This window comes from Myxocyprinus asiaticus, chromosome 6 (assembly GCF_019703515.2).
Source record: "Myxocyprinus asiaticus isolate MX2 ecotype Aquarium Trade chromosome 6, UBuf_Myxa_2, whole genome shotgun sequence".
Taxonomy (NCBI): domain Eukaryota; kingdom Metazoa; phylum Chordata; class Actinopteri; order Cypriniformes; family Catostomidae; genus Myxocyprinus; species Myxocyprinus asiaticus.
This window is the reverse complement of record NC_059349.1, coordinates 38,924,722-38,977,457: the sequence shown is the minus strand read 5'-3', so window position 1 is coordinate 38,977,457 and position 52,736 is coordinate 38,924,722. Positions and strand designations below refer to the sequence as shown.

The window sequence follows — 52,736 nt, the reverse complement described above, 5'->3', positions numbered from 1 at the left end:
ACATCTTCTTTTAAGTTCCACGAATGAATTTAAGCCATATGGGTTTGCAAAAATATGAAGGTAATTGATGACAGAGTTTTCATTTTGGGGTCAACTGTTCCTTTAAGAGTGGTGGTATCCGTTTAATAAGTCAATGCTCTCCAGTTTAAAGTTGACAAAATGTACCGAACATTTTAATGAAATCCTGAAAGAGGGGACCTTGCAGCTAAATCAGTTATGATGTTATGAAAAATAGATAATAATATAAGATAGATAATAAGATGATATTTTAAATATTATGCATGTATATTACTAATAATATAGTTTTTATTTTATGTAAATCGTTAAACAGGCCTAATTATTATTATAATGACTAATTCACATCATCAAAGCAGCCAAATATATGAGCGAGCAAGACGATGTGACGAGGCAAAACGATCGCTCCGATGTTGCGCGCTTGCATTGTAGACAGTTCCGTTACAAACAGAAGCAATTGTTTATTGTGTCGCTCATTTGCAGAGACATTGTATAGCAAAGTGCTTCTTTGGCTCACTGTGCGTTTGTAAATGGTCCAATGAGTCCTGTCAGATGCGGAATGCTGCGCGCGAGCGAGAGGGACGCAGCGGCAGTTATAATATTATTATTATTATTATTATTATTATTATTATTAGTTGTTACTATTGAGAAATGTATGATAATGCGGTTTTTAATATGTTTTATAAGCACTTTTGGATTTTTTTAAATGTTTGAAGGATTTTTCACACGGCACCCCTGATCTCACCAGAGGGCACCCCGATTGGGAAACGCTGCCCTTGGTGCATACAGTTACCCTGATATGAAATGACTTAAACAGTGCCAAAAGATTTTGTCACATATTTGACATATTTGACTTAACCACAAGATGTCACTGTGGGCCTCCAAGCATCACTCTGGAGCACTCTGAGCTTGATTGCTATACCTGAAGGAGAACCCCCCCCCCCCCCCCCCTTTACCATCTGGACAAAGAAATGTTGAAATACTCAAATGTATAAATAAATAAACATGGAAATGAATAAATGTGAAAATACATAAATGGATACATAAATAAGGACATAAATAAATGTGGAAATAAATAAATACAATATAGCATAAATATAAAAAAGGAGATAAATGAATAAATAGTCATTTATGTCAGATTAAAAATTTATTTCTTAATTTCTGAGTTCACTGAGTTTTTTTTTTATGGCAAATATATTTATTGATTTATTTATTTTTAATATTGTCACATTCAGTCCTCATTCCGGATTCATAAACGCTTCCTACCTCCCAGATTTGTTAGTAAAACGTGTGTATATTAGTGAATGGCATGACCCAACAATAATAATAATAATAATAATAATAATAATAATAATTGTCAAGATCTTTTAAATCACTCAGAAATGTATAAAAAAAAATGCAGTTCACACAAAATAATCTCTTAAATAACTCTGCTATGATGAACATGTTTTTCATTTCTAAGTTCAACGTCATTTAGATATTTGTTCTGGGCTTAAAATCCAAAATGTCATGTGGTGTTAGAGACAGTAAAAAGAAAAATGTAAGTCTCATTAAAAGCTAAAAAAAAAAAAAAAAAAAAAAAAAGGAATGTTGGCATCAGTAATGCAAAATAATCTTATAAATTTTTCTTTTTTAAAAATTAGCAGTGAAACAATTGTTTTAAAATTATTTATATTTGAAAATCTTCTGTCAACCAAATCAAAGTCATGTAGTGTAACCAACATGTAGGTAACCTTTGTGTTGTTTATGTTGATAAAAAATACAAAAAATAAAATAAAACATAAAACAGAGAGAACCCCTTTAGACCATCCAGACTGTGCTCAAGTTTGAAAAGGCACATTTTGTTCAGGTCATGTGGTGTAACCCAAAGAAACTTATTGATATTCTTGAAAAATCATGATAGTTAAAAAAAAAAAAAAAAAAGAGAGAGAGAGAGAGAGAGAAGAAAAAAAGGATAATAATAATTTAAAAAAAGTGTTTAAAGTTACCATATAAAAAAGTGTTTAAACACTTTCTTACACTAGCTAAAAAATAATGGGAGAGAGTTTAGCCATTTTGTCATTTTGTTTTGTGGATGTGAATATACTCCCTTCTGTGGTAAACTGAATGATTGATTAATGATTGAAGCTCCTTGGTTGTTGCCAGCTGAGGATCACGTAAATATGATACTGGTGTTTGTTTTCTCTTATCATGCCATGAAGAAGGCGGGTAGTCTGCCGATATGCGTTGGCTTTTAAATGTTTGTTGCCCAAGAAAACAATTTTGTATACTGGAGATTGAGTGCCTTTCTACTTAAGTTATAAAATATTCTTGAAATTAATGATTAAGTTGTGTCATATTCAAGGTGCAAGGGAAGTACTATAATACCATACTTGATGGTTACACCACATGGCATTTTTTTAAATAAAAGAAAATATTGGGGCAGAAAATGCTATAAATGTTTTTCAAAACTTTATTAAATCAAATTGGACACAATGATTACATTTCTACGAACTTGACACGTGTTTTAAACTTGATTTCAATTTTTAAATTTTTATTTGATTCCTATTTTTTACAAATAAGATTGTCAGAGGTGATAAAAAAGAGAAATGTTTACCCTGAATACATTCTATTTGCTGTCTGTTTCACATATGATAGGATGTATATCATCACAACTGCCATCGTCCCAAAAACCATTGTCCTCTATGACACCACAGTGTTGTAATCCATTATAATTATCAGGCTGACCAGTACCCCAGACAGTATAAGTCAAGGGCTTCCCTTCAATGTCCTCAAATTGTCCCTCTATTTCTCCGTCTGTAATACCAGTGTATGGCTTTCTAGCACTTAAACCACTGGCTACTAACACTTTTAATAATGCTTATTTTTCTATGCATTTCTTGGCAGAACAATTGTTCCACCAATATCATTGCAGAGTTTTAGCCCATTCTGAAAAGTTGCCACAATTCCATCTTTCTCCATCACACATTATTTTCCACAAATAAACTCACTGCTCTCATTCACTCTATTATACACTAACCAGGTTCTCCCTTCTCTCCTTTGGGTCCAATGGCTCCGTCTTTTCCGTCTTTACAATCTCTCTCGTCTCTACCAGGTAAACCATTGTGTCCAGGAGTGCCTGGAACCCCACCATAAGCAGGACAGTTCATGTTTTGATGCACTTATTTACTTTTTGATCTGATACCAATAATTTCATGTCCTATATCGTCGATACCGATGCTTCTAATAATATATATATATTTTTTTTTTTGTGATTTCTTGGGATAAAATGGGTAATTTAAAATATTATTTTTAGTCATAATTCAAGTCATTTTTTTTTTTTATATTTGTGAGCCTTAACATAAAATTATTAGACTTCTGTTTTCTTTACCCTTACACAAATTAACCATGGTTTCATTACAGTAACTATAGTTTAACCATAGTATTTAAACCATAGTTACCACACAATTAACCATGGTTACTTCTACAATATTACTTTAGTAAAACCATGATTAACTATTTTTTTAATTACTTATTAACAACAATTACACACAAACTCATTTTAAGAAAAGTCACCTTTAGAAATGTTTTTATTTGAGTGTGAATTTACTACAGAAGCTGTTTCTCTGATTTTCTATCATTATCTCTACAAGGCACTGATCCCTCTTGTTTGAACGAGCATTGTGCAAGCACTTGTTTGCTTGTGTATTTCAGCATTTATGTTAAGATGAGCAGAAGAAGAAACAGTCCCCATCTTGCACAAATATTTGCTAATATAGCCTAATCCTTTTTGTTTCACTTTGAAGCTTACGATTATTGTTCATGTTCATGGTAACCAAATAATAATATCCCTAGTTTATATTTTTTTAGAATCGATATTTTTGTGTGAGGATCGATATTTTTGATACAACATCGGTATCGGAAGTATCGATAACTTTAGGATCGATCCACCCATCCCTACTATACAGCAGCAGTCCTTAAAGTTCAATGAACTAAAGTGTAGATTTCATAACAACATTCAATTTAGTTCAGATAACTTAACTGATTAAGTTCAGTTAACTAAGCTGAAGTTTTTACAGCTTAAATCAATCAGTTCAGACTACTACTTCATTTGTTAGATAAACTTTTCTAATGAAGTCAATAAAACAAAACAACAACAACAACAACAAAGCTGCTAAATATAATGAGTTGAATCAGCAATTTTCTTTATTTACAGTGCATACAGATGTAGAAATTTATTTGAAACATCAGATGTCTTCATCTCCTTATTTAGACCATTTTATGCATCCATTGCCTGACGGGTACACAGTGGTGTTAAAGTTGACCTGGAATGATTGCCTTAAAGGAATGTTCTGGTTTCAATACAAATTTAGGTCAATCGACAGCATTTGAGACATAATATTTATTACCACAAAAAATTATTTCAACTTGTCCTTTGTTTATTAAAAAAAGGCACACTGAATACATTTTGAAGTGGGGTTTACTTAAAAAACCAAGGAAACAATTTCCACAAAGTAATTTTTAGTAAATTTAACAGACCATATTTTCTAGTAAAGGCTACACAATTATTGGTGGCTTCAATTAGACATTTTTAATTAAAGTTTACTCTGCAATAGTCTGTTTCAAGGAAATTTTACTCACTCTTTATTTGTACATTTTACTCAAGCAATGTGGCACTGAATTAAGCCATCCTTTTAACCCTCCTATGGTATTCAAAAATGGCACCTTCCTTGGTATTCGTGGCCATTTTTGACCAGAAGTGTTAGATGTGTAACCCTTTTTATGATGATAATAATACCATTTTTGGTTCTTCCTTGAAGAACAATAAAATGATGCATTTCTTTTGGGATTTCAATCTTATTTACATGTAAATTTCTAAATTGTACCATTAATTTGCATATACAAATAAGCACATTTAAAAAAAAAAAAACCTACACTTCTATAAGTTAAAACATGAAGAAACTGTGAGAATGTGACATAAATTGGAGGCAGATTGCTGCCATTTGGGGAACAAAATATAAATAACATGACTTGAAAACCATGTCATGCCAGTAACAGCCAGTAGATCGCTGTAGCCACCTACGGTGTAGTCTGTCGGCTTGTTGTAACCTAATTTTATATTTTATTACAAGATATGCATTTGGATACATATTTAGACATTATCAAAGTATTATTTGTCAAAGTTTAGCATTTTAAAATGAATTTGAAATGTCAGTTTTTGCAGTTTATGTCATTATGCTTGTCATCAAACCTGACCATGGTGTTACAAAGAGAAGACACAGAATAAGCGTTTTTCTACCAATAATTTATTTCAAACATAAAAATGTAATAACTCAAGGTAAATGCATAATAATGTAAAGAAAATTAACATCAAGAAACAGAAATTAACAGCAAATTTCTGAAAATTCAAGAGTATAGTAAGAATATAAAACAGAAGAAACAGAGTAAACATTTAGCAATTTCAAACTTTCTATAGTAAAAATGTATTTTGCATTGCAATCACGTATATTTACACGTAATTTATTGGTTTTATTTGACAAATGTAAAAAAAAGCATTGTTTTAAAGTCTCATTAGTTCATTATTGTGTGTAAGTGTGCGTGTGTGTGTGTGTGTGTGTGTGTGTGTGTGTGTGTGATGTGTATGCTTTGCACTGAGGATGTTTAGAGTCTCACCCTGTAATTTCTGTCTGTTTTTTTTTTTCTGTTTTTTTTTCTGCATTGTGGCATCAGCTTTGAAAAGTTAAGTAAAATTTACTTATTTTATTTTACTTGTGAAATTTACTCAAATTAGCAAATAAATTTGCTAATTTTTTTAATAACTTTTTGATTGATACAGGATGATGCATTGTAAAGATGGCAAACAATCCTAAATAATATTTACAAGCTAGAACATAAATTTATACATGCTTGATTTGAGTACACGTGTTGTATTCCTCACTTGTAAGTCACTTTGTATAAAGTTGTGTGACAAATGAGTAACTGTAAATGCAAATATCATTGCAACATCACACTGGCAGTGTGTTCTCTCGGTTGTCTTTGAGAAAGAAAAGGTAGCAAAGGTGGAATGTATAAAACACATCAACAATAAAACTGTTAACAAATTTAAGATGGAGAAGATTTATGCCCTGTGGTTCATTCAACTTTTCAAACCTTTGTAAACATTTTAAAATGTAAAACTTTTAAACAAAATATGTGTTTTACAAACAGTGAGCACCATTTTAGAAATTACACTATTTATCTCTTATGATTATTTGTCATGAATCAGAGAGTGTGTGATTCATTTCACACAAATATGACACAAATTACGTACTGACTTCAAAAAGCTGGTGAGATTACGTAACATTTTTAAAGTTTGCCCTCCTGTTGTACTCTGGTGAAAAGTTTGGTGCGCACAAATATCCTCACTTGTTGCTCCCTATCGAACTCGGCATCTGTCTTGTTGGCAAATTTTATATGCCTAGGTAAGGCTGTTTATATCATTTTAAGCACATTTATAATGTTTTTATTTGTATTATTTTAAGTTATTTGTTTAAAAAAGAAAAGAAACCACTCTCTAAGCTTTATGAGCTACATCAAGAATGTCTCTTTTATAGAGTAGAATGTGTGAAAGTTCTTAGCTAGCTTATTGAAAAAATATAATACAGCTGAAACAAATGTTATTTGTACATTTAGAGATGAAAGATTATTAGGGGAGACCTGGGCTAGAAGTCACAAGGGAAAGTTGTCACAAGGGCTACAGTTTATCTCAACCATAAGATATGGAGCCAAAAGTCCAATTGCGCAAATGTGTGTTTTCTCTTGCAGCGGTTTTGTTTATTTTAAACACCTAGTTCAAAACCCTCTAAAGTCAGATGTTTTGTGAATTCTACACCCCAAAGTAATTTTCACTATAATGATATTTTTGTTATAGCTTTTGCTGACATCTGTACTTTTTACATCTGCCCCACAATCTGAGCACCTCAAACCTTGCTGAAACAAAAACCTTGCTATTTCCACAGTCAACACCAGATGGTAATGTTTAAGCATTACCTTTGTGCTGCGCTGCTCTTAATGCAGTTTGGGCTGCATCTAATAGCAGCCTCTGAGACCAGCTGTCCGACTTTTGCTGGGCTGCCAGGCATGCCGGGACACAACGGCAACCCTGGCAGGGATGGAAGAGATGGGGGTCCTGGACCAAAAGGAGAGAAAGGAGATCCAGGTTTCTTTGTTTGTTTCTGGATACGTCTATGTGGTGTTTTTCTTTGATAGTGTGTAGTACTGTTCACTATTTGGGTTAAATAAAGTCAGTTCAAGGCAGTTTTATGAAATAAAAACCACATCATCCATAGAGAAAGAAATTTGGTGTCAGGTCTCCTTTTCCTGAAAGGTGGAGGTAGATTAACATTACTTAGCACTCTCTCTCTGCAGGTACTGGTGCACAGGGACCTCCAGGGAAAATGGGACCAGTAGGTGCCATCGGCCTCAAAGGAGTGAAAGGGAATCCAGGCCCACCAGGTAAAAGAAAATGAATAAACGTTTGAAATAAGACTTTGGGGATAGTTCACCCAAAAATGAAAATTCTCATAATTTACTCACCCTCAAGCCATCCCAGAATTGTATGACTTTCTTTCTTCTGCAAAACACATGCAAAGGTTTTTAGAAGAATATCTCAGCTTTGCTGGTCCTTTCAATGCAAGTGAATGGTGGCCAGAAATCTGAAGATCCAAATAGCAGATAAAAGCAAATAAAAGTAATCCATAAGACTCCAGTGGTTAAATCCATATCTTCAGAAGCGATATGATAGGTGTGGGTAAGAAACAGATATTTAACAACAATATTTAAGTCCTTTTTTACTATAAATCTCCTTTTTCACTTTCGCTTTCAGATGTGAAAGTGAAACTAAACCGGCACCACATGTGACTTTCAGATGTGAAAGTGTAGATTTATAGTAAAAAGGACTTTAATACTGATATGTTTCTCGTCCACACTTAGACCTTCAGACACTTGACCACCATTCATTTGCATTGTAAGGACCTACAGCTGAGATATTCTTCTAAAAATCTTTACTTGTGTTCAGCAGAAGAAAGTCATACGCATCTGGGATGGCATGAGGGTGAGTAAATGATGAGAGAATTTTCATTTTTGAAAACTAAAATCCCCCCACTCTCTGTAAGGATGATTCTCACAAAACCTGTCAAGGAAAGGTCCTGGCCGTAGCTATTTAACTCAAACATCAAAATAAATAAATAAACAATTACATTTTGCATACAAAAAATGAAGCCTACATTAGATTTTTTACATTGTGACGTTATTTTCATCAGAGTTATGCACATTTTACACCAATGCAAAAAAAAAAAAAAAAAAAGACTGATACGGTAATGAGAATCATCATTAAAAACAATGGGAATGGTAAAAGTAAAATGTCCAGACACATTGCAGTGATAAAAAAAATACAAGGCAAAAAATCTTAATATGTATATATATATATATATATATATATATATATATATATATATATATATATATATATATATATATATATATATATATATGATTTATAAGATTTTTTGGGCTAAAGAATTGTATTCTTTTAAATAACAGATTAAAAAAATAAATAATAATAACTCATGTCAAATGACCAAGAAACATTTTCTAGTGTATTATTTTTCCTTACTAGATTAAAAATAACCCCGTAAAGACACAATAAAGGAATAATTTAGATGTGAAGTGAATGCTTACACCTTCTAATACACACAGACTATGTTGATGGCTGAATTCCAGTTGTGTCGTTTTCCTATTCGAAGTGTTACTTCACTGTATCATTCTGGACTTTTTTACAGGTGCTGCTGTTGCTGTTGACATCAGTTTAATTAAAAATCTTCAATCCGACATTAGAAGTCTAACCAGCAGACTCACTCTCATAGAAAAAAGTAAACTAATCTCAAGTTATGATTCAAATTGTCACTGTAGCTACCAAGAATGTTTCAAAGTTAAGACATTGCTGTGATATAGCTCTATTTATTTTCTCTTTTTTTTTCTAACTTGTGATTTCTTAAGTTTTAAGGTTTATAGAACATAAAGGAAAGTTGGACAGAAATATGACTTCCTTTAAACTGCATGATGTTGAATACATTTTTAACTGTGAATAAAAATTTTTATTAAGCCATATCCCAATAAGTCATTGCCTCATTGTATGTTTTGGGATTTATTTGACAGACATTGACGCTGGCAACAGATTAATTACAAATCTTAAATCAGAGGTCCAACATATAACAGACAGACTCAGTGGAATAGAGAAAGGTATGTTACTTCTAAAAAAAACTATATTTGTTTATTGTTGTGACAAATACTGAAATGTAATACATTACTGTTTAAAATTTTCATTTATGTTAAGCTTCAAGATTTTGGATATTTAAGAGTGTTGGAGACAAATACTATGTGGCTGATGGGCTGGTGGCAAATTTTGATGATGGATCAAGATTCTGCACTAATGCTAAGGGGAAAATTGTCCTCCCAACAAATGAAGATGAAAATAAAGTGTTATCTTCAGTACATGCTGCTCTTGGTTCTACCTATATATGGATTGGAACAACAGACAAAGTGAAAGAGGGGACTTTTGTGGATTTGAACAACCGACCTCTAACTTTCACCAAATGGAAGAAAAATGAACCGAACGATTATAAAGGGGCAGAGGACTGTGCTGTACATCACACTAATGGTGAATGGAATGACGTTCCTTGTGACGCTAAGTGGAAAGTTGTGTGTGAACTACAAAACAAATAATGATTGAGTTTTAAACATGAATCACATATAATGATGCTTTAGTTCTAATGGCTAACAGTCTCTAATCCTCTTACTTCTGCATGTCATAAAAAAACTCATGAATTTACTTATGATTATTGTTAGAATACAAAGAAGCCATTAATTAATAATTACACAAACACTGGCTCTTGTTTGTTGTACTTGTTTGTTCTTTAGGCATACAAATATATCTGCCATTAGAGTAATTTCCTCTATTTTTAAATATTCTTTTTAATGTGAACACAAATTAAAGTGAATACTCAAGTGAGTGGTAGTTTAATTGTGGTTGTTGAATACAAGAGGTAGATTTTTACCCCACTGAAGATGCTACCATTTAAGTCTTGTACTGTAACATCTGTTTTCCTTTTGGAATACCATATGTTACTTCTAGAGCTGAAAAATGACATGAAAAGCTTGTGCTTAAGTGCTTTACACCATTCTGATTGTGCACTCACCATAGTATGCACAGGCCCAGATATTGCAAAGATGCTGAATGTAGAGGCTATATTATAGAGGCATCAAAACTGTGTATACAATGGAGTTAATTAACAGAGGTTCGGGAGGAGCATGTTAATTTTAATCTGACAAATCACGGCCCACAAGTAGGAGTATATAATCCGCTGCTTACCTGCTTCCTGTTACAATTCTCCTCGGGAGGTGGGGTGTTGGGGGTAATCAGGACTCCAAGCCCTCCAGTATACGGACAGAAAGCCAAATAAAAAAAAAATATGTTTACACCTTCTATACAAGATTACATTAACATACAAACTACTGAAATGTGTTATAAAATCTTTCCCTTTTTAACTAAAAATCTCTCACAGGAGCTAAAGTTTTGATAGCGGCTGGTGTTCTTGCAATCATTCAACAGTGCATTTGCACTGGATAAACACTGAGCTCCTATGAAACCTTTCACTTCTTATCAGTTTCAAGACTGAATGACCTAGATTATTAGTTCATAAATCAGGTCTATTTTATTATGTCGTATTAGGTCTGTTTATCATTCCAAATTCTGAGATTTTCTAAGAAAACCTGAGACTGATATACTGAGAAACACTGAGATCTGAAACTGCCACGTTTCAAATGATATAGTATCTTAGTTTGTTTTCGTTTGTTATTGAACTCTGCACTGGGTAACCACTTCACTGAAATATTTATTTAAAGGTCTGCATACATTTAGGGGGGATATATTGATACAGTGTACATACTGGGGCAAAAGTAAGGACACAGTTTGTCAACTTATGCAAATGCTTTTGAGAAAGCAAGATGCTTTTTTTTAGTAACAAATTAAGATAATGCTTAGTCAAAATAACCACTTCAGAAAAGGGTGCATAATTTCTTGTTCAACTCAATCACATTTGATATTTTCATTACATCTTAAGTATTCTATAAACAAATTAATCTCCATTGTGATTGGATCAGTCAATGTGAGCCCACTTTGAATTTTTTATAACAAATATATTCCCCCCACTTAAAAAACAAAAAGGGCCTTTAGCACCTGCAACAGGGGGGCTTTTTACCCCAAATACTATCCTTTCCCTAAATGGACAGTTATTAAAAAACTTTTGATTTACTGACCTTGAAAATTTTTTTCAAAATAAGTGTGAGAATTTCCTCGTGCCACCAAAACAGACCTGTCGAGACATGGACTCAACCAGAACTCTGAAGATGTCCTGTGGTATCTGGCACCAAGACGTTAGCAGCAGATCCTTTAAGTCCTGTAAGCTGCAAGGTGGGGCCTCCATGGATCGGACTTGTTGGTCCAGCACATCCCATAGATGCTCAATCGGATTGAGATCTGGGGAATTTGGGGGCCAAGTCAACACCTTGAACTCTTTGGCATGTTCCTCAAACCATTCCTGAACAATTTTTGCAGTGTGTCAGGGCGTATTATCCTGCTGAAAGAGGCCACTGCCATGAAGGAAAACCATTGCCATGAATGGGTGTACGTGGTATGCAACAATCTGTAGGTAGTTGGTACGTGTCACAGTAACATCCACATGAATGCCAGGACCCAAGTTTCCCAGCAGAACATTTCCCAGAGCATCACACTGCCTCCGCTGGCCTACCTTCTTCCCATAGTGCATCGTGCTGCCATCTCTTCCCCAGGTAAACAACACACACGAGCCCGGCCGTCCACATGATCTAAAAGAAAACGTGATTCATCAGACCAGGCCACCTTCTTCCATTGCTCCCTGGTCCAGTTCTGATGCTCACGTGCCCATTGTAAGCGCTTTCGGTGGTGGACAGGGGTCAGCATGGGCACCCTGACCGGTCTGCGGCTATGCAGCCTCATACGCAGCAAGCTGCGATGCACTGTGTGTTCTGACACCTTTCTATCATGGCCAGCATTAAGTTTTTCAGCAATTTGCGCTACAGTAGCTCTTCTGTGGGATCAGACCAGACCAGCTAGCCTTCACTCCCCATGCTCATCAATGAGCCTTTGGCGCCCATGACCCTGTTGCCGGCTCACTGGTTGTCCTTCCTTGGACCACTTTTGGTAGGTACTAACCACTGCATTCCCGGGAACACCCCACAAGACCTGCCGTTTTGGAGATGCTCTGACCCAGTTGTCTAGCCATCACAATTTGGCCCTTGTCAAAGCCGCTCAGATCCTTACGCTTGCCCATATTTCCAACACATGAAATTCAAGAACTGACTGTTCACTTGCTGCCTAATATATGTAACAGGATAATAAATGTTATTCACTTCACCTGTCAGTAGTTTTAATGTTGTGGCTGATTAGTGTGTATACAGTTGAAGTCAGAAGTTTACATACATTTAGGCTGAAATCATTCAAAATAATTTTTTAACCACTCCACAGATTTAATATTAGCAAACTATAGTTTTGGCAAGTCATTTAGGACATCTACTTTGTGCATGACACAAGTAATTTTTCCAACAATTGTTTACAGACTGATTGTTTCACTTTTAATTGACTATATTACAATTCCAGTGGGTCAGATGTTTACATACACTAAGTTAACTGTGCCTTTAAGCAGCTTGGAAAATTCCAGAAAATGATGTCAAGCCTTTAGATAATTAGCCGATTTGCTTCTGATAGGAGGAGTACTGAATTGGAGGTGTACCTGTGGATGTATTTTAAGGCCTACCTTCAAACTCAGTGCCTCTTTGCTTGACATTATGGGAAAATCAAAAGAAATCAGCCAAGACCTCAGAAAAACATTGTGGACCTCCACAATTCTGTTTTATCCTCGGGAGCTATTTCCAAATGCCTGAAGATACCACGTTCATCTGTACAAACAATAGTATGCAAGTATAAATATCATGGGTCCATGCAGCCATCATACCACTCAGAAAGGAGACGCATTCTGTCTCCTAGAGATGAACATAGTTTGGTGTGAAAAGTGCAAATCAATCCCAGAACAACAACAAAGGACCTTGTGAAGATGCTGGAGGAAACAGGTAGACAAGTATCTATATCCACAGTAAAATGAGTCCTATATCGACATAACCTGAAAGGCTGCTCAGCAAGGAAGAAGCCACTGCTCCAAAACCACCATAAAAAAGCCAGACTACAGTTTGCCAGTGCACATGGGGACAAAGATCTTACTTTTTGGAGAAATGTCCTCTGGTCTAATGAAACAAAAACTGAACTGTTTGGCCATAATGACCATTGTTATGTTTTGAGGAAAAAGGGTGAGGTTTGCAAGCCAAAGAACACATGAAGCATGGGGTTGGGAGCATCATGCTGTGGGGGTGCTTTGCTGCAGGAGGGACTGGTGCACTTCACAAAATAGATGGCATCATGAGCAAGGAAATTTATGTGGATATATTGAAGTAAAATCTCAAGACATCAGCCAGGAAGTTAAAGCTCGGTCGCAAATGGGTCTTCCAAATGGACAATGACCCCAAGTATACCTCCAAAGTTGTGGCAAAATGGCTAAAGGACAACAAAGTCAAGGTATTGGAGTGGCCATCACAAATCCTTGACCTCAATCCGCTAGAAAATTTGTGGGCAGAACTGAAAAAGCATGTGCAAGCAAGGAGGCCTACAAACCTGACACTGTTACGCCAGTTCTGTCTGAAGGAATGGGCCAAAATTCGAGCAACTTATTGTGAGAAGCTTGTGGAAGGCTACCCAAAACGTTTGACCCAAGTTAAAAAATTTAAAGGCAATGCTACCAAATACTAACAAATTGTGTATAAAATTCTGACCACTGGAAATGTGATGAAAGAAATAAAAGCTGAAATAAATCATTCTCTCTACTATTATTCTGACATTTCACATTCTTAAAATAGTGAACTTCAGACTTCAACTATATACAGGTGCATCTCAATAAATTAGAATGTCGTGGAAAAGTTCATTTATTTCAGTAATTCAACTCAAATTGTGAAACTCGTGTATTAAATAAATTCAATGCACACAGACTGAAGTAGTTTAAGTCTTTGTTTCTTTTAATTGTGATGATTTTGGCTCACATTTAACAAAAACCCACCAATTCACTATCTCAAAAAATTAGAATACATCATAAGACCAATAAAAAAAACATTTTTAGTGAATTGTTGGCCTTCTGGAAAGTATGTTCATTTACTGTATATGTACTCAATACTTGGTAGGGGCTCCTTTTGCTTTAATTACTGCCTCAATTCGGCGTGGCATGGAGGTGATCAGTTTGTGGCACTGCTGAGGTGGTATGGAAGCCCAGGTTTCTTTGACAGTGGCCTTCAGCTCATCTGCATTGTTTGGTCTCTTGTTTCTCATTTTCCTCTTGACAATACCCCATAGATTCTCTATGGGGTTCAGGTCTGGTGAGTTTGCTGGCCAGTCAAGCACACCAACACCATGGTCATTTAACCAACTTTTGGTGCTTTTGGCAGTGTGGGCAGGTGCCAAATCCTGCTGGAAAATGAAATCAGCATCTTTAAAAAGCTGGTCAGCAGAAGGAAGCATGAAGTGCTTCAAAATTTCTTGGTAAACGGGTGCAGTGACTTTGGTTTTCAAAAAACACAATGGACCAACACCAGCAGATGACATTGCACCCCAGATCATCACAGACTGTGGAAACTTAACACTGGACTTCAAGCAACTTGGGCTATGAGCTTCTCCACCCTTCCTCCAGACTCTAGGACCTTGGTTTCCAAATGAAATACAAAACTTGCTCTCATCTGAAAAGAGGACTTTGGAACACTGGGCAACAGTCCAGTTCTTCTTCTCCTTAGCCCAGGTAAGATGCCTCTGACGTTGTCTGTGGTTCAGGAGTGGCTTAACAAGAGGAATACGACAACTGTAGCCAAATTCCTTGACATGTCTGTGTGTGGTGGCTCTTGATGCCTTGACCCCAGCCTCAGTCCATTCCTTGTGAAGTTCACCCAAATTCTTGAATCAGTTTTGCTTGACAACCATAAGGCTGCGGTTCTCTCGGGTTGGTTGTGCATCTTTTTCTTCCACACTTTTTCCTTCCACTCAACTTTCTGTTAACATGCTTGGATACAGCACTCTGTGAACAGCCAGCTTCTTTGGCAATGAATGTTTGTGGCTTCCCTCCTTATGAAGGGTGTCAATGATTGTCTTCTGGACAACTGTCAGATCAGCAGTCTTCCCCATGATTGTGTAGCCTAGTGAACCAAACTGAGAGACCATTTTGAAGGCTCAGGAAATCTTTGCATGTGTTTTGAGTTGATTAGCTGATTGGCATGTCACCATATTCTAATTTTTTGAGATAGTGAATTGGTGGGTTTTTGTTAAATGTGAGCCAAAATCATCACAATTAAAAGAACCAAAGACTTAAACTACTTCAGTCTGTGTGCACTGAATTTATTTAATACACGAGTTTCACAATTTGAGTTGAATTACTGAAATAAATGAACTTTTCCACGACATTCTAATTTATTGAGATGCACCTGTATATTATACACTACCAGTCAAAAGTTTTGAAACACTTACTCATTCTTTATTATATATATTTTTTTCACATTTAGAATAATAGTAAAGTCATCAAAACTATGGAATTACATAAATGCAATTATAGGAATTAGGTTGTGACTAAATAAATCCAAAATAAATCAAAACTGTGTTATATTTTAGCGTTTTCAAAGTAGTCACCCTTTGCCTAGAATTTGTAGACATGTACTCTTGACATTTTCTCAACCAGCTTCTTGAGGTATCACCCTGGGATGCTTTTTAAACAGTATTGAAGGAGTTCCCATCTATGCTAGGCACTTATTGGCTGCTTTTCTTTATTATTTGGTCCAAGTCATCAATTTATTATTAAATTTTAGTTTTATAATGGAATAAATTATTATGTTGGGACAATTATATTTTTGTCTACAAAACTAATTTCAAACATTTAAGCATACACCTTCAGATGTACAATATATATATTGTATATAAACATTATCTTTTTATAAATATTGTTTAGTCCTAGGATTTCACTTGTCCAAGAAAGTAAGAGGCACATTTTTAAAACGCACAGAAGCTCTGCACTGATGCTGGGGCTAAAATCATCCTGCCAAGAAATAAATTTGATAATAAAGTGCTAGTTTCAATGCACTGCCTTTAAAAAAAAAAACAGAAGAGCATTTCGTAGAGAACCTCTCACTTTTACCAAATGGGAAAAAATTAGCCTAATGCTAATGGGGAGCACTATACATTTCTTCACAAAAGTGGTGAATGGAATGCCACTGACTGTGACTCAGAATGGCTTGTGGTGTGCGAACTACGAAACGGATTAGATAACTTTTAAGTAATTAATGAGTTTTACAGGGTACCCACACTTTTTGCCCAATGAATTACCATGAGTTTCCCAGTTGTTTTTTTTATAATGTAGAGACTGCCCTCAAACAATTTCTACCTGACAGCTTAACTAGAAAAGACATATTCAGTTGTAGAAATGTCCATGATTTTTTTTTTTTTTTGATTATTAGTATTATTATTTTTTTTATATACATTTTATACATTTTTATGTATTAATTTTAATTACTTTTCCAGGAAATCACAATTTTAATTTCCTGATATTTCCAGGATGCATGGGAACCCTGTTTTTGTTTGGATTTATTACTTATTGTAAACAGTTATGACAACTCTTATGTCTCAATGAAGATGGAATAAAGGTAATCTTATGAAAGACAGACCGAAGTGAGTTAACTCATAATGCTCTTAAAAACAATCAACATAACTCATTTTTAACAGATTTCACTGTTTTGTATCATAAAAGTTCAAGGATTCGTATTTTTATTTTTTATTTATTTATTTTATTTGTCACCAAACATCTGGATTTATATTTTCAACCTAGTTACTTCATTCCTTATTACTGTAATCAGTTGCAATCAACACAGTGATTATGATATACCCATTGGCCAGTAGTTACACAATTATTTTGTGGTTGATGAAAATGACACATAGATAAATCAGATAAAAGCACATTAATAAATCAATAACTTAGCTTTCATTTGCCTTTGAACTGGAAAAATCTGTGCCAGTTGTCACCTTTAAAAAACATTCTGGCAAGTTGGCATTAAGACAGAAATAAAAAACCACTATATGAATAAGTTGTTTTAAATTTAGTAACATTAAACAAAACAAATGTAAGGTGTAATATTAATGTAACATTACTTATTTATGGGCCATGGCTAATTAATATGCACTAATTGCCTAATGTATACATATATCAGCTATTAAGTTTGGAGTTATTCTGTTCACTTTTTTTTAGACCCAAGACTTTAGATCTCACCTTCAGACATGCACATTGAGTCTTATTTTTTATTTGAACTTTTGTGACAGTTGATTAAGTGGACTAGAGAATCTGACATTTAAGAGGGGAAAAGCAGAAAACCACTAAAACTGGTGTAGTTGTTTTCGTCATCATACAACCAGCTGTTCTCCCACAGCTGTGTGTTAACTTTATCACCCTTCTTCAGTGTAAGAATAACACCATTGCTGGCATTAGTGTTGGTCTGAGGCTTCAACGAAAAAATAGAGCATTGCCTTTCAGAATTCTTATAGAGACTGACTGCCATTTGTTTATCAGGGTGAGAATGAACATAAAATCTGAAGAAATAGACTCCATTCACTGGTGCTGTGAAAATACCTGCAAGACACACAAACATTTGTGTTCAGGAACTGTACAGGAGTGTTTTTTATTACTTTGATACAAGTAAACATGTACATCACATTGTACATATACAGAATTATGAACTGCATAGATTACCAGTGCTTGAGTCATATGCATTTCCAGTGTTAATGAAGATTTTTTTGTAGACCAGATTTTCCTGTGTACTGAAGGGTCCAAATTGTTGTGATCCAGCTGACAAAAGTCCAACTGAAAACGCAACCTCTTTGGCTGTGAACAGATAAGTAGAATTTTTGTTTTTTGATAGGAAGGGTAAAACAGCTGTATAGCCTACTTGGTTTTAAAGAACATCATTGTATAATTCTTTATTTACCTTTATTCACTGCCTGAAGAGATTCAAGCTTTATCTCTGAGGCTTGTGCAGTCATCCTTAAAGCTGTTCAAAAGCATTGCAGAATTGTGTTACACTACTTGGTAGTTGCGATTCTAAACTACAAGTGATTCAACAAAACAATGTGTCTTGTTGATATGAAAATAGACATGATTTTCAATTATTGAAAACAGAGTATTACCTTCATTCTCTCTCTTCAGTTCATTCAGAGTTGCCTCTGTGATTCGCAGTCTTTCCTCGATGCTCTTTAGTTTTTCTGCCGTAATCAACTCTTGTGCCAATGAGGCACCAACACAGACCAATAAAACCATCTTTAGAGCCAACATCTTCCTTGTTACCCTGCAATCTAAGTATTTCTATATGCTTTTGTGGCGCAGATTGCATTTTGCACTGTTCAGGGCAGGGAAACCACATGATGCTGTAAAAGTAAACATGAACCTTGTGTTGTTTGGACTTGCATTGCTTATTCAGAAGTAGTAATAGAGTAATTTGAAATTAAGTGACAAGATCTATTTTTATGGAATACTGTTGTCACAATTATAAGCTACACTGTTAACTTTTTGCAGCCATGACAGCTTGTTATTTGGAGTAAGTGCTAACTGCACACTGTTTAGTTGTGATTTTGACCTACTGTATTCTTTCGGTCAGGCAGCTGGATGCTACAATCTGTACTACAAAGTGTTGAGCTGAGATCAGTGCTTTGTCAGGGCCATTGCAGGACATTTACCTTTTTTGATCAAACTGCCAGGCAGTTCAGAGATAAGAGGGATTTTTATTGTTTCAGTCAGTCTGTTTCGGTACAAGTTTCTGACACCAAAATACTGTCTACAATTTTTAAATAACATTTTATCATTGTCAAAAGAAAGTATTAATTATAAACTATTATTTTTATTGTTATTAGAGCTGCCAGAATTAACGCGTTAACGCATGAGAGTAATTTAAAAAGTTTAATGCGTTACCCGTAATACAGCATAAACACTGGTGTGAAGGGCGGAACACTTGTAATGTGTCCGCCTGCCGCCCGGAGTCATTTCACTGACGGATACGCCACAAACAGACAGCGCCAGAGCCCTTCTACCGGCCTGCAAGTTAATATTACTAGGCTGTTCGGTCATTTTTTACCGATTTCTTTTTTTTTATAATTTTTTTTTTTATAAACATAGTTTCCTCAGTCTGAGATTATGTGAATTGTCATTGAACTTGCCTATGCATATATCCTGACAGTGTTTTCTCAATCCTGAACATCATCAAATCAGTTTGTTCACTGTTTCTAATGATTATTATCTGCACAAGCATCTGAATCCTGTGAGCAAATGAATGTGTGCAGGATAAGGAAGGCAAATTTTGCCCTCATTGAATGGGAGGATAATAACAAATTTAAAAAGGAAAACAGACATAATGCGCTTTTTCAGTTTTAGGCTACATTTATTTTGTGTAAAAAGACAGTTCTACATTAGATTGCCATTGTTCTCTTATGTGTATTAATATAGATACAGTCTTTAGCAGATCTAAATATTCTTTTTATTTTTCATAAACAATAACCCTGTTTTTATTTTCAAAGTAAAGCAAATCAAAACCTATTTGTTAGTTGAATATGTGAGGTCATATTTGTTCTTCAGCCAGATCTTAAAAAGGAATTTACGGCCATACCTTGAAATTTTATTTAAATACCTCTTTTAACGTAATTAAATACTATTTTAATGTAAATAAACACATTATTATAAAGTTTAATACTAACAAGGAGAGTACCTGCACTTTTTTCTTCCACTTCAAGCACTGTTCCAGGCAAAACACTGCACCTTTTTGTTATGGAAACAAAGAAACTTTCCCACAGCTCTGAGTTATAAATGTGGCCTCTTGGGCATTGCTCACTGTTCATTCTGTGGCAGCACCATGGCAAAACGCTTTACTGTTCATGAGACCCTGGAACAGTTGCTTGACTCCAGTGATGAACAACAAGGGCTTGCTGAGGTGTCTGCATATATCACTTCAGCTGCACTACTGGCTAATATTGTCACAACATGATTTTCAAGTCATGTTATTTTTCTTTTTCTCACCAGATGGCAGCAATCTGCCCCAATACATGGCACATTCTCATATTTTCTTTATGTTTAAACTTATAGAAGTGTAGAATTTTACTGTAGTGAAGTTGCTTATTTGCATATGCAAATTATTGTGAAATTGAAAAATGTATATTTAAATAAGATCTAAATAACCTAAAATCCCAAAAGCAGTGCATAATTTTATTGTTACTGCTTCAGGGAACTTAGTGTTATAACATTTCATAAAAAAAAGTGATACACCTTTATTGAATCCGGTCAAAAATGAATACAAACAGCCAAGGTGTTGACCATTTTTGAACAGCTTAGGAGGGTTAAACATTATATGGCATAACGCGGCAGTCCCTATGATGGAGGTTGTAAACTCAGTACATAAAAGAATCTCTGATACGTTGCCAATCCATGCCAGTAATAAAATGATGGAGAAAGGAGCTCTTAACACTATGTAATGTACAAAAAAGCCCAGATTGGATTTATAGATTTCAAGTATTGTTCAGCAAATGTAAGGTGCATTTTAATTAACAAAGAAGCACACCAAATCTTAACTATCACCAAATCGCTGAATGAGACGTTTTTGTCTGCAAGCACTTTTCATGGTAAGTTAAAAGCAGTGCTCTGACGTGAATTATGATCGCAGCTTCATGATTGCTGTAGGAAAGCGGATAGCTACAGTCTACGGGCAGATTAATATTGTGGAGGATAAGAGTTCAGAGATTTAATGTGCATTGCAATGAATATGCAACCAATAGGGAAACTATTTCTTCCCACTTAGATTTTGGGAAACGTTTAATGTTAATCATCTTGTTTTCTTTTCAAAGATGGAAATAAATGCATTTTGACAAGAAAATAATTATATTTTGTGTCAAATTTTAGCATTTTCAAAATATGCGATTAATCACGATTAACTACAAAAGATTATGCGATTAATTGCGTTTCAAATTTTTAATGGACTGACAGCACTAACTGTTATATTTTCAATTTGATTCAATACCAGCAATATATTTTCTAATTCATATTTAGAAAATGATAAAGTGTATTAACTGTTACTGTTACAGTTTTAACTGTGTATTAACCATTGCCAGGGCGCATGATTAACTAAATTCCAATGCAGATATTAAAACTGATGTGTGTAATTTTTTTCTCTGTTTTTCCCATCCCATCTTAAAGGTGCACTCAGTAATTTTTTTTTTTTTTCCTCATTAAAAAAGTTTTACCCCTAAAAAAATGAATAGTAATTTTTAAACAAAGGGATAAAATCATGAGCACTCACATGAGATGAAGACTCCAGTCAAATCAGTAACCTTATAAAAGCTGTTTTATTCTACATGAGGAGGTTCCCCGTATGGAAGCTATTTGCTTAATCATATTTTAAATAAAATTTTGGCTGATTGTGAATAGTGAATTTCTACAATGGCATCAATAAGTGAAAACTATTGCATTTGAATAATGGTGCATCCATGCCCTTAAGTGTAAGCGTATGTCCAAGATGAAATAAACAAAAAACTTACTGCATGCACCTTTAACCCTCCTATGGTCTTCAGTAATTTTTGACCAGAATCACATCTGCTGATTTAATAAAAATTGTTTCCTTTATCTGAGCAGTTTGAGACTTGAATTTTCACAATTTTGCAGTTCATTTCTGTTAATTGATGTACATTCTTTATATTATTATGAATTTGAGTTATTCAGTTTTGATGTTTGAAATAAATAATTGGTAGAAAAATGCTTATTCTGTGTCTTCTCTTTGTAACACCATGGTCGGGTTTGATTGCAAGCATAATATTACATTAACTGCTAAAACTGACACTTCGAATCATTTTTAAATGCTAAACTTTGACAAATAATAGTATGATAATGTCTAAATATACAGTATATTCAAATACATAACTTGTGATAAAATATAAAAATAGGTTACAAGCAAACGGACTGGCTATTATTATCTCAACATGATTTTCAAGTCATGCTATATATATTGTGTTCACCAGATGGCAGCAATCTGCCTCCAATATATGTCACATTCTCAAATTATCTTCATGTTTCAACTTATAAAAGAGTAGGTTTTTACTGTACTAAAGTTTCATAAATGAGCTTATTTGCATATACAAATTAATGGTAAAATTGAAAATCCCAAAAGAAGTTCATGATTTTACTGTTATTACATCAGGGAAGAAGAAATTGTATCATCATCACCGTAAAATTACCGGTCAAAAATTACTGGGAGGACCAAAGGTAGGGCAAATTTATGAATCCCACAGGAGGGTTAATATGTAGAGACAACTACAGTGGCAAGAAAAAGTATATGAACCCTTTTGGAATTAGCTGGTTTTCTGCATTAATTGGTTATAAAATGTGGTCTCATCTTCATCAAAGTCCCAAATATAGACAACAAACAATGTGCTTAAGCCAACAACACACAAACAATTATAATCTTTCATGTCTTCATTGAACACATCCCATTAAAAATGTACAGTGCTGTGGAAAAAGGAAGTGAACCCTTGGATTTAATAACTGGTCGATCCTTTGGCAGCAATAACCTCAACCAAGCGTTTCCGGTCCATTCTTCTTGCTTCTTGTGAATAGCAGACTCAAACTGTTTGAGTGCTTTTTATAAGTCAAAGTCCAGCTGAAACCCACACCTCCAATCTCGTTTTATTAACTGGATGACAGGTTTGCCAACTCCTGTCTCTAATTAGCTTAGGTTGACGTCATTAGCCTAGGGGTTCACATACTTTTTCCAACCTACACTGTGAATGTTTGAATGATGCATTCAATATGTACAAGAACAATACAATAATTTGCGTGATATTAGTTAAAACAGAATGTGTTTGTTCATTATAGTAACTTAGATGATGATCAAACCAGATTTTAAGACAAATGTATACATAAATGCAGATAATTAATTCCAAAGGGTTCACATACTTTTTCTTGCCACTGTATAAGGCATTCATAGATTGCGTGAGTTTGTCAGTGAGACTGTCTGTTTTTTCAACCAGTGGCAGATTTAGGGAGTTTTTCGGAAATCTATTTGAAAACGCTTATTTTTGTAATTCCGTTTGGTGACTAATGGCACCGACGTTACATACTTCAGCTTTTATAAGCTACTGCTGCATTCTTCAATATTAGAAGATTTTTAGATTAAAAAGGCAGATGACCAGTCTCACCTACGTCATTCTTGAGAGGAAATCACTGTAGTGACGTTTCTTTGTTATCTGGGAATGATGAATACCATACAGCTTAATATTCAATTCTCGTGAAACAAAGTCACAAACTTTTCAAACGATTCATGCGCTTACTCTGTGATTGGATAAAAAGATAATTTATGTCATGACGTCACGTGAACGGTCGATCGATTTAGCCAAGAGGGAATGAGGCGAACTTCCGGTATGGTGCGTTGCCGTTGAACAGGGACCACAGGACATAACTGCCAAAAAACAAAATGCGGTAGGCAGTTGTTATAACTGAAAGAGACATTAAAAATACAATGCACCTCAGTATTGTTTTTTAGGAGTTTTAAATAAATGTGGTGTATGGTTATATGGCCTAGGGGCTTAGTGACGGAAGCAATCGGGTTGGCTGATCAGTCGTCTATCGATCGGTATTAGTGCGCGAACTCTGTGCGCCGTTGAACATGGGGACGAGATCGAGCCGTTTACACGAGGAGGCTGTTTCCACACCTTTCGATAAAGATGACATCAAGAGAGAGTCTTGTCGACGAATCCGAAGTACCAGGCCCACCAGCCTCATGGTGGAGTTCTCCGGTAGCTTCGACCATGATTCAGAGGCAAAGGAGGAGGGCAGCGACTCGGATACCGGGCAGCAAGCGAGCAGCGACAGTAGTCCCGCGGACCGCCATATGTCGCCGTCGCTGAGCAGTCAAGCCTCGCCGACGGACGAGAATGGAGGCGATGAGAAACGTGAGGAGGACGGCAGTCCGGGAGGCCCTGTCAACGGGGAGGAAATGGGCCGTGTACCGCAGCGCACTTTCTCGGAGCGTTTGCCCGCTGGACGCCATTCTTCCGGGAGCGGTGTCACTGCGAGGTCCGCACGGGTGAGAGGGACTCACGCTCGACCGGTGTCCGAGGCGTGGATCGGCCTCTACAGAGTCAATAACCGCCACGGTGGTAAGTTGAAAAGCTGGTAATTCCGTTCCCTAAACAATCGTTTCAAACGTTACGCCCTGTTGATTCGCTGTTTCCAGTTTTGTCACATTTAAACTGCAGTGTTTATAAAGAGTTGTATCCGAAAAATGCAGCCTGCAGGTTTGTCCAGAACTCAAAGTTCCAACAAAAACGCAACGTTAACCAATGTATGACAGTGTGTATAGGTATATTTTGATAAATGTATGCTATTTAACCTTAGAGGAAATGTGGAATGCACCGATCTGACCTGTACGCAGTAAAAATGGAAAGAAACTTGACGCACTATTTGGGGTTCCTCAGATGCCACACCTGCGGAACCCGCTGGAGATCCTCCAGTCACCCTTTAAAAGGATGTTCCGGGTTCAATACAAATTAACTCAGTCAACAGCTTTTGTGGCATAATGTTGATTACCACAAAAACAATTTAGGCTCGTCCCTTGTTTAAAAAAAAAAAAAATGCAAAAATTGCAACAGTTACATTTAGACACTTAGAATTGAAGTGAATGGGGCCAGTCTATAAAATACACACTGTTTTAAAAGTAAAGCCACAAGATGTATAATATTTACATGTTAAAATTATTTTAGTGTGATAAAATTGCTTACTAACCTCATCTGTGTAAAGTTATATCCAATATTACAACTTCGTTGTCATGACAATGAAACCCTTTAATCCTGGTACTGGATATTACTTTACTATACAGGTAAAGTTTGTAAGTGATTTTATCACACTACAATCATGTTAACATCTATAATGTTTACATATTGTAGATATACGTTTGAAACGGTGCGTATTTTTGTGTTCATTGACTGGCCCCATGTACTTCGATTGTTAGTGCCTTAAGCCCAAAGTATACTTTGGTAAGATGCAAACACTGAGCATCCGCGTACAGAACGCGTGACGCAGCTCTCGTCATCAGCAGAGTGCTCGAGTACTGAATCCGCACAGTCCGATTTTTCTAGGATGCACATGCACCTGGAATTATTTGCACTTATTTGTGGGTCCACAAGGTGGCAACACTCACATTCCAGCCATTGCTGTCACGAAGAAACGCTAGATGTAATCGCCGTGAAACATCAGGTGACAAAGGTAAAAACAACAACAGTGTGAATGTCAAGAATGCGTGTGTGAGGAGGTCTGGATATACCTGCATTTGTATAATTCGAGTCTGAAGGACTGTAAAAACATCTTTATGGGTCTGAACTCCTGAAGTGAAAGTCTGCTGTCTCATAAAAGTCATAGCGCACATGCGTCATATACAATGTACTTTGACAGGCTCGTGATAAACTGTACATAGACACTGAGCGTTTGCGTGAAAATCGAAGTATACTTTGGGCTTTACTGTAACTGCTTTTTTTTTTAATAAACTAAAGATGAGTCCAAATTTTTTAAATGTTATATATGCCACAAATTCGGTTGATTGAGCTTAACTTGTATTGAACCAAGAACATTCCTTTTAAAGGAATCTCAAATTACCTATTTACGTACTCCGGGATCTTCAATATATGTTTCAAGAGTCTCAGAGCATTTCTCCTATGATGGGGTTACTGAAGGAACCACTGATAGTTTTTAGAGTTCTAGCAGGAGCTAAAAGTCTTTTAAAGAACTGAAAGGATGTCTGGATAATCTTCATAGGACTCTTAAGGTGTGGCAGCAGAGGAACCCCAAATGGTGCCTCAAGTGTCTTTTCATTTTTACAGTGGATGCTTCTTTTTTAGGTACACTCAGGTGATTAAAAGAGATTAATGGGTCTGCACAAGAGTAATGGGCTTGCAATGTAATTAGGCTTTGGATTTATAGGCATTCCTGACAGGATGATCCAAGCTAGATTGCGAGGAAAAGAGCAAAGGTAAACCCGGTTTACTGATGGTTTGCACATCTTTATGCGTGGTATATTGTTTTACACTACATGTGTGAGTTGGCCACGGTCCAGCAAAAGGCCTCGTAAAAGTGGGCCATATGGGTGCATGCTAGGGATGTAAAAAAATATAATATTGTATCATACGACATGACGCTCTTGATACAATAGCATATGTATCGTTTGATACATAATTAAATATATAACTGGTAGCGTTAATACAACTACTGCCTTAGAAGTGTTTAAAACCAAGCAATGCAACATTGAGAGCGGCAAAATACAGTCTCTGTAGAGACAGCTCTGGGCACTCACAGCCCAGTAGTATCCAACAGCAGAACAGAGCAGCTAGTCTGAAATATTCGGGTCGAGAGCTCGAAGATCAATGTCAAACGGCAAGTAGATTGTAGCATTACAGCTTGTCGAATTAGCCAAACAACGGTGTCATGTCCTGGTGCTACATCAAACATGTTATTTTATTTACACAGACATCGCGCAAACCAGTAGAACTCGCAAAAAATGTGAGGCAGAAACACAGCAGAAGCAAGATTGCCTCTCTCTGCCAGCTGTCATGGTGCACGATTACTTGCAAAGCAAGACGCTAATCACAATCAAAAACCAGCTTATTCAAAAAACTGACATCGTAAGAAACCCACATGAGAATTATTATTCTCTGCTATTGATGTCGAGGATGCTGTATACGGAGGTAGGAAGGGACCAAGGCACGTCCGAATCCAGTGTTCATGTTACATCATGTCTACTGAGATACCGTCATCTGATCGATTTTTGAAGGCAGCATAGATGTATCCAACACAGCTGTTGTTGGTGTGTACGTCCATTCATTCTTTCGTTGTGGTTTTGGGATTTTGAGGAGAGCGTGTATGATTTCGTATGGACATACATCAATCACTATATCAGTGTGTTACTGAAAGATAATAAACTGCAAAAAAGTCATAAAGACAAAGAAAGCGTGAATAAAAAACGCTGTGCTGTTTCTCCCAGATGCAGTTGAGACTGAATCTAAGCACAAAGGCAACATTTCTAGCAAAATGATCGGTTGTTTCAGTGGAGTACCTGTGTTAGTTCAGCTTCAGATGTGTGTGTGTGTGTGTGTGTCATCTTGTCACCATGCATGTTCAAATCAGACAGTCACACTAAGAAAGAGCTGTGAAGTTCTCATATTTGGGTATGTAAATGCAAGTTTTCCGATCGGACGTTATTTCCTTTTAAATCCGCTTGTAAGTTTAAACATTTGTTTGGCGGGTGATTGACTGGTGAGAGGTGGCGCTTTGCTGCTGTCCGGGACTCATCAGGACGGTGTTTTAAACCTCAGATGCGATGTGTTATTTGACTACCTCTGTATGTGTTTTTTGTGATCCAATCACAAAACATTTTGTACCTTGTTTACAACTATATTTAGCGCTGACCATTTGCAATCGGATCATCCGAAACGCATCTTATTACCAGCTGTAAACAGGGTCTAAAATGACTGCAGCTAGAGCTAGGGAATGCTATAGAACAACTTCCGACAGATGTCCCACCCACATTCGTTTGGCCAGTAAGACCACCAGGAAAAAGGTGGATATAAAATGATCGTTTTCTCTCTTTCCAGCTATTCGTTGCCCCTTCTGCACCAAGCCGTTCCCTGGAGGGCGGATTGAGGACCACCTTTTAAGCTGTCTCACTTCTCCACCTCTCCCTTATAATAGTAAGCATACAATTTGTTTTTCTCATTGTCTATTTCTCTTTATGTCTGGTTTTAAAGGGATAGTTTGCTTAAAAACTTGCGCTTTTCGAACAATATGAGGGTATGACTTTCTTTTTTCCGTGGAACACAAAAGGAGATGTTAGGCAGAAGGTTAGTCTCAGTCATCATTCACTTTCATTTGATATTTTCTGTGTACAATGAATGTCAGTATTGACTGAGGCTAACATTCTGCCTAACATCATCTTTTGTGTTCCATGGAAAAAATGTTAAATGACAAAATATTTATTTTTTTGGGATCCTTTTAATTTTATTGCATCTTTGCCCATCAGCGGATGTGCTTGCTAAGGACAGTGGAGAGTGCTCTATCTGTCTTGAAGACCTGCTGCAGGGCGAGACCATCGCCCGACTGGCCTGCCTGTGTGTCTACCATAAGAGGTAACCATAAATTATACTAACCACCTGGAATTACAACCTGATATTAATGCTTTTAAATCAATGGACTGTACAAATGGATGCTCTCAAAAATGTAATGGTTTTGTTTGTATTTCTCTGAACAGCTGCATTGACACTTGGAGCAAAGTGAAGCCGTGCTGCCCTGAGCATCCTTTTGATTGATTCATGTGTCCATGTGGAATGACACTTTGGCTCAGGTGAGCTTGTGCATTCACTAAAGTAGATTTATGTAGGTTTCACCCTTTTGTCAGATTAGTTATCTGTTCTCTGTCTTATGTTCAATGTTTAGTTCCCAAAAAGTGATTAAATCAAACAGAGATTATATAAAAATCTCTGAGGTGGTAGATGGCTGTATAGTTAAAAATAAGTGTGTGTGTGTGTGTGTATATATATATAGAGCTGTCAGAATGAATGAGTTAACGCATGCGATTAAAAAGTTTAACAAGTTCATTTAAATTAATCGCGATTAATGCATTTACCATTAATAAAGCATAAACACTGGTGTGAAGTGCGGAACATTTGTAATGTGTCTCCGCGGTAACACGCTCAACAAGCCACGTGATAAGATGCGCGAATTGACCGTCTCAGATGCGGAGGCAACTGAGATTTGAGAGTCACTACGCCACCACAAGGACTTAGAGCGCATTGGGCTTTTTTTAAATTGGGGAGAAAAAAAACAAGAAAAAAACTATCACCAAATTGCTGAATGTGACTTTTTTTTTTTTTTTGTCTGCAAACGCTTTTCATGGTAAGTTTATCTGACGCAAATCATGAACGCAGCTTCACGATTGCAATAGGAAAGCGGATAGCTACAGTCAACCAGCAGATTAATATTGTGGATGATGAGTTTATGAGAGATTTAATGTGCATTACAATGAATATGCAACCAATGGGGAACCTAGTTCTTTCAATTAGTCAAACTCCCACTTTGAGGAAATGTTTAATGTTACTTGAATTGGTGCTATTTTAGTGCATTTATTTCTTTATGCTGTGGAAGGCTTTGTTTGGAAAATAATAATAAAGCATTATATGGTTACATATTGTTTTCTTTCCAAAGATGGAAATAAATGCATTTTGACAAGAAAATATATATATTTAGTGTAAAATTGTAGCACTTTCAAAATATGCAGTTAATCGTGATTAACTACAAAAATTATGCGATTAATCGCAATTAAAAAAGATTATCGACTGACAGCACTAATATATATATATATATATATATATACACACACACACACACACACACACTCTCACCGACCACCTTATTAGGTACACCTACTTGTTCATTCGATTATCTAATCAGCCAGTCATATGGCAGCAATGCATAAAATCATGCAGATTGTCAGGAGCTACTGTTAATGTTTACATCAACCATCATAATGGGGAAAAAATGTGATCTCGGTGATTTCGACTGTGGCATGATTTTTGGTGCCAGACTGTCTGGTTTTAGTATTTCTGTAACTGCTGATCTCCTGGGATTTTCATGTACAACAGTCTCTAGAGTTTACTCAAAATGGTGCCAAAAACAAAATACATCCAGTGAGCATCAGTTCTGCGGATGGAAACGCCTTGTTGATGAGAGAGTGCGCCCAAGGAACAGGGTTGAGAACCACTGATGTATATCATTGTCCATTAAGATGCTTTCACCTTAACATGTTTTATATTTTCTGTGTCATCACTTTAGGAGACAATAACCCCTGCAGGAGCATATATTGTATTATTAGAGGATTGGGAAAAAGACACAAAGGAAAAGAACAAATAACAAGAATCAGCACTTGTGGCCAGCTGAATAAGTCTGGCTCAAGTAGGCCTGGCTTTAACTATCTGATGTGACTCTTAAGACTTGGTTTATCTTTGCTCTAAAGCACCTGTCTGAACAGCAGGTTTGCTCTGCTTGCTTTTCCTCTCTTAATTCTTGACTATAAAGCTCAGACTGAGATGGAACGGAATAGACTTCAACATAAGAAAAATAAATGTAAATGGAGAAAAAAGTTACACACAAAACGTCGCTTTGTGGACATTTTGATGTCTTGGCGTTTGGTGTGGCATTCTGGGAAAACCGCAGCTGGCGTTGCATTGGCTTGAATGATCTACTTCCTGAATTTGTAGAGTTTCTCAAGCAGATCCTGGATGGAAAAGAAATTGGTTATACATGCGTAAATATTGCACAGGTTTACATACGAGGCATGATGTTTTGTATTTTGAATGATACTCAATATGTTTTGGAGATGTTTTCTTTTGTGTTTTTTTTTTTCCTTTTTTGTTACAAAGGCAGATTGATATTTCCTGTAGATTAATTGGATTTAAATTCATGCTGTGATTTTATCCACATAATTGAGGCAAAGACTAAACTCCCTCTTGTTACCGCGTTAAGTTCTTTTACACCTTTTGGTCTGAATGCTTTTACTCGGTTGAACTGTACAATGTTAACAGACCAGAGCACTACTTCCACTAGTAGTTAATGGCTGCATCATTGGTTGCATTGAAGTGTGTATAAGTGTGTGCTCATATATTTTGATGCTGGTGACCTGACTTTGCTCAAGGTGTTATGTACTAGTCTTGGAGGACAAGTTTGGCTTGATTTGTGTGCAGGAGATGAAGGCAGACAGTGAACATACAGCGTACTGAAATAAGAATATGCTTTTCGAAAATAGTCGATTAGAGAGTCCTAGTGTAAAGGCCCTCTCTAATGTGTTGTATGCATGTGAATCAGACCATCTGTGGTGTGGAGATGTATGTCAGGCACAGTAATGCCATATGGCACATGCCTAGCCTGAGGATGGAGATTTAGAACAGCTGATAGTTAATTATGACAATGTCATCGACCCCGTGGAATGAATAATGAACAGGAATAAATATAGCAGAGAGGCAATAATCCGGGGGGGCCCTGCACCAAGATGCTTGTTAATTTTTTTTATCTTTCAGATGACATGTTTATGGGATTTTGATTGTGGGTTGGGGATTGTTTTGTAGTGTTCAGTTGGTCTGTTACCATTTTGCCTTAGCTTGAGGGTTTTTATTTTGAGCTTTGATTTCAAAGAGGTTTTCTGAGGTTTGTCAGTAAAGCACTGAAGATTGCTTTCCTTACCTCATCAGAGGGATGTCGTCTCCTACCTTTGAAAGTATTGTAATGTGTTTCCTTTAAGGAGAGTCAAACGGTTCTTTTCCTTTTGAATATATATATTAAAAAAAAGCCAGGTGCGTGAGAGTCAAATGAAAGAATCGTCTTTACAGTTACATTTGTTTAGTGTTTATGGTGTACTACATTGTGGACAGTGGAGGGAATTGTTGTCTGAGAGTATTTTGAAAATCTGTTAAGCTTAAAATCTGCAAGTTAGCGTTTGCCTTTTCTTTAATTTTTGGTGCCATACCTCAATATTTCCATATTGACAATACTAATTTGGGGCTTTGCTAACTCCAAAGGTGGTGTTTTTTTTTATATATATATGATTACATATACAGTATAAATACCATAGAAAGTTATGTTTACTTTACCCTCTTGATCCTGTGTGTTTTGACGGTGGTTGGTCAATTATGAATGAGGTGGGAATGTTCTTTAGGTCAATATGATTTGCATATATTCACATCCCCTGGCACAGACAATCCGCCTTCATTCTGCTAAAGAACAATTGAGTATTTATTTATTAAAGTGTAAATATGTATCACATTTCAAAATTGCTTTGTCTTTTGTTTGTCCATGATGCAGTTTCTATGCTTAAATCTTTTGTATGTCTGAAAAATTGTTTTTATATGTATTATTTTTACAATAAATATGCTTAAGTGTGATTATGGCGGTTTTCCTTTCTTGTTTTTGACCACCTTTCCTTAAATAAAATAACTGTTATTGACATGTCATTGATGAAAATGATACCACATATCATCAGTGGACAAACTGACCGTGATCTGATTTTACCCTAGTTTAACCTTAAATTCATGAAAGTGACATTCAATGGAAGATCTTTGACTTTGAGCCACTGTGGCGGAAGTACCTTTGTTTCCTCTTTTTTTACATTTGTTTGTCTAAAGCTAAGATTTTGCAGTAGTCAATCACATTTAGCTGTTTATGATAGAATTTAATGAACTTTTATGTAAATTTTAGCATATGCTCCCTTACCAAATGGAGTAGTTTCTACCTGGAGAGAAAGGAAGCAGAGTTAAGTGGGTTTTGCCACTGTGATGAGGAGGGCATGGCCGGGCTGTGATGGTGCATGGCCGGCACTGAATCAGCTGATCAGCAGGAGAGCGAGATAATGGGGAGCTGGAGGCATCAGTTCGAGAGAGAGATGCACACGGCCGCGTTGCATGTGTGTCTAAAGTTTGTTCATGTTTGTTTTAAGTTAAGTTTCTGATTAAACTTTTTGTTGACTGTTCAGCTGATTCCTGCCACCTCCTTGCCCGTCCTTGTACTGTTACAGCCACATAGTGTCATAATCCTGTATATCCTATATTTTGACAGCATTTCTTTGAAACTATTTACCCTGATCAGAGTAAAGCCGTTTCACCTGCTAACCATGCTGAGATTTCCAGATCGGGAACGTACCAAGCCATGCTCTAGTTGAAATGCTACTGCAACCTATATGTCTCACCATGCTCAGAACCGTTCGGCCCAAATTGATGGTGGAAAAGAGCTTAAAAGTTTGTAAGATAATGTCTGAGAAAGTGCACTAACTACAGTCAAGTTGAATTGCATTATTTCTGCAAATGTGAACAAGCTTCCTCAAGCTGAACTGCAGAGTCAAGCAGGACTTGCCAGTCTATCTACATCATTTTTATGTCTTTATACAAAACTACAGCTGCTTAAAATTTGTACATATCAGCATTATTTTAATAAAATTCTGGTTAACTCTACGTTTGTGGTTTAAAATAAAATTAAAAAAAATGCAGTGGTAAAATACGGTTGCATATGTTAATTAACTTATTAGTAGCCTATATACAGAGTGGCACCCCAAAAAACGGGGCCACTATGTTTGATTGCTCATATCTTAAAAATGCATAAAGGCGTTTGCACGATTTTTGGCATCCTTCTACAACTTTTTATATACAACAAAATAACGGCAATGTAACGTCATCGTGAGCAACAACTTACTATAAATAAATAAAGTGATTAGTTTGGCCGCAAAAAATAAGGCCACATGGCGAAAGAGAAGCATTGAAGTTTGCTGCCATTGAAAATCTAGCTAAACGATTTACTTATTTGTAGCAAGTTGTTGCTCATGATGGTGTCACAGTGACGTCATTTTGCTGTTTACAAAATAGTTGTAGAAGTATGCCAAAAATCATGCAAATGCTTTTTATAAGATATAAGCAATCAAACATAGTGGCCCTGTTTTTGTTTTTTGTTTTTTTTTAGCCAACCTTACCCGATATTAATAAATTATGTAAAAATGTTAGTTGTTAGGTAATGGTACCAAATGCATTAACTAATGTTAACATATGTAACCTTATTTAAATTGTCAGCAATGCAACAATTCAAAATGTACACATTGAGAAAGGAACCCAGTGGTGTGAACTACTCCATTGATAACTTGTATTGCAATTATATGCAATCTGAACTTCTTCGCTGCAGATTTTCCACACTGAGGTTTTTGACAATGATGTAATCGAAGGATGTGAAACCTACTTCAGCCTGTGTGAAACAAAGGTGAGGCATTAAACAAAAGAGATCTCTGTGTGCACAGACCACAAGTAACAAGACTGTGGAGAAAAAGTGAAGTATGAATTATTATTATTTTTTTTTTTACTTTTACTCAGTTTTGGCTTTAATAACATCCATATCCAAAGTAATTAAATTTGTGTAAAAATTATGTGGAGATTGCTTGAAGATTGAATGAGGATGTAGAATTATTGTCTGAACTGTATATCTATAATAAAACCCTAATTAATCAGTGAACTCTTTAGAATAAAGTGATAACATCATTTGAAGTAATTGAGAACAAAAGCCAGTTTTTCGTACTGAATGTCATGGATGAAGTGTCTCTTTAATCAACTTTTATTCAACAAATTATTGATTTGTCATTGTAGTGCACTCAGCCTTTCTAATTCAATTAAACTGATCATTTGATTGACAGTAAAACCAGTTAAACAGCAGGATATTTAGAAATGTAAAACTGATGGTACAATTTGGAAAATTAACAAATATAGGACAAACTGGGGGCAACTGTAACATCACAATCAAGCAATAAATTGTTGAAAGTTTCTCAGCATATGCTGTGTGAATTTCTTTCTATGCTTGGAGAAAAAAGGGACCATTTAACCTTATGAGAAATTTTCTTAAAACAAGAAAAGGCCTGAAAGTTATTATATATTTTTTAATTATTATTATTTGCTGTCTTTGCCGTAAAAGTACCGTATAAATAATTGAATACTTAAGTATTAAAGCAATAATATAATATTAATATTGTAATGTTATAGGCCTACATAATATAAGATTATTTTACACTTTTTTGAAGAAAATTGTTTATTTTATTTTTTGTTTAGTTTTTCAACAATAATATTATATTAAACATATTTGTGCTAAGATGTGTGCGCTTATTTGAGAGGCAGTGGACTACTATGATTTATTTGATACAATTTATAATTCTGGCTAAGTATTAAATTCATTATCCATTATCTAGTCTTTCTCAATGTATAAATAAATTAATGATACTAAAACGTTTTTCAGATATATTTCTTATGCCCAAGGATGGTGGGTCAATTTGTTGTCAGTGAGTTATAAGAAAGTTTTAAAAAAATGTACTATTTCCCCAGTATCACCTACTTATAATTTAGAATCAGTTTCATGTTCAATTTTTCACATCAATGAACTCCTAGCTAAAGGTGTGGACATACTGAATTTTACTGTAAACACACACACGAAGATAAATATTATAGACACCACTAATTGCTATTTTTTACCCTCTCTCTCTCTCTCTCTCTCTCTCTCTCTCTCTCTCTCTCTCTCTCTCTCTCTTTTTTTTTTTCATGATTGTATTTAGTATTCTTTTTTGGCACATCAAAAAGTCACTTCTACACCAGAGGCAAACTCTTTTCCTGTTCTATTAAAATTCTAACACTGCAATCTAACCACATCTTGATTAGGATGACGGACATACAGAGCCACGATACTGCAACTGAAAGTGATCCTGACTATGGAACAGCCCCACTAATGTATCCTCTCCCTCCATACATGCCACCTCCATATCCTGTGGGCCCTATCATGTACCCCACACCCCTTCCTGCACAAGGCGGCTATGTTGTACCCAACCTTCCACCAGAGGAGGCCGACTTCAGCAAAGCAGAAGAACCAAGTGCACCTGTAGTCATGACAGATACTTTACGTCAGTGTTTCCAAACGGTTTTTGTCTTTTGTACCCCTACAACCCCAAGGTTCAAGTACCCCTTCATCGACATCAAACCATAAATGGATTAGTTTTAAGTCATATTATACTGGATATTATTTAGCATTTTCACAAATGTTAGAATTTATTTACAAATTCCAGATGAGACATTTAACAAAAGTAAAGCAATTTGCACGAATTGAAAGTGGAATTTAAAAACCACAGAAGCTTAAAAATGTACGAAATATCACCCACAAGCATAACAATAAGAATGTTTGTTTGTTTTTTCTCTTAAACAGGTGTCTCTTATACAGCTGATGAAACTGAAATGATTGTGTCAGCATTTGATGATGAAACTATTCAGAAAGTGTTTATCAGGAAGGTGAGACTTGTGTGCCACCATAAAAGTAATGATGGCTCTAAATGTTTTGGTCCTCATTGGAATCTGATCTCCAGTCTCTCTTTCTACCTGCATAGGTGTTCAGTGTGGTAACACTTCAGTTACTAGTCACCTGTAGTCTGTGTTCACCTTCTCAAGCACAGTCAAGGCAGCCATGCAGGGTCACTTTTGGATGTACATCAGCTCATACATTGTCTTTGCAGTGGTGGGCTCGTGTCTTGCTATATTTTCCTCATTTAGTCGTGCTCATCCCTGGAACCTGCTAGGACTGGTGAGTCTGCATATAGTAAAATATCTTCATACTTTGCATTACATTTAGGTCTTTACACTCTGGAAATTTGCCTATGGATTAGAAGATGCTGCAAGTCTGCATTAGATTGCTTCACTTGATCCTTCTCCATATTCAGTGTGGAGGGTTAACTTGAAAACTGGCTGTGGATTTGAACTCTGTAACCTTAAAAGTATTACAGTGAACTATTAGTCTACACCGAGTTGCTTTCTCCTGTTTGCTCCTCAGTCTGCACAAAGTTTTTTTCTTTAGTACATTTACTAATAATCATATAGCTTGACCCATTGGACAATTACATTTTGTAACTTGGTGATTTCCTTTCTGTTAGAGATTGGTACAACCTGTACTTCCTCTTCACAAAGTGCAGTAGCCTATAGATGTATATGAAGGTTTAAAGGGATAGTTCACCCAAAAATGAAAAATCTCTCATCATTTTCTCACCCTCATGACATCCCAGATATGTATGACTTTCTTTCATCTGCTGAACACAAACGAAGATTTTTAGAAGAATATCTCAGCTCTGTAGGTCCATACAATGCAAGTGAATGGTAACCAGAACTTTGAAGCTCCACAAATCACAAAAATGCAGCATAAAAGTAATCCATATAACTCCAGTGGTTTAATAATCTTCTGAAGCGATGCAAGCACTTTGGTTGAGAAGTAAATCAATTTATAAATCCTTTTTTACTGTAAATCTCCACTGTCACTTTCAGAATGTGAAAGTGAAAGTAAAGATTTATAGAAAAAAAGGACTTGATTTGATTTGTTTCTCACACACACCTATCATATCGCTTCTGAAGACATACACTGATCAGCCACAACATTAAAACCACCTGCCTAATATTGTGTAGGTCCCCCTCGTGCTACCAAAACAGCTCCGGCCCATCGATGCATGGACTCCACAAGACCTCTGAAGGTGTCCTGTGGGATCTGGAACCAAGACGTTAGCAAAAGATCCTTTAAATCCTGTAAGTTGCGAGGTGGGGCCTTCATGGATCAGACGTGTTGGTCCAGCACATCCCCTATTGCACAGTCGGATTGAGATCTGGGGAATTTGGAGGCCAAGTCCAAAATTTCCTCAAACCATTCCTGAACAATTTTTTTCAGTGTAGCAGTGTGTGCATTTATTTATTAAATAAATAAATAAACATTAAAAAAAGATATACTTTCAAACAACATCATCTATTCTAGAATAAATCTTATGAACTGATGAAAAGAATGTATAGTCCCTCCCAGATGGGTTCAAAAGTGTCCAAATATCTGTAAGACCAAGATTTTTACACATCCTGTGAAGTGTCACTGTTGCTCTAGGGGGCTTACACACTTTTGCTTCACTATGATCAAGGACTGAGTCCATCAAAAGATTAAAGTCTCCTCCCAATATTATATCATGAGGGGTGCCAGCAGCTTGCAACATCCCTTCAAGATCTATAAAAAAAAGCTATGATCATCAATGTTAGGTGTGTAAATATTAGCCAAAATAAGACTTTGCCCCTGAACTTCTGCTTAAACAGTAATGACTCTTCCTAATTTATCTTTACTCTGTTTGAGATATTTGAATTGTAGATGTTTACTTATCAATGTAATGACTCCCCTGCTCTTACTTGAGCCAGCACTAAAGAAAACATGCCCACCCCATATCTTCCAAAATTTTTCAGCTTCCTGCAAAGAAAGATGCGTTTCTTAAAGAAACACTATATCATATTTCTTACATTTAAGAAAATGAATAACCTTCCTTCCTTTTTATGGGGTGCCCCAAACCATTCACATTCCATGTGGAGAGAGACAATCCACTCATATTAACATTTGACATTTTGACATAGAAAAAATAGATTGTATAACAAAAATAAAATTATAATGACCACATTCCAACATTAGAGCAACAGTCAAATCCCAAAACGAAAACGTGCGCATTAACCCCGCGACAGTGCCAACCAGCGTCCATCCCTCTAAACTCAAACAGTCCATGTACGCCTACGAGAGCCCCCGCGACAACTTTGCCATTGGATTGCTCAAGCTGGTGCTTCTATACAAATTTTGTGAGAGAGTATTACATAACAGAAAATATTCTATAAAACAAACTCCAGCCAATAAGCGTAAAAAACACAAAAAAGGTGAAGATTGCCCCGAAGGTGTGTTCCTCCACAAAACAAGCTCCAGCTGCTAGCGGAACCGGCACACAAAAAAAAAAAAAGAAAAGAAAGAAGGGGGCCATTCAGTTCCTCGGGCAGTTAAACGAATGTTCAGTGAGCCAGTCCATTCGGTCATTACACGAGTGCAACACATGCCCTAATCATTCCAATATCCTGCAAGAAATATTCAATAAACTTCAGCTGATATGAGGCATAAGCACCAAGAATGTGCAGATTCTTCCACAACTTTCCTGAGGGAGTGTTATTCCACAAAACAAACTCCAGGCGCTAGGCAGAGCCAACACAAAAAGAAACAAAAAAAGAGCCCATCCCCTTTATGAAGGGCATCGCTTGCTGTGGGCATGTAAATTTTTTGCGACCACCCATATCTATTCTCTGTTTGGCCGGAAACATCAGTGCAAAAGCGACCTTCCGTTGATGTAAGAGTTTCTTGCATTCCTTGAATCGATCATATTTCTCTCTTGTCGAATTCGCAAAGTCTGGGAATAAGAAAATGCTGTGGTTCTTCCAAGAAGGCCTTCCTTTACTCCTCGCCTCGCGTAACACAAGATCTTTATCGGATGATCTCAGAAATTTGGCCAGAATTGATCGGGGCCTGTCTCCCTCAGCAGACCTCCAAGCCGGAACTCTGTGAGCTCGCTCGATTTCCAGCTTATGGCCTGTTATGTCAAGCAGACTCGGAAAGAGCTCATCTAGGAATTTCACCATATCTCGCCCTTCTTCATGCTCAGGAATTCCAACAATTCGGATGTTGTTTTGTCGATTACGATTCTCCAAATCCTCCAGTTTTTCCCAGACACGTTCCAAATCCACCTTGGTTGCTAGTGGATTAGCAGCTAACTGCCTCTCCGATGACTCCAGATAATAAATCCCTATTTCAACATCTGCAACTCTTGTAACCAACTCAGTGAATTTCATCTCCATGGAAGTGATCGATTGACGTATTACAGCAAGATCTTCCAAGTCTGCAACGACCTTCGTCAGCCTTGCCAACACATTCATCAATTCACGCCGGATTTCTTTCAGTTCACCGTCTGAACTGAGTCAGGGGCTTCTGGCCTGCCACTGAGGGGAATCAGCCCGACCACGTAAGTGTCTTTTAATATCTCCAGAGTCTGAGGATTTTGAATTCTGATATATTGTCTTCCCAAAACAATTAAGGATTAGGGTGTATCGAATCTCACCGGTTTGTGACACAAATATTATTAAAACTAGCAAAGTGTGCAGAGCTCGCCATTCACATGTCCGACCCTGGCATGGCGCCCCCACCTGACAGTGGTTTTAATGTTGTGGCTGATCAGTGTAGATTTAACCACTGGAGTCATATGGATTACTTTTATGCTGCCTTTATGTGATTTTTGGAGCTTGAAAGGTCTGGTAACCATTCACTTGCATTGTATGGACCTACAGAGCTGAGATATTCTTTTAAAAATCTTTGTGTTCTGCAGACGAAAGAAAGTCATACACATCGGGGATGGCATGAGGGTGAGTAAAAGATGAGAGAATTTTCATTTTTGGGTGAACTATCCCTTTCAGTAAGGGATGTACAGTCTGCCAGTCATTATTGCAAAATAATTCCAGACAGGTTGAAAAAGGTTTATCTATTATCCCACTTTTATTACACAGCTACTTACCAAATGAATGGAGAAATTGGCATGGAATATTGATGTGAGTTGAAATTGTCTAGTAATATGAGATGAGAGAGTCTGTGGAGTGTATAAACAGATATATAACTAGTATACAGTACAGCTATGTAGGAAATCTGTTGACAACAGACAATTATAAAGTGTAGCTGTCATTATACATAAAATATTTTACCATAAAATGCTCTGATTGACCAATCATTAACAAAAGTTCCTAAGAGCTGTGTAATTATATTTAATATAACTTGTATTTAATGTAATTAATGTAATTTAATGAAGCTGTACATGTCAGCCATTACTTCTGCAATTCATTATAACATCATAAACTCTGTTTATATGTCTCTGTAAAACTGTTGTGTTTTTATGCAACATGTACTTGTATCACTGCAGTCATTGGTCACCCTGAGTTTGTCCTATATGGCTGGGAACTGTAGCGTCAAATAACAACACAACTGCTGTGATCATTGCTTTAGGATCGACTCTGGTCATCTCATTCACCATCATCAATTTTTCAGCCCAGGTATGTTCAGTATCTCCATACCTTACACTAATCTCACATCAGCTATTACTAGTTAAAAGATACTATGATGAACATAAAATACATAATGCCTATGGCCACAAAAAGCGTTCTAATAGATACAGATCTGAGAAGAATACTGAAAAAATTGCAGTCCTAATTGTGTTGCTGAGTTAAGATGAGCCTTGAACCACAGTTGTAAAGAGCTACACAGTTCCTTACTATGTATCACCATGGACAACCTTGATCAAGCAACTGCAGGAGCAACTTATCTCCTCTTAAAAATATTAGATCAAAGAAACCACTGAAAGATAATCTGAGCTTTAATCTGTCTAATGTAGTTGCTTTGCTACCTCTAAGCTAATTTCAGTTATGTATTTTCTGATTTTCAGCTCTTATTTCAGACTCTTTCACTATTTGTAACGGCATTCTGCTCATACTATCTGTCGATTTACTCATGTTCGGATTCTTCAGCATCTTTTTCTACTCCCAAGTACTGCAAATTGTCTACGGATGTCTGGGAGCCCTTTTGTATGCACTGGTAAAGCATGATCAATATTAATTGGCATCAGAATTTGATCAAATCGAAAACTACATGCAAAAATAAATAAAAAAAAATGCAATTGTCAAGTATTAAGAAAATAAGTCCAAAAGTTTGGACACACCTACCCATTCTTTATTATTTTTATTTTCCGCATTTTAAAGAATAGTAAAGTCACTGAAATTAATTCAGTGTGTCCAAACTCTTGACTGGTATTGTATTACATAGGTGAGATTGTACATGACATAATTTGCTACTCTTTGTTTCTATCTCTTCTGTAGTTCCTGGCAGTGGACTGTCAGTTGGTGATGGGCAAGCAATCATACAGCCTTAATCCTGAAGAGTACATCTACGCTGCTTTAATAATCTACCTAGACATCATTATGATATTCCTCTACATACTTATGATTATGGGCGGAGGTTCCAAAAACTAAACCAATACATACAGATCCATGCACACAAATAAATAAACATATACAGTACATCCTCAGTGGCACTCCAAATCTGCACACACATGCACAGTACATGACTTCTCATTTTCGAAAGGATTTAATGAAACCACTGCAGCTTGGGGCCTGGGTAGCTCAGCAAGTAAAGACGCTGACTGGAGTCGCAAGTTCGAATCCAGGGCGTGCTGAGTGACTCCAGTCAGGCTTCCTAAGCAACCAATTGGCCCGGTTGCTAGATTGGGTAGAGTCACATTGGGTTAACCTCCTCGTGGTCGCTATAATGTGGTTTTTGCATGGTGAGTTGTGTGTGGATGCCGTGGAGAATAGCGTGAGCCTCCACACACACTAGGTCTCCGTGGTAACGTGCTCAACAAGCCAAGTGATAAGATACGTGGATTGACGGTCTCAGATGCGGAGGCAACTGAGATTCGTCCTCCGCCACCCAGATTGAAGCGAGCCCCTACGTTACCATGAGGACCTAGAGCGCATTAGGAATTGGGCATGCCAAACTGGGGTGAAAAAAATAAAAGCACTGCAGCTTATCCAGGATACTTCAGACTGGCTGATATTCAACTGTCCAAGTACTCTAACATCACACCTCTGCTACACTCCCTATTCTGTGCCAAACACTTGTCCTGGCATACAATGCAGTTAATGGACATGCACCCTCCAACATCCGGTCCATGCTGATGCCTAGACTGACCCACTTCAACTGACCACCATGGCACGCCTTGTTACACCCTTACCAAAGAGCCCTCACCTCTTTCAACAATCCTTGGATTAATTTAAAAATAGCTTGTTTGGCTATTAAAACAACAGATCTTGTTTATATTCGTACAGCATGCACTTCTTTTCCTAGCAGAAAACCTTATGCATTTCATGCTTGTCATCTCATGCAGTTTTTGTAAGACACTCTGGATAAGAGTGTTTGCTAAATGCTTTAAATGTAAATGACACATCTCCAGTGATAGCAAACATGTAGATCATGAAATCCTCTAAAATGTATATTTAACCATAATAATGTAACTGTACTCTTTCTTATTTATGCTTTAAATCAATGGTAACACTTTACAATAAGGTTGTATGTGTTAAATGTATAGTTCACCCAAAAAAGAAAATTCTCTCATCATTTACTCACCCTCATGACATCCCAGATGTGTATGACTGACTTTCTTCTGCAGAACACAAACAAAGATTTTTAGAAGAATATCTCAGCTCTGTTGGTTCTCATAAAGCTCAAAAAAACACAAAGTCAACATAAAAGTAATCCATACGACTCCAGTTAATCCATGTCTTCAGAAGCGACATGATAGGTGTGGGTGAGAAACACATCAATATTTAAGTCCTTTTTTACGATGGCATGAGGGCGAGTAAATGATGAGAGAATTTTCATTTTTGGGTGAACTATTCCTTTAACATTAGTTAACTACATGTGTTAACCATGAACTAACAATTAACCACTTTTATATTGGTTAATGTTATTATCAATACATATTTTGATTAATAACAATCATATTAAAATATTCCTTATGTTTACAGATTTTTCACATATGTACTGTATGTGTCTATCATGCAGTGCCAAAAAACATTAGCATAACAATATGTAATTCTCCAGAGTTCTTAAGTCACTATTTCCTAATGGGTCTTTAACTACAGACTATATCTCTATTCACATTAAATACCAAAAGTGTACTAAATGAGAAGAATCCTCTCTGTTTCACCACAGTTAAAAAATGATAAACATAACTTTTTAGAGAGAGAGAGAGAGAATCATTTACGAGCATGTACAGCCAAAAAAAAAAAAAAGTCTTCTCTTGTTTTGTGAACTTTGAGAAGGTGTATGATTCCATCTGGCATGAAGGACTCCTCCTAAAACTACTAGAAAATGGATAAAAAATAAAAACCATGTATGAAAAAAAAACTGGATTTTTTTTTTTTTTTTTTTAAGAAAAGGAGGGGTGAGTCCAAATTAAGCTGTCAGTTGAGCTTAATTTATACTGAATTCAGACAACTTAACATATATTCATTAACAAAACACAGCAAAAGGTAGCAAACTGCTGTACTCACAATTAGAACAACTGAACGCACAGAGTGTCCTCCAGTCTTGAGGACCGCATCTCTCCACTTATGCTTGCACTTTTTAGTTACACCATTTACATCATTCATCCTTATCCTAGGTAAAATCCATTTCTTAAATCAGTTTCCTTCTTTTGGCTTTTGAGCCTCTGACTGACTGAATTATATGGCAGAAAAAAAATTCTAATTGAGAAGGGAGCAGTCACCTGAAAGACACCTTTCACCTGAAACGTTCAATTACTCACCACAAACAGTTTAAGGATTAATTTGCTTTATTTAATTTATTGTACAATTGAGTTGAATATTTATATGAATATACTAGTTGCATTATACTGCACCTACACTTCAATCTCAGTAGGCCCAAATGTGACTCTTATGAGAATTTTGCAGAACAACATGTAGTTACAGAATAAATAGACTCACTGAGCATTTTGTTAGGAACACTATGGTCCTAATAAAATGCCTGACGTGGTCTACTGCTGTTGTAGCCCATCCGCCACAAGATTCGACATGTGCATTTTGAGATGCTATTCTGCTCACTGCAATTGTACAGCGTGGTTATCTGAGTTACTGTAGCCTTTCTGTCAGCTCAAACCAGTCTGGCCATTCTCTGTTGACCTCTCTCATCAACAAGGCCTTTCCGTCCACAGAACTGCTGCTCACTGGATGTTTTTTGTTTTTGGTACAATTCTGAGTAAAGTCTAGAGACTGTTGTGTGTGAAAATCCCAGGAAATCAGCTATTACATAAATACTTAAACCAGCCCATCTGGCACCAACAATCATGCCACGGTCCAAATCACTGAAATCACATTTTTCCCCCATTCTGATGATTTATGTGAACATTATCTAAAGCTCCTGAACCGTACATGCATGATTTTATGCAGCCACCTAATTTTGTGGTAATCAACATTATGCCACAAATGCTGTTGATTGAGATTAACATGTATTGAACACGGAAAAATTCCTTTAAGAGAGAGAATCATTGTTGTTCATTACAGTGTAATAACATATGACTCAATCTTGCAAAACATGGCCCCAGCCAACAGCTCACAATGTAATATAATTATGGATCAGGTCAAATGTCCTACACACAGATAATTTACCTGAAGGGGCTTTACCCTAAAATGGAAGACCCTAGGACTTTACCCCTTTAACTACCCAACTTTATCTTAGAGTAGCTTGCAAGTTATAGTTTCAAAGTGTTTATCAGTTTGTTTGAAAACTGTAAGAAACCACAGGCTGTCACAGAGACACTGCAGACACCGCATTTTTTTGTTTTTATTGTTCTGATATGCTCTTTCTCATTTCTTCATAGCTGTATTTATTCTCATTTATTGACATATTAAAAGCATCTCATATAAATCTACACTTTGACCCCAATGTGCTAAACTTTCTTCCTGTTCTTTTGACATTCTGACAATACAATGTAACTAACCACATTCTATTTAGGATGGCAGACAAACAGAGCCACAATACAACTCAGAGTGGTCCTAACTATGGAACAATTGCACCAATGGATTCTCCTCCTCGGTATATGCCTCCTGCATATGCACAAGGCACTGCCACAAACCTCTCATCTGTTCCTGCGGTTATATTGCACCCAAGCTGTCACCGAAGGAGGCAGGCTTCAATAAAGCAGAAGTATCAAGTGCACCTGAAGTGATGACAGGTACGCTACCACATTTGACAGGAAAGTTTCTTGCTGTTTGCAATGGCCATGTACACTTAATTATTTTATGCTGCACAATAGCTCTGCAACTTAAAAACGTCTGGGTATAGGAAGGCATATCAGGGATAGCTGTCACACATTTGACTCTGGTGAATATTTTTCAATGTAGGTTTAGTTTTGAAAGTCAGTTTTTGTATAGGCACTTGTATCTTAAAGGCTACAAAAAAGCTATTGGACATTTTCACCATTATTTTTCAGTAAAAAGATAGAGTTCACATGCTAACCTTTTATGACAACATCCCCTGCTATATGGGGTAAGTTGTCGCAACAGAACCTGACAATTCACAGCCTATTATAGGCTTTTCAGCCAAATTTAAACGAAAATAATTATCGTGCAACACACACACACACACACACACACAACATCATGAAGCAGCAAAAAACAAAACAAAACAAAAAAACAAACAAACAGTAAATTATTTTTGACCAACAAATATTGAAAATGATAAATAGTAGTGAAAAAGAAACGTGACATTTATGAAAAATACCCTTGTCCTTTTGCTTAAAAATGCCTTTTGTTTAAAATCTACTTTCATCAATCTAAACTTACTGTATCTAAAAATATAGGACCCACTTTATTTTAGGTGTCTTTAACTACTATGTACTTAATAAGTACATTGTATCAAATGCTTATGTAAATTCTTGTTGTTGCATTATAATGCACCTATACCTCAATCTCAGTAGGCCCAAATGTGACTCTTGTGAGAATTTTGTAGAACAACATGTAGTTACACAATAAATAGGCTCACTGAGCACTTTATAAGGAACACTATGGTCCTAATAAAGTGCCTGACATGGTCTTCTGCTGTTGTAGCCCATCCGCCTCAAGATTCGACGTGTTGTGCATTTTGAGATGCTATTCTGCTCACTGCAATTGTACAGAGTGGGTATCTGAGTTACTGTAGCTTTTCTGTCAGCTCGAACCAGTCTGACCATTCTCCGTTGACCTCTCTCATCAACAAGGCTTTTCCGTCCGCAGAACTGCCACTCACTGGATGTTTTTTGTTTTTGGCACCGTTCTGATTTAACTCGAGACTGTTGTGCGTGAAAATCCCAGGAGATCAGCAGTTACAGAAATACTTAAACCAGTCTGGCACCAACAATCATGCCATGGTCAAAATCACTGAGATCACATTTTTTCCCCATTCTGATGGTTTATGTGAAGATTAACTGAAGCTCCTTACCCGTACACGCATGATTTTATGCAAACACCTAATATAAAGTGGGACCAAAATATAATTAAAAAAAAATCTATCTTCATTATATAGCTGAATGTATGCTTGTGTCGTTTCATTGCATTGACTTGTTTACCCAACAGCTACAGCAAAAATACGATGAAATTGGAATTTTGGCTTGGAGGATAAAATTTACAACAATTACTGTAATTTAAAAAGGTTTTGGAACATGTTTAAAACCAACAATGCTAGAGTTCGAGAATATTTGAAGACATTAGACTTAAAACCATGTAGTTACTGAGATATGCCCCTTGAGACAAATTCCAAGTGTGACAACTAGCCCCGGTCTTCCCTTTAAGTGATCATAAAGCACGTTTGTTCTCTATAACCGATGACAATGATGCAGCTGAGAGCACTCAATTAATCACAGCATTATTTGAGGACAAAATTAGCAGAGCATTTATCAGGAAGGTGAGAACTATATTTGTGAATATGTGACACCATAAATGTGTTGGTACTCATTGTAATCTCACATCTCTGTCGGCACGTACAGGTGTTCAGTGTGGTAACACTTGAGTTAGTAGTCACCTTCAGTATAGTCTGTGTGTTCACCTTCTCAAGTACAGTTAAGGCAGCTGTGCAGAGTAACATTTGGGTGTACCTTAGCTCCTATATGATCTTTCTAATGGTGGCCATGTGTCTTAGCTTTTGTTCCTCATTCAGTCAAGCTCATCCCTGGAACCTGGTGGGACTGCTGAGTTTGTGTATTAATGTCTTCATACTTTGCATTACATCTATAACATCACATTACATCCATTACGGCCACCTATAATTATACAGTATGAGGACGTTTTCCATTAGATTTCCTCACTTGTTTGTTTTCCATATTCAGTTTTGAGGATGTGCATGTCCTTGATAGCTGGTTGTAGATTTTGACTATAATTAAATTAAAGGTCATTGCATGTTATTAGACGCAGAGCCTTTGTGCCATCTATTTCAAAACAAAGTTCCCTATTAAAAATCAATCAGAAAACATTTTTGAAAATTATAAGCTGGCCAGGAGGCAGGGAGTATATGTTGTAATTACACTCAACACATTAAACTCTTGTGTATCTGCAGTCAGTGGTCACTCTGAGTCTGTCCTACATTGTGGGAACTGTAGCCTCATATCACAACACAACTGCAGTTGTCATTGCATTAGGACTGACTCTGGTCATCTCATTCACCATTATACTTTTCTCTGCCCAGTTATGTTCAGTTTGTTTATAAATCACAATACATTGAGAATTACAAGTTACAAGAAATATTGTGGACATATAAATAATGCCCAAGGCCACAAATAAGCAGGTACAAGGATCTGAAAAGAATACTGAAAACTTGGAAATATGTTGGCATAAATAAAATGACATGTTTGATGTACTGAAGCACCAGGACATGCCACCGTTTGCAAATTCGACAAGCTGTACTGCAACAGTACAATCTACTTGCCATTTGCCATCGATCTTCTTGCCTATGTACTGTAAGTGTGTTGCTCTGTTTTCCTGTGAGCGCCTCTCCAGGGAGAAGACTGTTCCTTAGCTTTCAGTATTGTGCTTTTTGGTTTTAATTGCACTATAATGTGTTTGTTTATGTATTGTACGATATGGTATTGTATAGTGAGCGTTGTATCGTATAATACAATACGATACAATATTTTTTAACGCCCCTAAAATATTCCTTCACTTTAACTGCAAGAATTTGTCAACAGGGTCCAGCTTGACCAAATGGGACACTGATCACCCTAATGGTGACATCACACGAAACAACTATTTGAAACAAAACAACATAATACTACAAAAGAACTAAAACCTCTATAAATTCCTAATGATGACTATTTAAATGCCCCCATAACTTCCCTTTGACCATGGAATTATAATTTAATAATTCAAGAGCAAATTCCCCATAGCCTCAATTTTGTACTCAAAACTTTGAGTTATTAACTCTTAAAGCCTATGGATTTTTAAGATAAATAAGTTCAGTGAACTTAAATATTTGACTTATGAGCCCAAAACCTGACATTTCAAGTAAAACTAAATTAAGACAACTTGATATTTCCAGTAATGACAACTTTAGGGTTTACAGTGAAATGCATTAGATAAAATGGGCATCACAGGAACTATGCTTGGATGGTTGATTCATACCTCATAGGCAGATCCTTCAAGGTCACCTGGAGAGGAGAGGTGTCCAAGCCACGTGTTCCTCAGGGACCAGTGCTTGGAGCCCTCCTTTTCTCGATCTACACTACATCACTCGGACCTATCATTAAAGGTGCTGTAAGCAATTTAAATCCACGAGACTGAGCCGTTGAATTAGCCACACCCCCTCTTTCCAAAACCCTGCACTCCAAAGATAACAAATGAGCTTTATTGAGACCAACATCATGCAGAAACGTTTGTTTAAAACAACAGCAGCAAAATAGTGTCCTCAGCAGACAACTGTTATGAACAACATGGCTTAAAAATGGCAATAAGCCTCAATAATTCGCTGCAACTACAATACTGAGAACACGCAAAATGATTAACAGGTCAAAAGCGCTATTGTCTGCAGACCACAGACACATTTTTATTTGCTGTTTAGAGTCTAGTGCTGTCACAGAGACAGGTGAGATATCTTACAACATTTATTTCATTAATATATTTTAGGGAGTAGGATTTCTTTTGCATACCTCTCCATGAAAAAAAAAAAAAAAAATCACAAACAGCACCTTTAAGGCACATGGTTTCTCCTATCACTGCTCAGCAGGTGATACACAGCTCTGTTGTTTCTGCTTGACGACCCCACCGTTATAGCTCATATCTCTGCCTGCCTCTCTGAGATCTCAGCCTGGATGATGGAACGTCACCTTCAGCTCAACCTTGCCAAGGAATCCTGATCCAAGCTCTGGTCATTTCAAGGCTGGACTACAGTAATGCCCTGTTGGCCGGACTCCCAGCTAGCATGATTAAGCCACTGCAGTTGATCCAGAACGCTGCAGCACGTCTGGTCTTCAATCAGCCAAAGAGGGCTCACGTCACCCCACTCTTGATTTCACTCCACTGGCTGCCACTAGTTGCCCACATCAAATTCAAGGCTTTGACTCTGGCCTTCAGGACAGCAAATGGAACAGCTCCCTTTTATTTCAGTTCACTCATCCAGGTCTATGACCTAACTCTCTCTGCGGTCAGTGAATGAGCGGCGCCTGGCGGTCCTGTCGCAGAGGCACAAAGTCCATTTCACGATCATTCTCTCTCTCTGGTCCTCACAGCTGCTCTGTCTAAACTAATTTCTTTTTTACCACAATTTCAAGTTACATCTTTTTTTCACTTTCTTGCTTCTTTAAGACCCGTGTGGTCTTCACTGTTTGTAACGGCATTCTGCTCATACTATTTGTCGATTTACTCATGCATTTCAATATTTAACTATACAATAAAAAACTACATGCAAATGCCTAACAAAATAATTAGCATCTCTTTGTTTCTATCTCTGTAGCTCCTGGCAGTGGATTGTCAGTTGATGATTGGCAGGCAGAAATACCACCTTAGTGCTGAAGAGTATGTCTTTGCTGCCTTATTTCTCTACCTGGATCATTATGATATTCCTCTACATACTTATGATTCTGGGTGGTGGCTCCAGAAACTAAACCCATGCATACATACTGGAACATATACAGTACATGGTACTTAAAATCTGCACACATTGCATGACATAGAGCATATCTATAATGATAAACACACTGACCTTATTGATAATGACTGAATAATTAATTCATCTTTCTCCTCATGCAAATAATGTAACCATATTGCTCCTCAGTTATGCTTAAATGAAATCATAATAAACTTTGCTATATTTATACCCATTCCCACCATTTTGACCAATGCATTTTCCAGTCATTCTAGTCATTTTCCAGCCTTCCAGTTTCCTGGTTAAGGAATTATTATTATTATTATTAATTTATTTTTTAAAGAAATATTAACACTTTACGATTCCATTTGTTAACAACATTAATAAACATGAACTAAGAATGAACAATACTTTGAGCATTTATTGATCTTGGTTTATGTTAATTTTAAGATATAGTAATATATTTTTAAAATCAAATGTTGTGTACAGTATGTTAACATTAGTTAATGCACTATGAACTAACAATGAACAATTGTATTTTTATAAATTAAGCATTAACAAAGATTAATAAATGCTGTCAAATATACTGTATATTGTTCAATGTTAGTTTATGACACCTAAAGCATTAACTAATGATAACGAACTTTACAGAAATATTTTATTGATTCCACTCACAAAAAGAAATGTCACCAAAAGCAAATACATCTTTATAACACAGTATACAAACAGAAAATATAATACATAACAATTGATTAATAACACTGTGTAACAAATTATTATTTTTTGGTTCCTGGGTAGTAAGTGTTATTTCCTAATTGCTTATGCCTCAAAAGTATAGAAAATGGCTATTATTCCCCACAAACTTTGCTTTTGTGACCAGGACAGTGATATTTTGAAATTGACCTATTTTCAATGAGAAAACGGGCGAATTTGTGTCTTTTCGTTCACATACAGTCTGAAAAAAAAACAACATTAAATATATGTTCATTTGGATTTATAAGTAATACAAAAATGACTACAAAAGATTTAGAAGCGGGGTAGTTTTTCGAGATTTACGATTATACTGTAAATCATTTTCATGAATCAGCCCCCAAATGTAGCCTCCCATCATGTTCTCGTTATACTGTCCTTGGTAGCGGCGTTCAAAGTCCAGTATATCCTGATGGAAGCACTCACCTTGCTCCTCCAAGTACACTCTTATGTTCTCCTTGAATTTATCAAGATGATCATCAAGGATTTGGACTTTGAGGGATTTCAGAGGTGGAGCTGAGGAAAGAAACCCATACTACCCCAACCAAAAAGACCTCAATGACTTGATTGGAGATCTTGGTCTCACCAAGTCCAACGCCGAGCTTTTGACATCTAGGCTCAAGCAGTGGAACTTGTTGGATGAAAGTGTGCAAGTCGCAGATCAGAGGAAGCATCACCAAACTTTTTCCAGCTTCTTCACCTGTCAAGATGGGCTCTGCTTCTGCCACAATGTGACCAGTCTGTTCGAGGCAATCGGAATCGCCTGTAACCAGAATGAGTGACGCCTCTTCATTGACAGCTCATCCAGGAGCCTCAAAGCCGTGCTGCTCCATAATGGTAACAAGTACCCATCTCTTCCCCTGGCTCACTTGGTGCACCTCAAAGAGGATTACAACAGCATCAAGACCTTGCTGGACGCCTTGAAGTATGATGAGTATGGCTGGGAGGTCATAGGAGACTTCAAAATGGTGGCATTCCTGATGGGTCTCCATGGCAGTTTCCCTGCTATCTTTGCCTTTGGGACATCAGGGACACCAAGGTGCACTACCACAGGTGGGACTGGCCACAGCGGACCGAGTTCTCTGTGGGTTGGAACAACGTCAAGTGGGAGCCACTGGTGGACCCCCAGAAGGTGCTGATGCAACCACTGCATATCAAATTGGGCCTTAAGAAACAATTTGTCAGAGCTCTAGATAAGGAGTTGGCAGCCTTCCAGTACCTTCAAGACTTCTTCCCTAAGCTGTCTGAGGCAAAGGTCAAAGCCGGTGTCTTCGTCGGACCACAGATAAAGAAGATCCTGGAGTGCAATGAATTCCCCAAGAAGCTCACTATTAAGGAGAAAGCTGCTTGGAACAGCTTTGTCGCAGTGGTTCGGGGCTTCCTGGGCAATCACAAGGCCAAAAACTATGTGGAGCTGATTGAGACACTGGTGAAGAACTAAGGCACAATGGGCTGTGGGATGTCCCTCAAAGTCCATGATGCTCATCTTGATCAATTCAAGAGAACATGGGAGCGTACTTGGAGGAGCAAGGCGAGCGCTTCCATCAGGATATACTAGATTTTGAACGCCGCTACCAAGGACAGTATAACGAGAACATGATGGGAGGCTACATTTGGGGGCTTATTCATAAAAGTGATTTACAGTATAAT

At 36.7% G+C, this 52,736-nt stretch overlaps 4 protein-coding genes and 2 pseudogenes across 4 annotated transcripts; 4 read left to right on the top strand and 2 right to left on the bottom strand.

Annotated features, from left to right (window-relative positions):
• Nucleotides 1–2,623: 2,623 nt before the first annotated feature.
• LOC127442728 (mannose-binding protein C-like) lies at nucleotides 2,624–3,404 on the bottom strand. Its single transcript, XM_051700910.1, is given in 4 exon segments — nucleotides 2,624–2,877; nucleotides 2,880–2,966; nucleotides 3,035–3,175; nucleotides 3,386–3,404. Coding segments are annotated over 4 exon segments (501 nt in total).
• Nucleotides 3,405–6,357: 2,953 nt separating this feature from the next.
• On the top strand, nucleotides 6,358–10,042 carry LOC127442828 (mannose-binding protein A-like). Its single transcript, XM_051701040.1, has 6 exons — nucleotides 6,358–6,455; nucleotides 6,993–7,192; nucleotides 7,402–7,488; nucleotides 8,814–8,903; nucleotides 9,190–9,273; nucleotides 9,368–10,042. Exons 1-6 carry the CDS (start codon nucleotides 6,448–6,450, stop codon nucleotides 9,754–9,756), a joined length of 858 nt encoding a protein of 285 aa, XP_051557000.1. The 5' UTR covers nucleotides 6,358–6,447; the 3' UTR covers nucleotides 9,757–10,042.
• A 6,915-nt stretch (nucleotides 10,043–16,957) lies between these two features.
• Nucleotides 16,958–18,587, bottom strand: cbln13 (cerebellin 13). The gene is made up of 4 exons (XM_051701088.1): nucleotides 18,377–18,587; nucleotides 18,178–18,240; nucleotides 17,943–18,074; nucleotides 16,958–17,822 (listed from the first exon to the last, which is right to left on the bottom strand). The coding sequence occupies exons 1-4, from the start codon at nucleotides 18,519–18,521 to the stop codon at nucleotides 17,545–17,547; spliced, it is 618 nt and encodes a 205-aa protein (XP_051557048.1). The 5' UTR covers nucleotides 18,522–18,587; the 3' UTR covers nucleotides 16,958–17,544.
• Nucleotides 18,588–23,591: 5,004 nt separating this feature from the next.
• LOC127442577 (E3 ubiquitin-protein ligase znrf2-like) lies at nucleotides 23,592–32,194 on the top strand. The gene is made up of 5 exons (XM_051700716.1): nucleotides 23,592–24,376; nucleotides 27,860–27,955; nucleotides 28,285–28,390; nucleotides 28,513–28,605; nucleotides 30,093–32,194. The coding sequence occupies exons 1-4, from the start codon at nucleotides 23,884–23,886 to the stop codon at nucleotides 28,568–28,570; spliced, it is 753 nt and encodes a 250-aa protein (XP_051556676.1). The 5' UTR covers nucleotides 23,592–23,883; the 3' UTR covers nucleotides 28,571–28,605; nucleotides 30,093–32,194.
• A 3,292-nt stretch (nucleotides 32,195–35,486) lies between these two features.
• LOC127442727 (protein lifeguard 1-like) lies at nucleotides 35,487–43,488 on the top strand (annotated as a pseudogene).
• Nucleotides 43,489–45,771: 2,283 nt separating this feature from the next.
• Nucleotides 45,772–50,355, top strand: LOC127442726 (protein lifeguard 1-like; annotated as a pseudogene).
• Nucleotides 50,356–52,736: the final 2,381 nt, after the last annotated feature.

Coding starts and splice junctions, on each gene's coding strand:
- LOC127442828 (XM_051701040.1), top strand. Junction 7,489..8,813: donor AGGGAATCCAGGCCCACCAG/GTAAAAGAAAAT, acceptor ACTTTTTTACAG/GTGCTGCTGTTGCTGTTGAC. Junction 9,274..9,367: donor ACTCAGTGGAATAGAGAAAG/GTATGTTACTTC, acceptor ATTTATGTTAAG/CTTCAAGATTTTGGATATTT.
- cbln13 (XM_051701088.1), bottom strand. CDS start 18,521: ATGTTGGCTCTAAAGATGGTTTTATTGGTCTGTGTTGGTGCCTCATTG. Junction 18,241..18,376: donor ACTGAAGAGAGAGAATGAAG/GTAATACTCTGT, acceptor GCTTTTGAACAG/CTTTAAGGATGACTGCACAA. Junction 17,823..17,942: donor TGCATATGACTCAAGCACTG/GTAATCTATGCA, acceptor TGTGTCTTGCAG/GTATTTTCACAGCACCAGTG.
- LOC127442577 (XM_051700716.1), top strand. CDS start 23,884: ATGGGGACGAGATCGAGCCGTTTACACGAGGAGGCTGTTTCCACACCT. Junction 27,956..28,284: donor TCCACCTCTCCCTTATAATA/GTAAGCATACAA, acceptor TTTGCCCATCAG/CGGATGTGCTTGCTAAGGAC. Junction 28,391..28,512: donor CTGTGTGTCTACCATAAGAG/GTAACCATAAAT, acceptor TTCTCTGAACAG/CTGCATTGACACTTGGAGCA.